The following is a 72,089-nucleotide window of genomic DNA, read 5'->3' on the forward strand; positions in this document are numbered from 1 at the left end:
GCAGCCCCCTCAAAATATTAATTAAATTCTTCATAGAAACAGAAATAACAGTCCTGAAATTCATATGGAACCACGAGACCCTAGTAAGCCAAAGTAATACTGAGCAAAAAGAATAAAGCTGGAGGCATTACACTACCTGACTTCAAATGATACTACAAAACTATCGTAATTAAAATGGCATGGTTTTGGTATAAAAACAGACACATAGATAAATGGAAGAGAATAGAGCAATAAATCCAGATATTTACAGTCAATTGATGCTTAATAAAGGTGTCAAAAACACACATGAGAGAAAGAACTCCCTGTTCAATAAATGGTGCTGGAAAAACTGGATATCAGTATACAGAAGAATGAAACTAGACCCCTATCTCTCATTATATACAATGGTCAACTCAGAGTGAACTAAAACCTTAAACATAAGACTTGAAACTATAAAAGTACTAGTAAAAAGCATTGTGGAAACACTTCAGGATATTGGTCTAGGATAAGACCTCAAAACCACAGAAAACAAAAACAAAAACAAAAGACAAATGGTAGTCCCAAACTAAAAAGCTACCTCGTAGCAAAGTACATGATCAGCAGAGTTAACATCCTGTAGAATGGGAGAAAATATTTGCAAACTATTTATCTGACAAAGGACTAAAATCTAGAATATACTAGAAACTCAACAACAATAAATCACAACTAATCTCATTCAAAATTGGGCAAAGGATCTGAATAGATATTCCTCAAAAGAAGTCACACAAATGGCCACAAGGTATATGAAAAAATGCTCAACATCACTGAGCATTAGGGAAATGTAAATCAAGACCACAATGAAGTATCAGTTAAAATGGCTATTATCAAAAAGACAGAAAAATTACCAAATGCTGATGAGAATGCAGAGAAAGGAATCTGTTATACACTCTTGGTGGGAATGTAAGTTAGTATCGACATTATAGAAAGTAGTATGGAGGTTTCTCAAAAACACAAAAATAGTAACACTATATGATCCAGCAATCCCACTACTTGATATTTATCCAAAGGAAAGGTAATCAGTATATCAAATGAATAACTGTGTCTCTGTTTATTGCAGAACTATTCACAATGGCCAAGATATGGAATCAACCTACGTGCCCATCAATGAGTGGACAAAGTAAATATGGTATGTATACACAATGCAATACTATTCAGCCATAAAAAAGAATGAAATCCTATCATTTGCAGCAACATAGATTGAGCTGGAGGTCATTATGTTAAGTGAAATAGGCACAGAAAGACAAATTTTGCAGGTTCTCCTTCATTGATGGGAACTAAAGAAAGCTAATCTCACAAATGTAAAGAGTGGAATGATGGTTACCAGAGGCTGGGAAGGTGTGAGGGGTATGAATAGAAGTTGGTTAATGGGCACAGACATACAACTAGATAGAAGAAATAAATTCTAAGTTCTAAGGTTGTGTAGCACTGTAGCGTGAATACAGTTAACAACAATTTATTGAATATTTCAAAATAGCTAGAAGAAAAGGTTTGAAATATTCCCAACACTTATAAGTGATAAATGTTTGATATGATGAATATCCTAAATACCATGATTTGATAATTACACCACATTGTATGAATGAGTCCAAATATCACATGCACCCCCAAATATGTACAATTATTATACATCAACAAAAATACTTTAAAAATTTACTTCAGTGATTCTGCTTTTCAACTTTTCATCTGTTGATATTTTGTCTGTTAATAATTTCCATTTCTCTGTTGACTTTCCCAATCTATTTATTTAGTGATGCACATATATGTATACATATATATATATATATGTCATTTTCTGCTAAATCAAATATTTGAGATATCTTGGATTCAATTTCTGTTGAGTACCCTTTCTACTGTTTTTGCATAGCTAGTAATTTTTGCTTCAGAAATGAACATTGTAAATAATACAGTATTTTATAGCAGCTCTGGATTCTATTGTTTTCTCCTCAGAATTATTGTTTTGTTATTATTTTGTTGTCGTTCTATTGGGAATTTAACATGCCTGAATTTAAAATGTAACCTTCTTTTTCAAGCATTATATAGTAGCTGATATCTCTATTCTGCTTTTGTATTTTACATTTCTGTTTTTTGTTTGTGTGTTTGCTTTTAGCCTCCTTACTGTACTAGGGGTCTCTCCTAGGCCTGAAGAATTTGGCATTTATCCCAAAATGTGGGTGGCATTGGAGCTCACCTTCTTCAGGGCTTCTTGTAGGGACTCCCTCCTAGTTTTCAGCGGTTCTGCTGGTTTAAAACTTTGTCCTCTGACACTTCAAGCCTGTGAAGCTTCAGGACTTTGCCACCTGATCTGTTCAAAGTTGGCGAACGTTTCCAATTAGTTCAAAACCCAGCAAGCTCACAGGTTAGACCCACTTTGCTCTCTCTTTCTAGATTAGATTTCTTCTTGGATTTTGTCTGCAGTTTATATGGACTCCAGAGTCTGCTTATGCAATAATAATTTAACTGTCTTCTAGAGATTTTGGCAGAATATGTAATCAGAATTAATTCTTTTTTTTATTATACTTTAAGTTTTAGGGTACATGTGCACAATGTGCAGGTTTGCTACATATGTATACATGTGCCATGTTGGTGTGCTGCACCCATTAACTCGTCATTTAACATTAGGTATATCTCCAAATGCTATCCCTCCCCCTTCCCCCCACCCCACAACAGCCCCGGTGTGTGATGTTCCCCTTCCTCTGTCCATGTGTTCTCATTGTTCAATTCCCACCTATGAGTGAGAACATGCAGTGTTTGGTTTTTTGTCCTTGCGATAGTTTGCTGAGAATGATGGCTTCCGGCTTCATCCATGTCCCTACAAAGGACATGAACTCATCATTTTTTATGGCTGCATAGTATTCCATGGTGTATATGTGCCACATTTTCTTAATCCAGTCTATCATTGTTGGACATTTGGCTTGGTTCCAAGTCTTTGCTATTGTGAATAGTGCCACAATAAACGTACGTGTGAATGTGTCTTTGTAGCAGCATCATTTATAATCCTTTGGGTGTATACCCAGTAATGGGATGGCTGGGTCAAATGGTATTTCTAATTCTAGATCCCTGAGGAATCACCAAACTGACTTCCACAATGGTTGAACTAGTTTACAGTCCCACCAACAGTGTAAAAGTGTTCCTATTTCTCCACAGCCTCTCCAGCACCTGTTGTTTCCTGACTTTTCAATGATTGCCATTCTAACTGGTGTGAGATAGTATCTCATTGTGGTTTTGATTTGCATTTCTCTGATGGCCAGTGATGATGAGCATTTTTTCATGTGTCTTTTGGCTGCATAAATGTCTTCTTTTGAGAAGTGTCTGTTCTTATCCTTCACCCACTTTTTGATGGGGTTGTTTGTTTTTTTCTTGTAAATTTTTTTGAGTTCATTGTACATTCTGGATATTAGCCCTTCGTCAGATGAGTAGATTGCAAAAATTTTCTCCCATTCTGTAGGTTGCTTGTTCACTCTGATGGTAGTTTCTTTTGCTGTGCAGAAGCTCTTTAGTTTAATTAGATCCCATTTGTCAATTTTGGCTTTTGTTGCCATTGCTTTTGGTGTTTTAGACATGAAGTCCTTGCCCATGCCTATGCCCTGAATAGTATTGCCTAGGTTTTCTTCTAGGGTTTTTATGGTTTTAGGTCTACCATGTAAGTCTTTAATCAGTCTTGAATTGATTTTTGTATAAGGTGTAAGGAAGGGATCCAGTTTCAGCTTTCTACATATGGCTAGCCAGTTTTCCCAGCACCATTTATTAAATAGGGAATCATTTTAATTCTTATTCTTTTTGCTCTTCTTTCTCTTCAAAAATTCCCCATTTAAATTTACAGCGGTTTTTTTATTCATAGCCCTGACATTTTTTTGGCACCTTAAGCCAGTAAAACTATGTTTCTAAAGCTGTAGTCAAAGTGGTTGGACAGTTTTCTAATGCAAAACACACACACACACAACCAATCTTTACCCCTTCTATTTGTGTTTTTTTCAATTATACTCTTTAGAGACTTTTACCAGGTTGGACAATCATTCTAGTATCTTAAACTAGTTTTTTTTTCTAATTATACTGTTTTAAAATTTTTCATTTGTGGAAGAGTTCATGCTATAAGTTTACTATTCTGCCATTAATTTAAAAGGGTTTTCTCTCCTTTAGTTATTATGTTAAAAACAAATGACATTAAGGGATGACCTCTTTATGGAGGTGATATTTAAGTAGAGATATTAAATATTATCATAAATGTATTTTTAAAGATGCTTTAATTCCCTTTGGGCCTGAAGAAAGACTATAAATAAATAGTATTTACCACTGAGAAACTAGTTTTTCTAAAGTGAGTACATTCACTTGGCTATATATGAATAAATATTACTAAGCACCTGCTCTTTTCCAGGTACTGTTTTAAGTGCTAAACATAGACAATTTTCCTAATTTCTCATGATACTTACATTTTAATAGGAAGAAACAAAAAGTGAAGTCAATAATCAAATTATATACAGTGTGATGTCATTATAAGCACTATGGAGAAAAATTAAGTAGAAGGAATGTATAGAGTGTCAGTAGAAGAAAAAATCAATTTTAAATAAGGAATTAGGGAAGACTTCACTGATAACAAACATCTGAGGTAGATATATTTGGGAAGTGCAGCCTGGGCAGAAGGAGTAGCAACTGAAAATGTCCTGAGTTGGAAAATGCCTTTAGTATTTGAGGAACAGTGAAGGAGCCACTGCAGCTATTTAGAGTGAGCAAGAGATAGGATTTAAAAGGGGAGGGAGGAGAAATAGCAAAGAGCCCAATCTGCAAATCCTCTTAGATTATTATAAGAACTTTTCTTATTTTACACGGATTGAAATGGGGAGTCACTGGAAGGGTTTCAGCAAAGAAGTGATGGCAGAAAATATTTATATTGTGTGTGTATATATATGCACATACATACAGCAAGAAATCTCTATCTGTATCAGGTCTTTTTCCATACCTAGATATGAAATTTCTGCCTTGTGCTTTAACAGGCTCTCTCTCGCTGCTATGTAGAGAACAGACTCTTTAGGCAAGAACTCAATGAATCAGCAAGTCACTTCAATAATCCAGGAGATATTATAGTGTCTTAGACCAGAGAGATAACAAAGGAGACAACAAAAGAGTTGGATTCTAGAAATCCAGAATGCCTATAGTGTTTTGAAGGTAGAGTAAGTGGTATTTTGTGTGAGTGCAGCTGACATGGGCACAGCAATTATTTATAGCAGTGTAGTACTGCAAGCATCATATTATTTGGTATGCATCTGCCTACATGTATACCTCTTCTCTCTTTTGTGTTCCTTGAGGATATGGAATATGTAGTTTTATCTTCATAGCCCACAGTCCTCCAATATCTGAAAGCTGTTTCACTAAATTTTTATCCATTTATTCTTTTCCAGCTCTTCTGAGCTGCATGGAATAAGCCTGATTTTTCTTCCCCATAGGAGGCCTCTGCACACTTGAAGCCACTTCTTCTTACTTGCCATTCTGTACACATATGAAATACTAGAGGTGGATGGAGGTGAGTATCTAATAGGTTTTAGGACTTCAGTGGAATAAGATTGAGTTTTGAGGGCCATTTACCAACCACAGCAAGGAGAATATAACATGTTCCTTGCCTACAGCTCAGTAAAGGCAATTTTCAGAAGGCTGGGTTAATCGGGACTGAAGAAGGGAAAACTAAAGGAAGATAACTGCCCTATTCAGAAAACCTCACTCTTTTCCTCATTCAGGGTTCCCTTTCTCCTGTGAATAAATGAGCAACTTCTACATTCTGAGACAGAAACTTCCTCAGCAGCAGCACTGGGCTCGTGGGGTTCTGTACTCATGACCATGGTAAGTAGGCAGGAGCTAGAGGAAACCTCATACCAGAGCCACAGTAATACAGACCTAGGCTAACTTCCTTTCTAACTTCCCTGCTCTTTTCTAACTCTCTCAAGTAGGAGATTATAATCCTAGGATTAACATCTATAGCAACTTTATTATAAAGCCCCCTCATTTCTACAACTCTGTGTAGTTTATAAAGTACTTTCACATTTTGTAATTCACCGAATATATACAACAGATTTGCAGGATAGATTTTATTATCATCATTGAATTTATTGGAGAGAAGAATTCTTTAAAAGCTTATGTGGAGTTACTTTGAGTTGTTTCTTGTTACTCTGGGGCACATATAAACAAAAAAAGCTAAGTACTCTGTGCAGATTTTATAAAAGTGAGAAAGGCTTTAGTTCAGAAAAACCAGGGCAAAGACACTTAGAATCAAATAAAGAAAAAGGGAACAAGTATTGTTTATCAGAGATCTGGTTATTGTTTGTCTAGAGATTGCCAAAAAAGTTCTAGCTGTAGCCTTTCCGGGGGTAACTTACAGCATCCTTAGAGATAGAAGAGGTAGGCATGCAGTTAACTACAGGTTAGGAGAGATTTATATTTTATTTATACCCTGTATTCATGGAATGAGAAATAATAATAAAATCATCAGCAATAATAAACATCAGTTTTTAAGCACTTACTGTGTATCAGGCTAAATGATTCCCCGGGATCATCTCATTGAATCCCCACCTCAGCCCTGACTGGTATAAATTGTGGACATCTCATTTTCTTAGATAAGGAAATTGGGATTCAAAGAGTTAGGTTAATTGTTTAAGGTCACAAAACTAATAATGGCAATGACAAGATTGAAGCTTTTGATGATCTAACTTCAGAAATGTGACCTCTTAACACATGGCTAATTTGACTCTACCAAGAACCAAGGGAAAAGGCGGCCGTTTTGGAGCCCGAGGTGTAGCACTGACCATGGGCTACAGAAAAAAGCCAACTGAAGCCTCTCATGTAAATAAAAATAATCTAATTATACCACTGTAAAAAGGCAGCTTAGTTTCAGTTAGGATCAGTTATGTGGAGCCTTTTACCAAAGTAAGACCTTATAGCTAACAAACGTGTTAGGTTAAGTGAGCCTAACATGAGGTAATAAGACGACATTCACATTTCAATGGATTAAACCAGCAAAATGTATTTCTTACTCATGAAAAATCAAGTGCAAATCTGGGAAAATTTCCAGGGCAAATGTCCTCCATGAGGCAATTCAACAATCTAAACCCACAAAGGCTCCAGCATCTTTTACTTGCACCACCTGCAAATTAAGACATACTCATCACTCATGGCAGGAGACATGACTACTGAAGACTTCTCATCAACAATTACATACTTTCATCCCAACTAATGCATTATCACCTCTGGTCATACCCTATTGGCCAAAGTTAGTTACATGGGAGTAGAGAAGTATAATTCTCCCATGGTCTGGGATGATAGGGAGGACCCAACACGAGTTGTGAAGCAGGTTCACTGTGTACTGGTTACAAACTTGCCTGGGTCCAGTGAGACAGAACACACACACACACATATAAGGTGTTACATGAGATGGGTTTATTACCTAAAGATAGACAGCAAGGGACAACAGAAGCCTAGGATTCATTGAGAGTCAATCCCTGAAGGCTTAGAAAAGCTGGCTGGGGTGGATGGTGTCTCATCTGCACATGCCTTACTTGCACCACAGGTGGAGAACCCCAGAAATCAGCCTAATCTGGGTTTTATACCCTGGGGTAACATGACACATTTGGCTAAAGTATTGAAAAACATCTTTTTCAAGGAGCAGGGGAGGTAGATAAAAATAACACAGGCTTTTCTGGCCAGTACCCACTTATCTCAGGTGGTTAAATTCCCAGCACATTCTACAGTTATTCTTGAGATTGTAAATAAGAAAGGGAGGGAGAATTGGGTCAGTGAAAGGGCACTCAGAGAACTGTCCTGAATGAGTGTCTTCTAGAAACCTCTACCATACAAGTGTTAGAGCACCCCAAATGAAGTTAAGCTTGCCATTAAATGTGCTACCGATTTGTACCTTTTCAAGAACTATAGTGTCAGCTTGCATTTATTGACATCAGGCTTTTACGGTTTTTTTTTAAATATGTAGCACTTCATGTAACTCTTCTCAACAACCCTATGAGAAGGTATTACCCATTATAATCTAGACCTTTTTCACTAACCTCTGAGGTTTGAGGCAGGAACTGTATCTTGTTTTATTTACACCTCTCCCTAGCACACCGTTTAGCTCTTACTAGGTGTTTGTTAACTATTCTGTGAATCTGGGTCAGTTGTAGCATGAGAAATAGAGACTCATAACAGTTATGTGACTTATCCAGGCTCACATAATCAGCAGGCGAATTAACCAAGATTTGAACTTAAGTTCATAACTCAAACTCTTCTATACTCAGCCTCCATGACATTGCTCAAGGGGGATTTCTGGTCACATTTTAATTGAAATGTATGCTACCCTTCACCAGGGCCAAAATTAAAGCATCCATCAAGCATTCAGACCAGCCTGAGATGTGGGAGGCTTGGCCACTCAGGCATGCTGATGATTGCCATGTTTAGCGAGGCAGCTGGAAGCCAAGACATGAAGCAGGATGCCAAGGGGGCTTGGCCCTTTTCAGGCATGCATTGATGGATGACTCTTGCAGAGGCAGCAGATGTACTGAGATACTGGGACTGTTGGCCTCATTTGTCAATTGCCTAGCACTGCCGGGTGGCTCTCCTCCTCTGATATTGTTTGTGCATTTGTTACTCCTAAGGAGCAACTTTATCTGTACATAACACCTGGGTAGCTAGGTCTGGAAGAACAGAGGCTTTGGTTTAATTACCTACTTACCACAATACATCTCTTTCCTAGGAACATTGACAATAAAAGTGAAGTGACTGGTGTTAAAGGTACAAGAGAATGAATCTTCTCTTAATTTTGCTAAGCCAAATGGAAACCAAAACAAATTCTCAAGTGGCTTGCGGTAGCGGGTCAATTCCTGACGGCTCAAATTTACCACTTTCTTAGAAAAATTTTCACATCTCTCTATGAAAAGAATTCTAAGCTCTTGGGACTAAGCTAAAGTAAATTTGTTTTGGGTCTACAAATTGTTTTAGGTTAATTCATCTCACTGTCATAGATAAACATCAGTGACATACTATAGCCTAATAGATTATACATTTTGGTTTCTAAACTCTTGAGTGCATCAGAGAAAGCAAACTATATCAAGTGCAATTCAGTTTGGTTGCACATAATAGAAAAATCCCCAAATAACAAAGGTTTAAACATAAGAGTTTATCTTTTCCATAAAAGAATTACAAAAGTTACACAGCAGGGCCAGTTGTGGCACTGCAAGATTCTGGAAAAACTCTTCACCTCATGTTTCTTCAACATCCACTGTTAATGTAGACAAGATCAGAATGAATCTTATCATGCACTTTGTAACTCTTTTTATCAGTCAAAAGACCAAGACTGCCAACACTTCTTCTATCCCTAAACTCCTCATCTCTATACAGAAGTGTCTATTTCCATTTTGGATCCATTTTTCATTCTTCCCCAGTCCCAGAGACCCTTTTATGAGCACATTCAAACATAAGTCTCCATCATCAACAAAACACTACACATTTTCACTCAATTTTCTGAATGTCCTTTTTACCTTCTTGCTCCAACAGAAATCTGCCTTTCCTCTGAAAACGCTCTTTCTCCTTGAACACTATTAAGTATGCATTTTTTTCCCCCCGGTGCTTCTTGGCCTAATGTCCCCTTTGATTCACAAAGTCACTTTCACACATTCTCCCTCCTTTTTCCCTAGACCTATTATTTTTAATCCTCACCATCAGATCTTTGGTTCAGAATATCTCCTTGTGACAGTCATCTGCAGACAGGAAGGGTATTCTGCCTCATCCTCAACAATTGGTATAATCAGCTTTTTAATGTTATCCATTGTAGTGGCTATGTAGTATTCTCATTGTTTTCATTGTATTTCCCTGTTCGTTATTGATGCTGAGTGCCATTCATTTATTTATTGAGACTATCTATGAATCTTCTTTTGGAACTGCATATTTAAATCTTCCAGCACATTTTTTAATCTGATTCTTTAACTTGTATAGAGTTGCAAGAGGTTTTAGAGATCCTGGACAAAATTGTTCTATCAACTATACATTTGTGAATATTTTCCCCATTCTTTGGCTATCCTTATTGTTTCTATTTTGTTAAGTATTTTTATTCAGGCATAATATGCATAAACTAATCCACATATAAAGCATACAGTTTTAAATGTTGACATACATATACACTCGTGAAACTATCATCATAATCAAGATAGTGAATATATTCATCAACCCCCAAAGTTTTCTCTCCTACTTCTGCAGTCACTTTCTCTCACTCATCCCTGTCCCCACCATTATCTTTTATCTCAGCCTAACAACAAAGATGCTTTCTATTATTATAGATTAGTTTGCATGTTTTAAACTTTCAGATGAATTGAATCAGTAAGTTCTCTTTTTTGTCTGACGTCCTTGACTCAGCCTAAGTATTTTGAAATCCATTCACATTGTAGCATCAACATAATTGTATCAATAGCCTTCTTTTTCCTTGCTTTTTACACCATTGTATGGCTATACTACAGTTTAATTATCCATTCCCATGTTGACATAGTTTCACTTCTTCTTTTCTGATCTGAATGCTTTTTTTGTTCCTAATAAGTAGGTACCAAACAGAGACTGTAAGCAGGCTACAATCTCTAGAACAATATTGAATAGAAGTGTTGATTGCAAGTATCCTTGATTTGTTCCTGATATTGTAGAGAAAAGACATTTAGTCTTTCACCATTAAATATGATATTAGCTGTTAGGTTATTACAGAAGCCTGTGATCAGGTTGAAAAAGTTCTCTTTTATTCCTAGCACAATTAAAGTTATTATTAGGAATGGATGTTGGCTTTTTAAAAATGATTCTTTCTGTGTCTGTGGAGATGGCCATAGAGTTTTACTTTTTAGATGGATACTGTAATGAGTTATACTGATTTTTAACCTGATACAACTTTGCATTCCAGGCAAAATCCTACTTGGTGATGATGTATTAGTCCTTGAATATGTTTTTAGATTTTATCTGCTAAAAGTTGTTTAGAATTTTTGCATCTATACTCCTGAGGGATACTGGCCTGTAGATTTATTTGCTTGGAACACCTTTGTCTGGTTTGGTGCCAAGGCAATATTGGTCTGATCAAATGAATAGGGAAGTAATCCTTTCTATTCAGTTTTCTGGAAGAGTTTGTGTAGAATGGATATTGCTTCTTTATCAAATTGTGGTAGAAATCACTATTGAAGCCATTTAGACCTTGAGTTTTCTTTGTGTGAAGTTATGTTTTTGCTTCTGTTTATTAACGGAAACTGAATTTCTTTATTATAACTGATAAGTATTTAATTTTACCTAATAACAGGACATAATTTTAATTAAACATTTTATTTTTAGACAATTGTAGATTCACATACAGTTATAATACAGAAATATTGTGTATCATACCCAGTTTCCCCTCATAGTAACATCTTGTGAAAAATCTATTACAATATTAGAACCAGAATATTGACATTGATAGAGTCAAGACATTTCAGCCTGGAAATCCAAGATTTCCACGTGGTCTCCACTGACACTTTGGAGGGGCGGGGGCTTCATTTCCTCCCATGGGATATTAAATTATAAGCTTTCTACTCAGCATTCTCTCATACCAGCCTGGCAGCAGAATGGGGTGCCTTAATCCAGCCTGAAGAAGGTAGAAGTCTAGGCTCCACCCTTTGCTATAGCAGAGCAGTGACTGTCTAAATGTTCTGCCTCACTAGGCTGCCTCTTTCCTGATCCTTTGACAATAGAGAGCAGACTGTTTAGGCTTTTGGTTTGTCCCCATTGGCATTTCTTCACTGTCACCTTCATCAGCTACAAGTCAAAAAGAAAACACAGGAAACTGGAAACTCATCCATGTTCCTTGAATCCCTGGGTCCTTAACATTTTTGTCTTCTTGTCTCCATTTCTCAGAGTGTTCTTATGTTTCCTTAATACACAATGTCTAAGATTTTTAGTTGTACTTAGCAAGAGGGAGTAGGTAAAAGTATGTCTACTCCATCTTCGCAAAAAAGAGAAGTCCTGGTGAAGTTTTAAACTATAATTTTAATATCTTTAATAGACATATAACTATTAATGTTAGCTATTTCTTTTGGACTGAGATCTGGTAGATTACAGATTACATTTTTCAGGGAATTTTTTTCATTTTGTCTATCTTGTCAAAATTACTGACATAACATTGTTCATAATATTCCCCTATTATCTTTCTAGAATGTGTAGAATTTGTTGTATGTAACCGCTCTCATTATTTATATTGATAATTTGTATCTTCTCTTTTTTCCTGATAAATATATCTCTTTTTCAATTTTATGGATTTTTCTCAAAGAACCAGCTTATAGATTCACTGACTATTATTTTTCTGAATTTTATTTCATTGATTTTTATTTGGTTTTTATTATTTTCATTCTCCTATGTGCTTTGGCTTTAATTTGCTATTTTGTTTCTGGATTCTTAAAGAGAAAGAAGAGGTCATTGATTTGGGAAAGGCATATTGTACTATAAATTTCTAAGTATTATTTTAACAGATCTCACAAGTTATATATTCTGTTTTCATCTTCATTCAGTTCAAACAATACTTTCTAATTTCTCTCATGCTCTTTCCTTTGATCCAATGGTGATTTAGAAGTACGTTCTTTGGTTTCCAAATATTTTGGATGTTTTTAGAGATCTTTCTGTTACTGGTTACTTTTTTTTTCTCTTTTTGAGACAGAGTCTCACTCTGTTGCCCAGGCCAGAGTGCAGTGGTGCGGTCTTGGCTCACTGCAACCTCCACCTCCGGGGTTCAAGCAATTCTCGTGCCTCAGGCTCCCAAGTAGCTGGGATTACAGGCACATGCAACCACAGCCAGCTAATTTTTGTATTTTTAGTAGAGACGAGGTTTCACCATGTTGCTCAGGCTGGTGTTGAACTCCTGACCTCAGGTGAGCCACCTGGCCTGGCCTGTAATTGATTTCTAATTTAAATCAATTGTGATGAGAGAACACACCTTGTATAAACTGAAATATTTTAAATTTACTGAGGCTTATTTTATGGTTCAGAATAGGGTCCATTTCAGTAATGTTCCATGTGCATTCAAAAAGGATGTACATTTTGCTATTGTTGGATGATGTGTTACGGAAATGTAAAATAGCTCTAGTTGGTTGATAATGAAAGTTTCCTACATCTTTACTGGTTTTCTACTTGCTGTATCAATTATTGTGAGAGGGGTATTGAAATCACTGACCATATTTGTGGATTTGTCTATTTTTTCTTGTACTTCTATTAGATGTTTTTCCTACCAGACTTGTTTGAGCTCCTTATATATTCTGGTTATTAATCCCTTGTCAGATGGGTAGTTTGCAAATATTTTCTCCCATTCTGTAGGCTGTCTTTTCACCTTGTTGACTGTTTCCTTTGCTGTGCAGAAACATTTTAAGTTGATGAGATCTCATTTGTCCAGTTTTGCTTTTATTGCTCATGTTTGTGGGCTATTATTCAAGAAATCTTTGCTCAGTCTAATTCCCTAAAGTTTTATTATAGTAATTTTATAGTATGAGGTCTTAGATTTAAATTTAATCAGCTTTGGTTTGACTTTTTTTATATTGTGAGATATAAGGGTCTAGTTTTATTCTTCTTTATATGGATATCCAGTTTTCCCAGCACCATTTATTGAAGAGACTGTTCTTTCCTCAATGTATAAAAGGGATAAAAACTACTCAGGCAATAGGTGTACTAAAATCTCAGACTTCATCACTCTACAGTTCATCCATGTAACCATAAACTACTTGTACACCAAAAGCTATTGAGATAAAAAATATTTAAAATCAAATCAAATAAATGTTCAGCAGTGAAGCCATCTGGTCCTGGGCTTTTCTTTGCCAGGAGACATTTTATTATGGCCTCAATCTCATTACTTGTTACTGGGCTGTTCAGGTTTAGGACTTCTTCATGGTTCAATCTTGGTAGGTTATATGTGTCTAGGAACTTACCCATTTCTTTCAGGTTTTTACAATTTATTGTCATATAGTTTCTCATATTAACCACTAATGATCTTTTAAATTCCTACAGTATCAGTTGTAATGTTTCCTTTCTCATCTTCAATTTTATTTATTTGTGTCTTCTCTTTTTTCTTAGTCTGGCTAAAGGTTTGTAAATTTTCTTTATCTTTTCAAAAAGCCAACTTTTCACTCATTGATCTTTTGTATGTTTTTATTTCAATTTCATTCATTTTTGCTCGGATTTTTATTATTTCTTTTCTTCTGCTAATTTGGGGTTTCGTTTGCTCTTGCTTTTCTAGTTCTTTAAGATGCAACATTGGTTGTTTATCTGAAGTTTTTCTATTTTTTTGGTGTACACACTGGATAGTTGGAGAATTGATTGTCTGGACAGTTGGAGAATTGGTTGATGTGGTGGGGAGAGGAAACACGCACATTTCGTGTCACAAATGTGAGCAACAACAGTTCATTATATCCTTTATTAGGTTGGAGAAGACTACACTTTGTGAACAAGTGCTCTAAAGTTTGTAAAATATATCCTAAAATTATCACAATCTAACCTCACATAATATTATACTTACTTCATGCATAATGTAAGAACCTTGTTGTATGCTTATATTTATCCCTTCCTGTTCTCTGGGCTATTTTCTTCTACATATTTTATAAATCCCACAATGCATTGTCATTAATTTGATTTATACATTAAATTATGTTTTAATAAATGCCTGTTTATTTGTCCTTATATTTAGTGTTTCTAACACTCTTCGTTCTTTGTGCATAACAAATTTTTTTCTATTTCTTTTTCCTTTAGCCTGAAGAACTTTGTTGAATCCTTTTTTTCACTGCTTTCCTTTTAAAACAGCCTACTTACAATCCATCTGTAAATTCTTCTCTCTTTTACCAAAGTATAACCAGAACACTAAATCATCTCACATTTTCCAGAAATATTGCAGTTCAATCCATTGTACTTTCTTTTTTTTTTTTTTTTAACTTTTCTTTTATGTTCAAGAGTACATGTGCAGGTTTGTTATATAGGTAAACTTGTGTTACGGGGATTTGTTGTACAGATTATTTCATCACCCAAGTATTAAGCCTGGTACCCATTAGTTATTTTTCCTGATCTTCCCGCTTCTCCTACCCTCCACTCTTTGATAGGCCCCAGTGTGTTTTGTTGCCCTCTTTGTGTTCATGTGTTCTTGTCATTTAGCACCCACTTGTCAGTGAGAACATGTGGTATTTGGTTTTCTGTTCCCGCTTTAGTTTGCTTAGGATAATGGCCTCCAGAGCCATCCATGTCCTGCAAAAGACATTATCTCATTCTTTTTCATGGCTGCATAGTATTTCATGGTGTATATGTACCATATTTTCTTTATTCAATATATCATTGATGGGCATTTAGGTTGATTCTATGTCTTTGCTATTGTGAATAGTGCTGCAATGAACATATGCGTGCATGCGTCCTTATAATACAATGACTTATATTCCTTCGGGTATATGCCCAGTAATGAGATTGCTGAGTCAAATGGTATTTCTGTTTTTAGGTTTCTGAAGAATTACCACACTGTTTTCCACAATGGTTGAATTAATTTACACTCCCACCAATGCTCTGTAAGCTCTCCTTTTTCTCCACAACCTTGCCAGTATCTGTTATTTTTTGACTTTTTAGTAATAGCCATTCTGACTGGGGTGAGATGGTATCTCATTGTGGTTTTGATTTGCATTTCTCTAATGACCAGTGATGTTGAGCTTGTTAAAATATGATTGCTGGTGCATTGTATTAATAGTTTCATGTCTTAATTATTGCAGCAGTCTCCTAATTGGTCTCTCTCCTTTCAGTATTATTCCCCTACTGTTTAGTCTTAACACAGCCATGATAGCAGAGTCTCACTCTGTTGCTCAGGCCAGAGTGCAGTGGTGCAATCTGAGGCATTGTTGGCCATCATAAGAACCTTGGGATTTAGTCTGAATGAAGCTCTTTTAAAATATAAGTTAATTTTCATTGTTTAACTCCCACTTATGAGTGACAACATGTGGTGTTTGGTTTTCCGTTCTTGTGTTAGTTTGCTGTGAATGATGGTTTCCAGCTTCATCCATGTCCCTGCAAAGGACATGAACTCATCCTTTTCTATGGCTGCATTATGCCACAGTGTATATGTGCCACATTTTCTTTATCCAGTTTATCATTGATGGGCATTTGGGTTGGTTCCAAGTCTTTGATATTGTGAACAGTGCCACAATAAACATGTGTGTCCATGTGCTCTTATAGTAGAATGATTTATAATCCTAGGGGTATATACCTAGTAATGGAATTGCTGGGCCAAATGGTATTTCTGGTTCTAGATCCTTGAGGAATTGCCACACTGTCTTCCACAATGGTTGAACTAATTTACACTCCCACTGACAGTGTAAAAGCATACGGAGGGAAACATCACATACTGGGGCCTGTTGGGGGGTGGGGGACTAAAGGAAGGATAGCAATAGGAGAAATACCTAATGTAGATGATGGGTTGATGGGTGCAGCAAACCACCATGGCACGTGTATACCTATGTAACAAACCTGCATGTTCTGCACATGTACTCCAGAACTTAAAGTATAATTTTAAAAAAAAGAATTAAAAAAATTTTGTTTTAATGTAAAATAAATAAATACATAAAATATAAGTTAATTCATGACTTCCCTATGCTCAGAACTCTAGAATGACTTCTACTTCATTCAGACTAAATCCCAAGTTTCTTATGATAGCCAACAATGCCTTATACACATCACTCCCTTTTATCTATCTGACTATGTTTTCCTAGTCCTGTCTATTACTTCACTCAGCCACACTCTTTGCCTTGCAGTTTCTCTAATACACAGACACTCTTTCCTCAGGGCATTTGCTTTGTTAATCTTTTCATCAACTACTGCTAAGAAATGCCTTCAAGTGTTTGTTTTCTTCATTTAACCTTGAAAGTAGGGCCTTCTATGGCTACACTGTTTAAGTAACCACCACCCTCTACATTAGTCCCACCTAAGACATTTGTCTGATAAAATTTATCACTTTGAAAAATATTAAAGATTTGATGTATTTATTGTCTGTCTCTAATTAACGGTCCATGAAGTCAGTTACTTTTAGAAAAATTCAGTCCTATTTAGTTCTTAAGAAAATTTTCTGCCACAAAGAAAGGGTTGAATAAATATTTGTGAAATTTAAGAAAGAAATAAAGTAAAAGAATATGCAGGTATAAATCTAACAAAGTATGTGCAATGTCTATATGCTGAAAACTACAAAACACTGATAAAATAAATCAAAGCTTTAAATAAATGGAAATGTAGTTCACATTTATGGAATGCAAGTCTCAATAATGTTAGGATGTCAACGTTTCCCAAAGATTTCTATAAATGGAATACAATTTTAATCAAAATTCTAGCAAGCTTTTTGGTAGATATATGAAAAGGTAGAGGAACTAATAAGCAAAACACTTTGAAAACAGAACACAGTGGAAAAACTCACACTGCTCAATTTCAAGAGTTACTACACAGCTGCAGTCATCAAAACAGTGTAATATTGACAAAAGCAAAAACACAGAGATCAATGGAACACAGAAATCCAGGGGACTCAGATAGCCAACTAAATGCAGCCAGGAGGAATATATGCAGGATATCAAGAAGACTGGTGGACCCTGAGCTGATCTGTTGAGGGAAAGCATTGAGAGTGAAGGGAGAGAAGACACAGATGCTAAGATGAAGGGCATGGAAGCTGGAATCCCTGCATGTAGCTATTGCACACAGGACTCGTTCCTGACCCTCTGTGATTCCTGGGGAAGAGATGAGTTGGACGGGTGAGAAATGATCCACTCTCACCAGGAACCTCTGGAATCCTGGCAGCAGGAGACCCTACAACCTTCATGGACACTTGAGCTGGCAGGTAGAGCTGCTTGGAGAGATGGTAGGGGCAGGACTCAAGCCTGTGTGGAACCCAGAGAGTCTGATGTGGAAATTTCTGCATTGGAGCATGGCCAGGGACACCTATCCCCTAAAAGTCATCATGCTCCTCTCAGACACAGAAACCTTAAGGGGACTGTCAGACCTGGATAGAGCAGGTGTGCCCATGAGTTGGCACCAGTCCAACCTGAGTGCCTCCTCTGTCCGCAGGTCTCCCCTGGGTACACAGCCTGGCAGTGCCTTCTTGCAGTGCAGCCTCAGATGTCCGACCAGGGTGCTTTCCGGGGGCCCTCATCACAGCTTATTTGCTGGTAAACCACACCTAACTGTCAGAGAACTCCAGCAGAGCATCCCTGCTTACATCACCAGTCCATGTGCACCCTTCCCTTGCCACAGCCTGTCCTACGCTACTTCACCAGAATGCACTTGCCCATGGCTACTCTCCATCCCCTCATCACCTTGCCAGTTTGTGGTGCGTGGACCTCATCACCTCCTCTTCCCTGCCAGACCATGTGAGCTCACTGCAACACCATCCCTTCCACCACAACACTGCTGCCAGGGTGAGCACACCCTGTACCCCACCACATCTGCTGGCAACCTCCTCCCATGCAGCCACCACCATGGCTGCAAACTCACACACAGAGACTAGAAGCCCTGATCCATCCAGCATTCTGCCACTGCCACCATCACCACCAACATGAGCATGCACAGGAACATAGCAGCCTTGCTCCCACCAGGACCCCACCTCAGCCAATGCACATGTACCCTGCCTGCTGCCTCTCCTGTTGGCATACACAAACAAGCCTCAATCCCACTGCCACCACCCCAACTAACTGCTTAGTCCAGCACCACCCAGCAGATTGATGTAGTCATCTCTCTGGGAACACCTTGTCCACTCTAGTGCAGCAGGTTCTAACCTGGAGGGGCCAGAGAACAAAGCCAGGGATCTGAAACCAGCCCCCCAGAGTTAGAGCACACAGCCCTGGAGTGTTGAGTTGAGCCTTAGCCCCCTAAATTCTTTCAGAAATGACCAGTTGACTAAGCCCACCTTATACCACAATCAAATCCCCAACAGCATCAAAGAAGATAAAAGAAAAAATAAATCCAAAGGGCAGCAGCTTCAAAGATTGAAGGAACATCAGCCCACACAAAAGAGAAAGAACCAGTGCAAGAACTCTGGTGACTCAAAAAGCCAGTGTCTTCTTACCTCCAAATGATCATACCAGTTCCCCAATAATGAATGGTTCTTAACCAGGCTGAAATGGTTGAAATGACAGTAATAGAATTCAGAATATGGATAGGAACAAAAGTCATCAAGATTCAGGAGAAAGTTGAAACCCAATCCTAGGATTCTAAGAAAAACAATAAAATAATAAAAGATATAAAAGATGAAATGACCATTTTAAGAAAGAACTGAACTGAACTGATAAAGCTAAAAAACTCACTTTAAGAATTTCAAAAAACAATTGCAATTATCCACAACAGAATCAACCAAGCTGAGGAAAGAATCTCAGAACTCAAAGATAGGTTCTCCCAAATAAATCAGGCAAAAATAAAGAAAAGAGATTAAAGAAGAATGAAAAAATCCTTCAAGAAATATGGGATTATGTAGAGACCAAATCTGTAGCTCATTGATATGATATTCCTGAAAGAGAGAGAGAGAAAGCAAGCAACTTGGAAAACATATTTCAGGATATCATCCATGAAAATTTCCCCAACCTTGCTAGAGAGGGTTACATTCAAATTCAGGAAATGAAGAGAACCCCTGCCAGGTGCTATACAAGATGACTATCTCAAGACACCTGGTTGTCAGATTCTCCAAGGTTGAAATGAAAGAAAAAATATTAAAGTCAGCTGGAGAGAAGAGGCAGGTCACCTACAAAGGCTACCCCATTAGGCTACCAGTGGACCATTCAGCAGACATCTGACAGGCCAGAAGAGATTGGGGGCTTGTACTCAGCATTGTCAAAGAAAAGAAATTCCAACCAAGAATTTCATATCCCACCAAACTAAGCTTCATAAGTGAAGGAGACATAACACCCTTTTCAGGGAAGCAAATGCTAATGGAATTCCTTACCAACAGACTTGCCTTATAAGAGGTCCTGAAGGGAGTGCTAAACATGAAAAAGAAAGACAACTACTGGCCACTACTAAAGCATACTTATGTACAAAGACCATTGACACTATAAAGCAACCATACAAACAAGTCTGCATAACAACCACCTAACAACATGATGACAGAATCAAATCCATGTATATCAATTTAAACCTTGAATGTAAAGAGCTAAATACTCCAATTAAAAGACATAGGGTGGGCTGGGTGCAGTGGTTCATGCCTGTAATCCCAGCACTTTGGGAGGCCAAGGTGGGTGGATCACGAGGTCAGGAAGTCGAGACCATCCTGGCTAACATGGTGAAACCCCATCTCTACTAAAAATACAAAAAATTAGCCAGGCATGGTGGCGGGTGCCTATAGTCCCAGCTACTGGAGAGGCTGAGGCAGGAGGATGGTGTGAATCCGGGAGGCAGAGCTTGCAGAGAGTGGAGATTAAGCCACTGCACTCCAGACTGGGCTACAGAGCAAGACTCCATCTCAAAAACAACAACAACAACAACAACAACACATAGGGTGGGAAGTTGCATAAGGAAGCAAGACTCGATAGTATGCTGTCTTCAAGAGACTCGTTTCACATGCAGTGACACCCATAGGCTCAAAATAAAGGAATGGGGAAAAAATCTACAAGCAAATGGAAAACAGAAGAAAAAGCAGGGATTGCTATTCTAATCCACTAGAATGGCTAAAATAATCATTGATAATACCCTATGCTGACAAGGATACACATAGGAATTTTCATATGTCATTCATGCAAATGCAAAATAGTATGGCCTCTTTGAAAGACAGTATGGCAATTTCTTATAAAGTTAAATATAAATGAGCCACACAATTTCATTCTACTCAGAAATATTTATCTAGAAAAAATAAAACTTTTTGTTCATACACAAACTTTTGTCTGTGTTTGTAGTAGCTTTGTGATTAACAGCCCCAAACTAGAAGTAACTCAAATGGCCTTCAACTGGTGAATAGATAAGCAAGCCATAGCATATTTATACAATGGAATGCACCCTGCCTGCTGCCAATTAGAAGGAAAGAACTACTAAAACATGCATTGTGCTAAATGAAAGAAAACAGACTCAAAAGTCTATGTACTATATGATCCCATTAATATGAATAATAAATTGGAGTGGAGGGATTGATTATTGATTAAATGGGGGCAAAGAGAATTTATTTTGGAAGTGATAAACATGTTCTCTATCTTTATATCTTGATTCTGGTGGTGATTACAAGGTGGTATGCATTTTTTTCAAAACATGCTTAACACAAAAAGAGGAAATTTTACTGCTTGAGAATTACACTTTAGTTTAAAAATGGCGTAAAGATTTATTCAAACATCATTCCATACGATTTTTATAGAATAAATCATAGAAATAGAAATATACATAATTTCAGCCTTTACACTGGTGAAGAACTGAACTCTCTGTGAATCTGGGAATGTGTAGGTAATAGATTATAATATTAGCTCATCATAACCGTGAGAGTAGTGAAGATGCATTAATTAACACTAGGATTGCATGACATTTATATTTGCAATTTCTTTTTGTAAGAAGTTCATATATGTTTATTTAAAAAATTCTAAGAACACTTATGCCATGGGAATATTTATTATGTAAATATTCCCTTTAGCGTTTTATAAAATCTTAAATTTTAGACCTTTTCAAGTATTGTCAAGCAAATGAGCTATTAGAATCAAGTGGACTAAAATTATTTTAGTTACCACCTATCTTCCAAAGTCATCCAAGCAGAACAATAGCAACTCTCATAAAATGAAGACTGTGAAGTGCTTATTTTTATAAGGAAGGCAGGGATTTTGAAAAAGTAAAGAAGATACAGCCTGAAGCTGTCTTCCTTTAATGTATTCATCAGTGTCAAAAGCTGACTCTGTTGTATCTTCTATAAGGTATGATTTTTCCCATGGATTTTTTGCTGTCTAGGAGAGCATCAGAACTGTCCCACCTCCTGCATATATTATATGTAGAGCACTCAGGCTCCAAAAATAGTTTCATTATAAAACCATTCTCTCTAGAAGGGCTGCTTACCTATGTCATGCCCACTGTACATGAGGCTACCTGATCTGGATACGCCTCTACATAAAAATCTGGCAGAATTCTTGTATTCAAGACATTATAAGGCCAGCAAAAGATTTGTTAAGAAAGACTGAGGGCTGGGTGTGGTGGCTCATGCCTGTAATCCCAGCACTTTGGAAGGCCAAGGCGGGCGGATCATGAGGTCAGGAGATTGAGACCATCCTGGTGAACACGGTGAAATCCCATCTCTACTAAAAATACAAAAAATTAGCCAGGCATGGTGGTGGGCGCCTGTAATCCCAGCTACTTGAGAGGCTGAGGCAGGAGAATGGCGGGAACCCGGGAGGAGGAGCTTGCAATGAGCTGAGATTGTGCCACTGCCCTCCAGCCTGGGCAACAGAGCGAGACTCTGTCTCAAAAATAAAAATAAAAAAATAAAAAATAAATAAATAAATAAAAGAAAGACTGAGGTCACAGTCAGAAAATAAAGATGTTATATTAATCAATTACAGTAATCCTTAAAGATACACTTTCTCTCTGGCTGGAACTGGAGAAAGTGAGTGATTGATACAGAGTAAGCTTTAGGGTCAGATTTCTTGAATCCCTGCACTTCCAGTTACTAATTGTGTAACTTTGGGCAAATTACTTCATCTCTCACTGCCTTTCCTTTCCTCATTTGTCAGATGGAAACAATTGCAATAGCTATCTCTTTTGTTTGTTGGGATTTAGAACATGAAAACCGTCATAGTACAATGCCCAGCAGAGAATAAATACTCCGTGTTATAAAGAGCATATGCTGTGGCTGAGACTGACCTGAAATCCTACTTGTATCTATCATTATAAGCTGGATGACAGTGAGCAATTTGTTAAACTCTCTGTCTTTCAGTTTCCTGATGGTAAATGTGCTCACCTAAAGAAATTATTGTGCACATAAATGAAAAATTATCTTGTACTTTTGTGATAATTATTATGTACTTTGTGAAAAATTATCACAAAGAGTAAATTAATTGTGCATTTAAAGTGTTCCGTGGAGTGCCTGTAACAAAGGATTTGTTCAATATATTTAACTAGTTGTTACTACGACTACTGTATTATTAGCTTCTGTATTATATTCTTAACAAATGCCATTCAGTGGAATTTAAAGAGGGGGATTCAGTTCAGATGTGTCTTAAAAATTCATATTGGACAAATGTCAAAGGACTGAGTATAAAGATCAATATTTGACCAAAGCCAAAGCCAGAGCCAAATATTGCCACCTCATTTTATAGGATACCAATTAAATCTGGAATTTAATTTAAAAAGTAAATATTATTATCACCAGCATTTCATTGTTAAAATCCAGTAAGCTTTTAAAATTCTGATATTTGTATTTCTAAATGTTAATAAGCAATGATTTCTCAGCATTGTCAGATGTAAGATTTTTTCTTATGTCCCTATACTATACTTTGTAACACTAAATTATTATTTTATTTTAAAATCGGTTGTGGAGCAAGGATTTTCCTTTATTTGCTATCTCTGAAGGTATAAGCTAAATGTTATGTCCAAGAGTTTAAGCTTGCCTTCTGCTCTGATTTTAAATGATTTAAGCATATGCTTGTATTCTCTTTAAGTCATGGACTTAAATATTTAGTTGAGAGTAGTGAAAAAATTTTATTGAATAAAACTTTCAATGCAAAGCTTTGTTTACTCATTAAAGCAGACATGGACTTAGTCCAGCTTCCCTAAAAAGCAGAGCCTATGGCAAATTTCAAGCACTAACACTTTATCAGGAGGTGAAATTCAGAGCAGTAAGATTGAGGGGAAAGTGAAGTGAGCAGGAAAGAAAGTGGAAAGTGGGCGTATTTGTGAGCTCGCCACAGCTCAATGCAAAGTTGTGAACAGTCATTTGGTTGTACAGGACACCTCCGATCAGGCCCGACAGAAACATGCTACCTTAGAATAGTCCCCTAGGGGGAGGAAAGGAGAGAAGTTCATTTGCTGGTTCTCTTTTGTCTCTTGTCCATCATTTATCAATTATTATGCCAAGGGCAGTAACTCCCCTATATTTTTATATGTGAAATATGTATTAATCCTGGTATGGAAAAATAACTACCCTTTCCAATGTGGAAGGAATTAAATAGAGTCAACTTGCCATCAGTTGGTTGTCTGGTCTGCATGAGGAATGGGCCCAAAATTAATGCTCAGCATCAGTTTCTGCTGTTGACAGTACATGGAACCTGCACTGTGGGACCCATGCCTTGCCTCCATATTTCTGAAGCAAGAAAGTAAGCATGTATTGCTGGATCCTCACTCTTGATTGGTATAGAGGGGGGAAAAAGCATTTACTTAATCAATGATGACAAACAAATTGCCAGAGGCTGTGTTGTTTGTCTCTGGTAAAGACAATGCTTCCAGCACAGCTACTACAATAAAAACTACAACCTCGTGGACACAGGAAGGGGAACATCACACACCGGAGCCTGTTGTGGGGTGGGGTGGGGGGAGGAATAGCATTAGGAGATATACCTAATGTTAAATGACGAGTTAATGGGTGCAGCACACCAACATGGCACATGTATACATATGTAACAAACCTGCACGTTGTGCACATGTACCCTAAAACTTAAAGTATAATAAAAAATAAATAAAAACTACAACCTGATTCATTTTCAGTGGACCACTGACAGCTAGCATGACAGATCAGGCTTGCAAAAGTCTAATTGAATTGGGGTATGGGGGAAACATAGCCTACGAATCTTTCAAGTCTTTGATGGAAGCATTCTCTTAGTTTGTGTTTCACCAGAAGCAGAGCCTGAAAGTGGGACTGGGAAGGAGGAAGAGCCAATATATTTTGTGTTATGGAGCTACTGTGGGATATTGGAGATCAGTGTTTCTGGGCACTGATTGAGGAATTCTGTAGAATGTGCTTCCAAATTTTCCCTCCAAAGATTGAGAGACTAGGGCATTTACCCACCAACACTCACGCTCCTTGGTTGAGGACTGCCACTGAAGAATGGGTGTGGGAGTTGCTTGAGGTATGTGTGGTGCAGTCAGTGCAGAAAGAAACTCCCCCACGGGTAAGGATAAAGGACATGGTTGGCTGAAGGACAGGCACTAATCTCTACATCAACCATCCAGGAATTAGGCATTGCTTCTGATTTCCCATTTTGATATATGGGCAGTTTAAAGAACTCCATTTGGTTGTCCCTTTCATGAAGCCATTATATATCCCAGTTATTCATTTGGGGCACAGATAAGCAAGCACAGAATATGATGAGTGAAAATAAATACATACGATATGAGTGTGTAGACCCATTGTATCCATTTTAAGAAAGACAAGAGCCAAGGTAATTTACCAAATACCTTATATAAGTCCCACGGTAACAAGGGGACTAAAATGGCATTTTTGTTTCCCTGACATCAGTGTCAGTTTAGACCCTGTATTTAACTGTCTTCAAAAAGTCTGGGTGATTTACTTCTTCACTGCATGGTTATTCTGGAAAATGGCAGAGATTTCTATGGGAAAGGATTAACGATAACTTACTAATAACACACCATTATACACACATTTGGTGGCACTACAGGATTCTTATTCAAGAGAACCTGGACTCTCCCTCAATCAGTGAGTTATGAGACTGTGAATGGAGTCAGGTCTGAGAACTGGATGAGGTTCTGTCATTTTAAATTTTGGTGGCTGATGTCAGCCTTTTGCTCACCAGATCTAGATTTCTTCTGATTTTAGAAACCAAGTTATACCTATTAGGGTATCCTTCTATCTGCCTGAAGGAATATCAATTACCAAAGACACAGATTCCTGTGGGTCAATGCACTTTACTGCTACTCTAACCATGAAGCCCATTGTATCAACCTTGCTTATGATGGTCCTACAACGTGGCTTCTTCTAGTACAGAATCCCATCATCCCTAAGAGATTAGGGGGCTTAGCTCCATGGTAGGATCATCCACTGTCAACCATGGCCTGTATACAAGAGCCACTCAAGTGGATCTCAAAGGCAATAGTGGACTCTTAACCAGCACATTAGTCATTGTTCTAATAGAAAGGTGTGTTCTGGACTTCCAAGAAAATATAGTCAAGTGATGGGTTCTAAAATTACATAATAAATCCATTCTGTCATTGCTATCTGATATAGTTTGGATATTTGTCTCCCCAAATCTCATTGTGAAATGTGATCTCCAGCATCAGAAATGAGGCCCAGTGGGAGGCGTTTGGGTCATGGGGGCATATCCTTCATGGTTTGGTGCTGACCTCACGATAGTGAGTTCTCATGAGATCTGGTTGTTTAAAAGTGTGTAGCACCTACTTCAGCCCCCTCTTGTTCCTGCTCTGGCCACATAATGTGCCTGCTCCCACTTAGCTATCTACCATGAGTAAAAGGTTCCCGAGGCCTCCACAGAAGCCAAGCAGATGCTAATGTTAAGCTTGTATAGCCTGCAGAACCATGAGCCAATTAAACTTTTTTCCTTATAAATTTTCCAGCCTCAGGTATTCCTTTATACCAATGCAAGAACAGCCTAATATACTACCTCTCTAAGACTTGTGAATCCTTCTCCAGTAGTATAAGAAGGAAGTTCTGGAATCTTTACTTTTATTACTATCGGTGATTAATAAGTCCAGGCTTTGGAGCCATCTGCAATGCTAATAGGGATATTTTCAGATGTCCTTCCCAGAACATCAAATCCCTAACAACAGGTGAGTGGCCAATTCTCAATGAGTTATTACCCATCCAGCATTGTATTCCATGTTCCTGGGTATAGTACCCTCAAGATACATCTTCACATGTGCTCTCTCCTATCTTCCTGGTATCTATTAACCATGTGCTGCAATTCTTTTAGGTATGGATTATTTATTCTTGGATAAGGGGCTATAATTTTCTTGTTGGTTCATGCTGAGACTTAGCTCTAGTTCTTCTCTTGAGGGCAATAAAGTGTGGTGGAACTGGGTGCTGAAAAGAACAACTATTATTTTGCAACGTGTCCCTGTGGTTGCAGGAGATAATTGTTTTTTAAAAGCTACTATAATAGCCTTCTGATTTTCATAAAAAGTATTATATCAGTAATTAACTGCATTAAACCTATCCTTTTCTGCTTGCAAAGCCTCCGATGTTGTCAAAAGAAGCTATCACACTGCAATTTTTAAATTACCATTTCCTTCATATGGATTAATGTAGCATTAACTGATCCTCCAATGATTCGATCTCATCCTGTACCTCATCACACTATCTACAGATAAAAATTTTAATAATTTTTATGCCATTGCATGCTACGGGTTATTAACACTGCACCTACTGGTAATAACAAAGGTGCCCATTGCTTCTAGACAGAGAATCTATTTTAGTACTAAATCTCAACCGGTAGGTATGCATTCTAGAACTATTCCCGTAACCAGCCATCTTATCTCAGCTTCCCTACAAAATAGCATTAGTCAAAACTTAAGTGTTGATGTTTTATTTGGAGGTTTAATTCCAACAAAACAAGAATAGGAATAAAGGAAGTGCTCATGCTCAAGCAGGGAAGAGGAGAAGAAAATCAAGATGGTGAATTTTGAAACTACATTGCCACAAAAAGACAGCTGGTTTCTCATTTAGGTCTATCTATTACACCTGCAGGAGGAGAAACAGACTACAGAACATGTAGACTGTTTCCCATATTCTCCTAGTTGGTCAAACTTCACTCAATGAGAAAATGATTTCCCTGCACTTTCTGAGTTTTATTCACCTGGCCTATTTTTGGCAAGTGCCCAGGAAGTCACATCCCATATTCTGTGGTGTGGCATTTCAGCCTAGACTAGCAAGAGTAGGAGTATCCAGTTTACATGTTCAGATCCTAAGGACCTTGGTTCCACAGCTACAATGGTTCCAATCATCATATGTGTGATGTAGGTCATGTAGGAGGCTGGTGCGTATCCTGGGACAGAAGCAGATTTAAGATAAATATAATTACTTATTTCATATATGTAATTTTTATTTCTAGTGCTTTTTCACATACTTCTTCATACAATCACTTAAGTTCAAGGATGGAGGAAATAAAGCTGAAATTCAGTCATACATTCTTCTAAAGGTTAAATCTAAAGTTGAAGAGCAGAGTTTGGCTGAGCAACAAGGACGAGACTAACCTTAGGCAAATCCCTGGTTTTGATTGATGTGTAATAGAATTCCTGCTGTAACAAGTGTCCTTTTAGTTTAAATAATGTATCTCTTATTTAAGTGACAGACATTTGGGACTCCTATTTGCTTTCTGCTAACCTACAGAAATTTGATCCACATGAGCTGGAAATTAACTATTACAATGTCTGAATTTTTTAGTAGGCAGGCAGAAATTGGCAGAAGAGTCTCATACTTTTGCATAGAATCCTTACTGTAAAAATAAATAAATAAATGTAAAAGGAGAAAGACTTCATGGCACACTTATAATAATTTCATGATCTTGGTAATTAAATGTGGGCACCCATGTCTATTTGTCTCCTATCTATGTATCTATCTACCTACTTATCTCTATCAATCACCTGTCATCTTTATTTATACATATCTATCTTTGTGCATACATAACACACAGACACATACACACGCACATATATATATACACACATACACATACATAGAGGCTTTCTTTTGATTAACCTTTCATTTCATTCAGCTGGTGAAAACAGAGATTTAATTAAGCATGCTTAGAGCATGTAAAACAACCGTGGTTTTGGAATACAAGCAGTTAGAAATTGTTACTAGAGTGCCGTAGGATTAGCGTCTATTATTAAGCATTTTTGTGACATATAGAGAAGAAACAACTTGCCACCATGAAGGTACTGTGAAAAGAATAGCAGATCAAAATGACACACAATATTCATTTTTGACAAGCAGCCAGAGTTTGGAAAGCATACTGGGGCACATATTAATAACTGGATTGGAAAAGGAATCTGACTGCATTCTAAGTGCTTGTCAAAAGAAGAGTGGAAGAAAATATTATAATCTAAAAATATAAATCAACCACCATTTAGTTAACATTTACCATATATCAGGTGCTAGATTGAACACAACACATACATTCTCTCCTTTGATCTTTAACAACATCTCTAAATGCAGGTATAATTATTTTACCAAACGAAGAAACTGAATCCCTGAGTGTTAAAAAAAAAAAATCTAATGGAGATAATATTTGAATTCAGATCTACATGCTGAAAGCCTGTGCTCTTTTTTTTTTTTTTTTTTTTTTTTTGAGGCAGAGTCTCGCTCTGCTTCCCAGGCTGGAGTGCAGTGGTGTGATTCCGGCTCACTGCAAGCTCCGCCTCCTGGGTTCACGCCATTCTCCTGCCTCAGCCTCCTGAGTAGCTGGGACTACAGGCGCCCGCCACCACGCCCGGCTAATTTTTTTGTATTTTTAGTAGACATGTGGTTTCACCGTGTTAGCTAGGATGGTCTCGATCTCCTGACCTCATGATCCGCCCGCCTCAGCCTCCCAAAGTGCTGAGATTACAGGCGTGAGCCACTGCGCCCAGCCAAGCCTGTGCTCTTAAGTTGATACACTGCACGCCTCCTTACTAGCATTGATGGGGGCTTCTCCAATGTACCAGGTATTTGTTTACATTCACGAACAGGAATCTCTTCAGCTACACCAAGCTCAGCAGTGAGAACAAAAGAAGGCTCAGCAAAGAAAAGGAGCCGGGCGTGGTGGCTCAGGCCTGTAATCCCAGCACTTTGGGAGGCGAAGGCAGGTAGATTGCTTGAGCCCAGGAGTCTGAGATCAGCCTGGACAACATGGCGAAACCCCATCTCTACAAAATGTACAAAAATTAGCTGGGTATCAAGGCGTGTGCTTATAGTCCAAGCTACTCAGGAGACTGAGGTGAGAGGATGGCTGAAGCTCTGGAGGTTGAGGGTGCAGTGAGCTGTGATTGCACCACTGCACTGGGTAAAAGAAGATCTTGTCTCAAAAAAAAAAAAAAAAGCCTTCTCTAAAGCTATATAGTTAATAATTGACAGAGGCTGTGGTTTTGCCTGCATTTCCAGACATTACATCTAGTTCAGCCTTGTGAATTCTGTCTATGGCTTCTTTCCATTCCACAGCTCATTAGATCCAGAGAAAATATTTGTGTATGGGTGATAATGATTAGATCAGGACTTGCTAATACTCTCAATAATTACTTATAATCATTTAAGGGTATTGTGCTTTTTTCCCAACCCTAAAAACTATCACTATTAACCCTAATTTATAGATAAGAACTTTTTAAAATTTTCCAAGCATTACTCAATTCAAATATAATGGTAAAAAGCCAGGCTGTTATTTTTGCCTTGGAACATCAACTCCAATGCTTAAAAAAACAAGCTAGCCATTTAAAGATCCAAAGGCAGTAGAATAGAAGGCAGGCTGTTCTTTCCTGGTGGCTACAGAGACAGAGCACAGATGAAGCAGCATCCAAATGCAATAAACTCTCAAAAGCTGTCTCATCTGGCCTTGCCAAGACCTGCAAAGGTGCTTGCCCACAAACAGAAGCCTGGTGGGTGAGGACAGTGTCAGGGTCTTTGGAATAATTTCTTTGCCATTTTTCCAAGGCCTGGGCTGGAGGTAGGAACTGTAACTGACTCCTACTAACGGTCCTGGAGACTCTGGCTGGCTACGATGCTACCTGCTCCCCAGGAGAATGTGGCTGGTGACACTCTGGCACATGCATGATGTGTGCTGCAAAAGTGAGTTAACCAAATGTCACTTTCCCTCAAGGTATCTATTGTAGCTAATTTAAAAACCTAAACATGTCCCATAACATAGAATGGATAGTTAAAGGTTGAATGATATGAAATTGCGAATGTGGACAATTTTTAACCTACAAAATGGTAGTCATATGATTGAATCTAATAAATAATGGCACATGCATTCAATATACCAGTGTATAGCCATCAAAAATGAAGTCACAAAGATTTTATAAGCAACATGAAAAAGTGCTTTTACTGTCATGTTAAGTTAAACAGTGGGCTAAAATATTACAAATAAAATTTTGGTCCTGAAAGTGTAGGGAAGGATGCAAAGGAAAAACCCTGAAAAGGAAGGCATCCTTGCAGCTCTCTTTCTTCCCTCCCTTCTCTGCCCATAGCCACAAAAACAAAAACACAGGTAAACAAAGAAACAAACAAAAACTGGAACTAAGCCTTGGCCAGCCTGGCTTTCAGTTTCAGTTGCGCCATCTATTCGCTGAATTATCTGGAGAAAGATCCTTTCAGACCTTTCCATTCTTGTGCTCCAAGTTTCATCTGTCAACTAAGGAGGGGAATTCTAGATGACACTTTAGGGCCCCAGGACAATACAATTTAACTGAAAAAGTCAACATGATTTGAACACCAGACTATTTTAGCAAACTGCAATTTTGTTAGACACGGCAAAACAAGAGCAGGGCTTGTTAAACTTCACAAAATCCATGGAAAACAGAGACTGAAGCACTCTTATTCCCAACTCAGTTTTCTAATTTATTCAGGTTTATTTCGGCCTACTTTGTTACTCAATTTAAAAAAAATGTTATTTAAGTAAGTCATTTGAAATTGCTTAGTTTAATTGCATTCTGGATTCTCAGTGAGGCAAAAAGCCAGTGGATTTTCTTGATGTCAAGATGTACAGATAAAATTTTGGGGGCATGGAAACCGTTTCTTATTAACTATTTTTCCTTTTTTATTTTGAGCTTTTGGTGTTATGAACAGAATTTTAGATAATTGGATATAGTCCAGAGTTTAATATTTCTATCAAAAAAGGTTATACAAAATATATCACATACTTTAAAATAAACATGTTACAATTTTAAATATAACAACTTTATTTAAATTGCAGAACATAACAGAAATAGAAAAGCTTTTTAGGTATGACCACTTCAAATGTTCAACTTAAATATGTTTTAATATACAAGTTTACCTTGACATTTTCAGATACTGTTAGAATTTTTATATATTCCTTTTGAATCTGTTCTTTATAGGATGAAGTAGAAATTAACCAATTTATGCCTTCCTTTCCATCTTGCCTATGAGAAGATAAAAATCAAAGTACATCAATCCAGAAATACAATGTTGACATTTACCAGCATCAAAATTGATTCTCTCACATTTTAAAGAAAATTTAAAATGAGTCTATGGAGCTTTAAAACATTTATTATTTTAACCAATATTGAAGTGACATTTTGCACATAATGAACACTAAGGTAGGTACTGGATATTCAATAATGAACTCACTGTCTAGTGAGCAAAACACATTTTAATAAAATAATTGCAAAACTGACCATCACAAAGTATGTGTGTGATGTTGCAGGAATCTCATCTGATTCAGAAGAGGACCGGGGCTACCTGGAGGTCTTCCCTGAAGATGTGCTAAGGAACTTAGGATTTGGAAATGGAAATGAAATTAAGGTTGACTTAATCTAACATTCTGATTTGACTCTGGAGGCAGAATAATATAGGGAGGTCCACCGTCAAAGCAGCTGGTTTTTATACCCAGTATCTATTGCTTAATCACCATGCATCAATGGTGATCAAACAGTAGTGATCACAGGCTTGTTCTAATTATCTATTGCTGTCTATCTTGGTTTGCCTAAGACTGTTCCAGTTTTACCACTCAAAGTCCTGCATCCCACAAAAGCCTTCAACTCTAAGCAAAAGGAAAGATTGGCCATCCACTAAAAAATCACTCCAAAACGTAGTGGCTAAAAATACCGATATATTATTATCTGTCATATTCTGTGGATTGTCTGGAATACGATGGATGGCTCTTGCTTCTAGTCTTTTGTTTTGCTGTGACAAGTGGTAGCTTCAGCTTATCTGTAAAATAATGCCAAGTACCTATGTCATAGGTTGTTGCGAAGCTTCATGAGTTAAAAGGTGTAAAGAATTTAGCACACTGGCTAATACACAAAAAGTATAAAACAAGTTGATCTGTTGATAAAAGTAGAATGAAGGAAAAGGGAGAGGGAAATGATAGCTGTAGTGAGGGGAGAGTAAATCCGTGTTTCAGTGTTACTCTGGCAGCCAACATTTAATAGATGCTTTACATGTACAGTCTCAGCTAATCTCTCATCTACCTACACAGAACAGGCATTACCATTATCTCCATTTCAAACATGAGGAAACTGCGGTTTTAAAAGTACAATACCTCCCAAGGTCTCATAGTAGTGGAGCTAAAATTTAAACACGGACTTGTGTGTACAAAACCTATGCTCCTTCCACCTCTGTGTCTGCTCTGCAGGAAACTGCAAAGCAAGCTCTTAAAATTTTTTTCCTAAAAATGTCACGTAACCAAGAAGAAGTAACAAGGATAGGGATTATTCTGCTGTAGTAAACATTCAAAATATGGACCAAAATATGTGAAAAAACGGTTTTCAAGATGTCTAGTAGAAGAAAAGAGACCCATGAAAGGAGGAGGAGATGAAGTTAGCACTATCATGTCCTCAGTTTTCTACCTTGAGAGAATTTCCAGCTCACAAAAAGACAGGGAGAACCCAGAGCCATGAGAACTGGCTGGGTTGAGGAGGCAGAGCCGAAAGTCAGGAAAGATAGCTTGAACCTTCAGGAGAGAGTAACATGGAGGAAAAAGGCTGAACAGGAAGAAAACTCTAAATGTTTGCAAAGGATTCACCCCAAGCATTCAGGTAGTTACCGGTCAGTGTACACATACGAGAAAATGACTGGAGGTCAAGGAGAGAACTACCTGAAAGGATTAATGGTAACAGTGCCTATTGCCTACACAAGGACTGAAATAGTGCATAGAACCACCAACCAGGCTGGAAAATCTTATGATTCATGGGCATTGGATAGAGTATACAGAAGGCTCTTGACTCATTAGTGGGGACTAATAAGCACTAGACAAACTGCTGCTCCAATCTTGTCTGAACACGTCTGAAATGCAAGAAACTGTTTTCTTGCAGGAAAATAATTAAACTTGCAGGAAAATAATTAAATTTCAATGACTGTAATGCATTTCAGAACAAAGCTCAAGAATATTGACAGAAATACAAAAATATGCAATGTCCAACCAGATAAAATTCAGAATGTCTAAGTTTTAATGCAATATTACAACCATGCGAAAGGCAGGAAAACATCACCCATACCCATAATGAAAAGAAAACTTCCATCTAAATTAACCAGAACTGGCACAGATGTGATAATTAGCACACAGGGATATCAAAACAGTTTTTACAACTATATTCCACATATTTGGAGATAAGAATATTCCCTAGAGATAAGGAAAACAAAACCGTGTTCTCCCTAAACCCCTTACCTTCAGATGAAGAACCACACTCACTCTACTGATTCATTCTGGTCTCTCAGTAACTGGTCTTTCAGATTTCCTCAACCAGTTTTGAGCTCTGCACTACAGCATTGAATCCGATTCCAGCCAGGGGCTGTATAGTCTCTTAGAGCTTGGCTGAGACTATATGCAATGCAATAATAAAAGCCAGGAACTCTGCAAATTATGGTGCCAATTATAGAGGACTGAACAGAATTTAAAAATCTAAGTATGTGCCAAAGTTAAGAATAAAAAACTGTCCACATGAAAGTGACAGTTCAAATGTAAGAGGAACTGTCTCAAGAGATTCCGTGGAGTGACCAGCACCCAGCTGCAGTGACTGTATGGAAGCTTTTTAGGGCACACGCTGCTGTATGCCCAGAAGCTTCAGAAAATTGACTAGAAGTTGATGACTGAAGGCCCTAGGATTTTAGTCTTGTGAGAGCCAATTGCTGATTCTTCCATCTTCTTCTGCCTTTCATTGGCCACCTTTATCAGGCCCCTTGCCATCACTGGACTCTCACCAGACTCTCACTGCTATTCTAAATTCTGAATTCCACCAAGGCCATTGTATCAGAAACTCCACTTCTTGGCCAGGTGCAGTGGCTCACACCTGTAATCCCAGCACTTTGGGAGGCCAAGATGGGTGGATGCCAAGTCCAGGAGTTTCAGATCAGCCTAGACAACATGCAAAATCCCATCTCTACAAAAATTACAAAAATTAGCTGACATAGTGGCATGTGTTTGTAGTCCCAGTTACTTGGGAGGCTGAGGTGGGAGAGTCACCTGAGCATGGGAAGTGGAGGCTGCAGTGAGCCATGATCGTGCCACTGCACACTGCACTCCAGCCTGGGTGGCAGAGTGAGATTCTGCCTCAAACAGAAATGAAAACAAAAACAAAAAACAAAAACAAAAAACAAAAACAAAAACCACACTCTTATCTCCTTTGTGATATGATGCCTCCTAGATTAGATTTGTGTTTTCTTATTTGCTTTAGAACTTGTTTTGCCTCCCTGTCTGATATAGTTAGGCTTTGTGTCCCTACCCAAATCTCATCTTGAATTGTAACCCCCAGGTGTTGAGGGAGAGAGCTGGTGGGAGGTGATTGGATCATGGGGGTGGTTTCCCCCATGCTGTCCTTAGGATAGTGAGTGAGTTCTCATGAGATCTGATGATTTTGTAAGTGCTCGGCAAGCTTCTCCTTTGCTCACTGTTCTCTCTCCTGCCACCATGTGAAGAAGATTCATGCTTCCCCTTTGCCTTCTGCCATGCTTGTAAATTTCCTGATGCCTCCCCAGCCACTCAGAACTGTGAGTCAATTAAACCTCTTTTTTAAATAAATTACCCAGTCTCGGGAAGTTATTGATAGTAGTGTGAAAACAAGCAGGCTAATACAGTAAATTGGTACCAGAAGTAGGTACCAATTTACTGTATTAAAGATACAGTACTTTAATGTACTGCTATAAAGATACTAAAAAATGTTGACGTAACTTTGGAACTGGGTAACAGGCAGAGTTTGGAACAGTTTGGAGGGCCCAGAAGAAGACAGGAAGATGTGGGGAATTTTGGAAGTTCTTATGAACTTGTTGAGTGGTTTTGACCAAAATGTCGATAGTGATATAGTCAATGAAGTCCAAGCTGAGGTGGTCTCAGATGGAGATGAGGAACTAATTGGGATCTGAAGTAAAGGTGACTCTTGCTGTGCTTTAACAAGAGACAGGCAGCATTTTGCCCCTACTTTAGAGATCTGTGGAACTTTGAACTTGAGAGAGATGATCTGAAATTGGAACTTATTGTTAAAAGAGAGGCAAATCATAAAAGTTTGGAGAATTTGCAGCCCGATGATGCAGTAGAAAAGAAAAACCAATTTTCTGAGAGAAATTCAAGCCAGCTGCAGAAATTTGCATAAGTAATGAGGTGCCAAATGTTAATTTCCAAGACAATGGGGAAAATGTCTCCAGGACACGTCAGAAACCTTCAGAGCAGTCCCTTTCATCACAGGCCAGAAGGCTTAAGAGGTTAAAAAAGGCTGTAGGCCAGGTCCAAGGTCTTGATATGTGCAGCCTCTGGACTTGGTGCCCTGCATCCCAGTCACTCTAGTCACGGCTAAAAGGGGCCAAGGTACAGCTCAAGCTGTTGCTTCAGAGGGTGCAAGCCCCAAGCCTTTATAGCTTCCACATAGTGTTGGTCTGGTGGATGCACAGAAGACAAGAATTGAGGTTTGGGAACCTCCACCTAGATTTCAGAGGATGTATGGAAATGCCTGGATGTCCAGGCAGAGGTGTGCTGCAGGGGCAGAGTCCTCATGGAGAACTTCTGCTAGGGCAGCGCAAACAGGAAATGCGGGGTTGGAGCCACCACCCAGAGACCCCACTGGGGCACTGCCTAGTAGAGCTGTGAGAAGAGGGCCAACATCCTCCAGACCCCAGAATGGTAGATCCACTGACAGCCTGTACAATATTTCTGGAAAAGCTGCAGACACTCAATGCCAGCTGTGAAAGCAGCCAGGGCAGGGCTGTACCCTGCAAAGCCACAGGGGCAGAACTGCCCAATGCCATGGGAGCCCACCTCTTGAATCAGCCTGACCTGGATGTGAGACATGGAGTCAAAGGAGATTATTGTGGAGTTTTAATATTTAATGACTGCCCTGCAGGATTTTGGACTTTTGTGGGGCCTGTAGCCTCTTTGTTTTGGCCAATTTCTCCCATTTGGAAATGGGAGCATTTATCCTGTACCCCAATTGTATCTTGGAAGTAACTAACTTGCTTTTGATTTTACAGGCTCCTAGGTGGAAGGGACTTGCCTTGTCTCAGATGAGACTTTGGACTGTGGACTTTTGAGTTAATGCTGAAATGAGTTAAGACTTTGGGGGACTGTTGGGAAGGCATGATTGTTTTGAAAGGGTAAGATATGAGATTTGGGAATGGGTAGGTGCAAAATTATATGGTTTTGCTGTGTCCCCATCCAAATCTCACCTTGAATTGTAATAATCTCCACATGTTAAGAGCAGGACCAGGTGGAGATAATTGAATCATGGGAATAGTTTCCCCAATATTGTTTCTATAGTAGTGAATAAGTCTCACAAGGTCTGATGGTTTTTTGAATGGGAGTTCCCCTGCACAAGCTCTCTCTTGCCTGCCACCATGAAAGACACCCCTTGCTCTTCTGCCATAATTGTGAGGCCTCCCGAGCCATGTGGAACAGTGAGTCAGTTAGACCTCTTTTCTTTATAAATTACCCAGTCTTAGGTATGTCTTTATTAGCAGCATGAGAACAGACTAATATAGTAAATTGGTACCAGTAGAGTGGGGTGCTGCTGTAAAGATACCTGAAAATGTGGAAGCGACTTTGGAACTGGGTAACAGACAGAGGTTGGAACAGTTTGGAGGGCTCATAAGAGAACAGGAAGATGTGAAAAAGTTTGGAACTTCCTAGAGACTTGTTGAATGGCTTTGACCAAAATACTGATAGTTATATGGACAGTGAAGTCAGGTTTAGGTGGTCTCAGATAAAGATGAGGAAAATGTCTGCAGGGCATGCCAGAGACCTTCACGGCAGCCCTTCCCATCACAGGTCCAGAGGCCTAGAAGGGAAAATGGTTTCATGGGCTGGGCCCAGGGCCCCCAAGCTGAGTGCATCCTAGGGACTTGATGCCCTGAATCCCAGCCACTCCATTCATGGCTAAAAGGGAAAAAGGTATAGCTCGGGCCATGGCTTCAGAGGTGGAAGCCCCAAGCCTTGGCAGCTTCTATGTAGAGTTGAGCCTCTGAGTCCACAGAAGTCAGGAATTGAGGTTTGGGAACGTCCGCCCAGATTCCAGAGGATGTATGTAAAGACCTGGATGTCCAGGCAGAGTTGTGCTGCAGGGGTGGAGCCCTCATGGAGAACCTCTGCCAGGGCAATGCAGAAGGGAAATGTGGGATAGAAGCCTCCACAAAGAGTCTTCACTGGGGCACTGCCTACTGGAACTGTGAGAAGAGTGCAACAGTCCTCCAGAACCCAGAATGGTAGATCCACATGCAGCTTGCACTGTGCACCTAGAAAAGCCACAGACACTTAATGCCAGCCTCTGAAAGCAGTTGGGAGGGGGTCTGTACCCTGCAAAACAACAGAGGTGGAGCTGCCCAAGAAAGTGGAAACCCACTTCTTACATCAGGGTGACCTGGTTGTGAGACATGGAGTCAAAGATTATTTTGGAGTTTTAAGATTTGACTGTCCTGCTGGATTTGAGACTTACATGGAGCCTGTAGCCCCTTCATTTTAGCCAATTTCTCTCATTTGGAATGGGAACATTTCTCCAATGCCAGTATCCCCCATTGTATCTAGGATGTAACTAACTTGCTTTGGATTTTACAGGCTCCTAGGCAGAAGGGACTTCCCTTGTCTCAGACAAGACTTTGGACTGTGGACTTTTGTGTTAATGCTGAAATGAGTAAAGACTGTGGGGGACTGTTAGGAAGGCATGATTGATTTTGAAATGTGAGGACATGAGATTTGGGAGGGGCCCGGGGCAGAATGGTATGGTTTGACTTTGTCCCCACCCAAATCTCACCTTGAATTGTAATCCCCAGCTATTGAGAGAGAGACCTGGTGGGAGACAACAATTGGATCAGGGGGTAGTTTTCCCCATGCTGTTCTTGTGATAGTGAGTGAGTTCTCATGAAATTTGATGGTTTTATGTGCTTGGTAAGTTCCTCCTTCACTCACTCTTCTTTCTCCTGCTGCCATGTGAAAAAGGTCCTTGCTTCCCCTTTGCCTTCTGCCATGATTGTAAGTTTCCTGAGGCCTTGCCAGGTATGCAGAACTGTGAGTCAATGAAACCTCTTTTTTACATATATATTGCCCAGTCTCAGGCAGTTCTTTGTAGCCACGTGAAAATGAACTAATACACCAGCTTACAAAGGTTAGGAAAACCTATCCCTGTAATCCTCTATTAATTCTTTAATCTATTCCTGTATGAAAAGGTTAAAATGTGGCATTTTTTTTGAGACAGAGTCTTGCTCTGTCACCAGGCTGGAGTGCAGTGGCACAATCTCCACTCACTGCAACCTCTGCTCCCCAGGTTCAATTGATTCCCCTGCCTCAGCCTCCTGAGTAGCTGGGACCACAGGTGCATGCCACCATGCTGATAATTTTTTGTATTTTAGTAGAGACAGGGTTTCACCATGTTGGCCAGGATGGTCTCGATCTCCTGACCTTGTGATCCACCTGTGTCGGCCTCCCAAAGTTCTAGTATTACTGAGCCACTGTGTCCAGCCAGCATCTTTTATTTGATTGCCTTTCCTGGTTTACCTTGCAACCAGGCAAGAGAAGGCATACTCGGAGATTTGGTGTTCACATCCCTTCCACTCTCAAGCTCTCATAACATGATGTCTCTGAAGCAGTCTGACTGAGCAAAAAGTGGATGGATGAGTTTGGAGATGTGAGATCTTGTTAATTCTTTTTCATTAACTCAACTAATCATTTTGAGAAAATATTTAATTTATCTGCTTATCTTCAAACAGCCTGATGGAACTCAATCAGATTTTCTTAATGTTCCTTGGTTGATGAATACATTTTCAAAAATAAAATTTAAGAAATAAAATGTAAGATGATAAAAGCAAAGCCCTAAGTTAATAACAGATACTGGTGGAGTGAGAGGTCTGCTAAAGTTCCAGACACTGAGGCCCACCCTCTCCTGCTTGTGTTCTCTGAGGCACTTCCACAGAATGACAAGTTCTCCATAAAGAGTCATTGGGAAGCTCCTAGACAAAACAATGTCTCACGTCTATCCTAGGTCTAAAGTCACTCGAATTTTTGTTTCTCTTAAATTATGTACTAGAGCCCAATTCGTTAAAAATAAAATAAAAATTATCAGTATTATTTATTTTCATTTCAGCCACCAACACAGCACAATGAAACACATTGCTGGCTGGGTTTCAGCCATGGCTATGCCATTCAAAAATTGCTGGGACTTTGGTTAAGTCACTTAGGCTTTGTGTTTTCATCTGTAAAATGAGTATCTCAGGTTAGAATACCTCTAAGATCGCTTACAGATTCCTCATTCCAGAATCCAATCTTTTCTAAGCAATCCTTCCCCATCTATTAGCAGTTCATTTAGAAATCCTTTTATGAAAGGACAATTTTTCAGGATAGATTACATTGTAATGAGTAGGTGGGAAGTGTGTGCCCTAATAGCCAGAATACAGTTAAGCGTATTTTTGTAAATATGCAAACTCCTCATTTGTCTTTATGAGGTCCCATTTGTCTTTTGGCATTTTGATGAGTAAACCAATGCCAAACCAATTTGGAACAAGTAAAATATGTTATCATGAGATATTTGTTTTGTCAATTGTACTCACAAAGTCCCTCTCTCTCTCTCTCTCTTCCTCTCTTTCTTTTAGTCTGTTCTTTCTGAATAATTACCAGACAGCTGCAAGTCAGGGATAACAGAGATTCCACATCCAATAACATGGTAAGTAGACATGCGTGAACCAAGTTGGAGAGGAAAACGAATAAATGGGAACAAATACAGGAAAAGGGGAAGAAAGACAATGGCACAAAGAAATAAAATTCCCCTTCTTACTCCCCTTTATCAAACTTTCAAGCCAAAAATATACACAGTGACAGCTCCAGATGGAGAAATAACAGTCTGTTTGCCATCTGCAGAGACAAAACAGTACAGTGAATCTTCAATTTAAAACCGAAAGTCATTAGGAATACAGTTAAATAACGTATGTCAGAATTAAGGGATTTAGTACAAAACCCTTTGCTAAGACCCTGGGGTGCCTCTGTGTGGGTATGTGTGGTTCAGAGAGTGAAAATTAAATCCTTTGACAACTAGAAAATAAATGTGGGGCTCACTAAGGGGTAGTAAATAGGAGACTTTAAGTGAAAATCATACATGACTGAGGAGTGGGTGGAGGAGAATTAACGAACTTGCCCTGAAGCATTTGGTGATTTTATGAGACTAAATATAGATATCTTCCACTGAAGCCTAAATGTCTTCACTCAGAGGACGTATGTGTTGCATAATTAAAGAAGATCAGAGCTAATTCAGTAAGCCAGCTGAGAAAAATGCTGCTGAGCAATTGTTATTTTTGAGATTCTATAATCAAGGTCATCCTCAGGGGTATGGAATGAGAAACAAATGACTCTGGGTGGTACTCCATTGCTATCATTCCAATTCCATGTGCAGTGTGCCTAGGAAATCACATGGACTTTGCAGCCAGAAAGACCTGGATTTATATCTCTTTACTACTATTCATGGGCTGGGTTGCTTTGGGCAAGTTTCTTAATCTATCTGGTCTCAGCACTCTTCATCTATAAGATGTTGATCGCAAAAACACAGAGAGGGCTTAATGTGCTAGGTACTACTGTAAGTGTTTCACATATAATAGTCATTTAATTTTTACAACAACCCTAGGAAGATAGCACTCTTATTAGCCTTATTTTACAAATGAGAAAATTGAGTCACAGAGAGATTAAATTTCTTCTTTAAGATTGCACAGCTAATAAGTGGTAGAGATGTGATCCTTGAAAGTAAAACTCCAGGGAACTTACGTAACCATAACACAAGGTTGTTACAATCTTCAAGAGAATGTTGGAAAGCACTCAAAACAATGGCTCATATTAGAAACCCAACAAATATTAACATGTTCATTTTCTTCCCGATCAATAATTTATTTACTAAGCATTTTAAAAGATGTTAATATATATCTGAAACCATGCCAGATCATAAAGCTAACATTTTTCACTCTCTATTATCTCATTTAATTCTTATAATTATATGCATCTATGACATAAATGCCGATATTATCAGGGATGCTGGTCTTTGCAATTCCCTTTGCATGAAATGCTTTTGTGATAGATAGCCACATGGCTCATCTCTATGCCGTTTAATTTTCTGGGACGACTTTCCTAAACACCATATTTAAAATATTAGACTTCATCATCTTATCTCCCCTTACCTTGCTTTATTTTGCTTTAGAACATAAAAGAATCTGGATATATATGCTGTCTTTCTTTCTCAAAATAATGAAAGCTTCATTAAGGCAGGAATTTTGTCTGTTTTGCTAACCTCTGTTCTGTATCACCAGTACCATTAGATACCTATTTAGTGAATAAATGAATGAATGAATGATATCCATTTTGCAGTTGAAGAAATTGAGACACAAAAAGTTTCTTGACTTCCCAAAGCTGCACAGATAGAAAGTGGTAGACCTAGAACTAGAATCTAAACTTAGGCAGACCCACTGGAGCTAGTATTAGCCACTATGCAACCTTGAGGGATGCAGAGATACATAAGATGCAGCTCCTGCTCTCAAGGTGCCTACAGTGCAATGGTTAAGTCTCATACACAAGAATCCTCTTTCATTATGCATGGATCCTTTCATCTAAGATGCATTGAGCACCTTGAAGTTAAAAGTTACAGTAGTTCCCCATTTTCTCAGGAGAATATGTTCCAAGACCTTCATTGGATGCTGCATATATGAAACCGCATATAGTATCAAACCTGATTGCCATCAGTCAGAACATATTCCTATTCATTTCTTGCATCCACAAATTTAACGCCTTTCCATCTCAACTAAGCACTTATGCACTGTGGCCATAACTTTTGCAGTTTGAGGTGTGACAGCAAAACTAGCATAAATTTATTTTTTCTTCTTCACAACTTCAGGAATAGAAGATTCACTCTTACCTTAGATCTTAACAACCTCAGCATACATTTTTTTTTTCTTAAGTGGAGAGCTTTTACCCTTTCACTTAAAGTAAGCACTTTACGGCTGCTCTTTGGCTATTGAGACTGTCAGCATCACTGCTCTTATGCTTTGGGACTATTATTAAGTAAAATAAGTATTTCTTGAACACAAGCACTGCAATACTATGACAGTTGATGTGATAACTGAGATAGCCTCTAAGTGACTCATGGGCAGGCAGAGTATACAGCTTGGTTATGCTGGACAAAGGAACAATTCATGTCTCTGAGCAGGATGGAGAGGGACAGTGTGAGATTTTTTCCATGTTACTCAAAATAGCATGCAATTTAAAACTCATGAATTGTTTATTTCTGGAATTTTCCATTTAATATTTTCTGACTATCTATCTGTTTGGTAACCAATTTCTCATGGTATTCCTCAAGTTTCCCAACCTTTCTCACATCATGGAACATGCAGAAAATGACAATATTTTAATGGTACACTGGGTAAGCAGGTGAAGCCATTAATAGTTGCCTCCCAAAAGCCTCCAGCTGGCAGATCCCACAAACCAAACCTTTGCCTCTGCCCTAGTGCTGAAGAGAAACATATTGTGGCCACTTGTAAACCATTCATGGCACATATATGAGCCACAAGATACCATTTAGGAAGTATAGCAATGTAGGACTTAAAAAATAGGTAGTTTTTTATTTATAGGGAATATTGTGTTTCCTCCCCATGTGACCTTAGTTTTTTTGGTTGTTTTTATCAGTACAAGGATTACTGCATAACACTTCTGAGGGGAAGGAAATAGTGAATTTAAAACAGCAGCCTAGTATACTTTTTAGAAGGCTAGAATCAGAGAAGTTTGATTTCCCCCAAAATGCATGACAGTATGTCCTGGAGACTTTGAGTTAAACCTCCTATTCTTGTCATGAAGTCCTAAGAGTCTCTAGAAGCAAATGAAGGACAGAAAGAGAGAAAGCAAAGAAGAGAGAGAGGGAGAGAAAAGAGAGGAGAGAGACAGAGAAAGAGAGAGAGAGAAAGCAGGAAATTAGCAAACTGTGCTGTGACTATTGCTGATTGTTCTTAATTAAGTCTCACTAAGCTCTGAATGGCCCTTCTAAAAAGGAAATTTAGACACATTTCAACAAGGGCTAAAAACATATAATGTTGAAAACATTTTTGTTTCTCTAAAAAGGATATTTATTTAGTGTATTAATGTGCAAAAAAGGGGCTATCTTGTTGATCATGCTCTAACGGGGTCATGAACATATTGTTGAATACAACCATAGCTCATCATCTCTGCCTTAAGGGGATAATAATGAATTCACATACCTGCCTTTTCTAGAGTCATGACTTTTTGGTGAATTTTAATGTGTCTATGTCTGCCTCTGAGTCCCAGTGAGCTCTGTCAGCTTGAGGTCTACAACTAAATGGGGATATTAAAGAAGGAAAAAGGATAAATCCCATCTTTGGTAGAAGGCTTCAAGCAGTACAGATAAGCCTTAAAGGTTGCTTAGCATCCTTTTAGATAAGGAATATAATAGATATTATAGAGCCAGATAAAAGAAAAGCATGGCTATGAAAGAAACCCAGGCCTAAGTTTTGGAAACATCTAAAACACTTGCAATAACTTTATTTTTCAGAATTTCAACATCTTCAGAAAAATAATGAGATTGGACTAACCCACTGATTTCCAAAGGGTGCCTCACTGATAGACCTCAGAGGCTGCCTTGTCATAGATTATGGAGGATGTGTGGAGACAGGACAGAGGATCTATGGTGTATTAGTCTGTTCTTACCCTGCTAATAAAGACTTACCCAAGACTGGGTAATTTACAAAGAAAAAGAGGTTTAATGGACTCACAGTTCCATATGGCTGGGGAGGCCTTACAATCATGGTGGAAGGCAAAGGAGGAGCAAAGGCACATCTTACATAGTGGCAAGCAAGAGAGCGTGTGCAGGGGAACTGCCCTTTATAAAACCACCAGATCTCATGAAACTTATTCGCTATCACGAGAACAGCATGTGAAAACCTCCCCTATTATTCAGTTAGCTCCCACTGGTCCCTCCCACAACATATGGGGATTATGGGAGCTACAATTCAAGATGAGATTTGGGCGGGGACACAGCCAAACCATATCATATAGGTAGTTTTCCCCACTCTAGCAGAGAAGCTCCACTTTCCTCTGTATTGTATTGAGATCTTCTCAGTAAGATTTTATTTGAATAAAAGGGCAAGCTGCTTTAGAAATCTTTGCAAAATTTCTCACTCAACAATAGCTAAGGGCCATGTTGTTTTTCAAAAGCAGTGGCATCCCATTTTAGACTTCTCCCCTAGAAGTTTGAGCTGAGTTTAACTTGTCAAGGTCCTAAATATCATACCTGAAAATGCTGAAACTCTTTAAGGTTTCCACACAAAATCCAAATTACTCTGAAATTTATCCTCTCATTGTTCCATGGTGCTTCTACCAGCTGTTGGTTTTGATGAGCACAGTAGGTCCAATCTGTAGCTTAAGAAATTATATTTTTGAGGACATTCAAGCCCCTTGCTGAAATCCTTAACAGAGTACATTCTCACACATTATTGATAAAAATCTAAAAATACGTTTACCCTATGTCCAGTAATTGCTCTTGGGATACCCAATCCTATAGTTTGAATGGGTTCACTAAAGTTCATGTGCTGGTAACTTAATTCCTAATGCATTGGCAGAAGTTGGCAAATAAGACATAATTAGATAATGAAGGTTCTGCCTTCATCAATGGATTAATGCTGTATTCTTGGGACTGGGTTAGTTATTGCAAGGATGGACTTGTTATAAAAGTGTATTTAGCCTCCTCTTCTTGCTCTCACTCTCACCCTCCTTTGCTTTTCTGTCTTCTACCATAGGATGACTCAGCACAAAATCCCTTGTCCGACGCAGGCACCATGCCCTTGGACTTCCATGTCCCCAGAACTATGAACTATACAAACTTCTTTTCTTTATAAGTTACTCAGTCTTTAGTATTCTGTTATAGCAACACAAAGTGAACTAAGATACCTATTCTGGTCATAAAAGCACAAAACGAACATAAGAATACTACTCATAACATTGTTTGTACTGGGAAAAATTAGAAATGACTTAAATGTCTAACAAAAAGGAATAGATTAAAAACTAATAAATACATATGATAGACTAGAAGTTCAAATAAGTAAATTGTGTCTACTTGTAACAGTATGAAAAGTTCCCCAAACAGCACTTTAAAATTTTAAAAAGTGAATGGTAGAATGTTACATACATTACAAAGCAGGTAATGCAAAATGTAAATTGAAAAATTATATTTCATATTTTTATAAGTATGTATATAGAATACAGAAAAGACTGGAAGGATTCACCCAAATTTAAAATAATATTGTTCTTGAAGGAGGATGTGTGGTTTTGAGATGGAAAAATGTTTAGGAAAAGGCTGTGTTTAGAGACAGAGGTCAAGTGGGACTTTAAAATTTAACCAGAATGCTGTAGATGTTTTTGAAAAAGGTAAATACTATGTGTACATATATTACTTACATAATTTTAAAACAATAATATGCCTAAAAAAATGACTGGAACCAGTAGTGCCAAATTGTGAGTGGTAGTTTATTTTGACAGGTAGAAATATGTGTTATTGTTGTTCTACATCCTTTCCTATATTTAAATTCCATGACTGCATCCAAGCCCATATGCTTAAAAACAAAGTTTTCATTAAGGCAGGGCTTATAGTATCTGGTGCTTAATTTTAATCAATTAAGTTTCTCCTGATCAATTTCAGCAATGCACTCTGCAGTCACTCAGCCACTAGCAGCATCTGTATTACAGGCAAGCCACACCTAATGTGACAAGACTGTGAAACAGACCTGTGTGAACAAACGTTTAGACTGAGTGGGCCTTAGAAAGTCAATGGACACACATAGTTCATCTTATGTAAAGAGGGAACAAAAAAGAAGGTAACAAAGTAACAAAAAATTAAGTTTTCTCCCCTGTGGTTGTACTGGATAGCAAATCAGGAGACAGAAGAGAGAGCTGAACTTGAATGCAAGAGGGAATATTTTGACTGAAATTGAGTGCAACAGAAAATTACAGGTCATGTCAAAGATTTTGTGCATCAGGGAAGGCATGATATGCTTCAAGGTTGTAAACCAAAGCAACACAGGTCACATCTCTTAGGAGCACTTGGAAGAAGGTATATAACAATGATGTGCAAACTGAAGTCACCCAGAAGTTCTTACTCTCTAGCACACCTCAAGCAGCCTGCACAGGTAGTACTTAATAGGGTGTCATAGAGCATTTTCTGCTTATTAAATTTCTTAAAATAACTTTGTGGCAAAAGAGCTTATCCTCAATTTCAGGAACTTGCTGGAGGTCTAAGATGAGAGACCATGCCACCTGACAATTTCCTTCGAAGACAATGGACCAGGGGGCTTTGAAAATTTGAACCTAGTTTGACAGGATGAACCGATGTGTTCTGATGTAAAACCAGCCCCTCTTCCGGACAGAAAAGATGTGGCTTCTAGGACAGAAATTATCACATTATGTTATAATTGTTAGTTTCCCTGATGAGCTTGCATACTGAGCTATAAACTGCTTGAAGGCCAAGACATGACATTATTGATCAGTGTTTCCACAGGACCTGGTATAGACCTTGGAGCACAGAATATCTGTAATATGATTTTCACTGATGAATGAGTTTCAGCATCTTTTATTGGGGTTGCATGCTTACATCATCCAAAATTCATTCTCCCTCAAATATGCATGACTTTCACAAGCCTTGCTTCCTCTTACCAGTGTATCTGCAAAATGAGGATAATGTGTCAATTATTTCTTGACACAAGCCATTGTGCTAACATACCCTAGGCTCATCCTCCAGATATGAGTTGTGGCTGGGCAACACTGGATGGCAGAGTGGTAATAAGTGAACTGTCTATGGCCCCAAAGAAGAATCAGAAATTCAGCTCATTCTTCAGGTTTGATTTTCCAGCTGTTTTCTCATAAGATATTCTCAAAAAGAGGTCTAAAAGGAGCATCCTTACTGCCCTGGACCTAGAGCCGTTGAATGAGTGGACTAAATGTTTTGGCTTATGAAAGGCATAAAGAAAAACTCACCAAATCAGGGTGAGAACTTGGTGCTTAGCAAGCAAAGAATTAGCCCAAAGACAGTGGAACAGGGAGAGGAGAAAAGGCCTTGGTTTACTGGGGAGTGGTGGTAAAGATGAGAGACACAGCAACAAAGAGAGAGTGAAACTCAGACTCCCAAAGAAAAATGGAAAGAGACACATAAATAGAAAAGATCAAGCCAATTTTCTCACTTCCATTTTTCAGCTATGTTTTAGGCACTGTGCCAAGTGCTCAAGTGGAGACTGAAAAGATGTGGCCCTGCTTTGTAGCCACACAGATAAATGCCAAAGAAGGAACACTAGGGTGCGGTAATGGATTCCAGTAACGGAAATTACTAGAGTGAGCCCTAGAAAGTTGGAAAAGTCAGAGAGCATGTGTTCCAAGTGTGGGGAGGATGTTTAAAGCCACAAATGTATGAAAGTGTGTGACACAGCTGGGTGCAGTGGCTCACACCTATAATCTCAGCACTTTGGGAGGCTAAGGTGGGCTGATCACCTGAGGTCAGGAGTTTGAGAATAGCCTGGCCAACATGGTGAAACCCCATCTCTGTTAAAATACAAAAGTTAGCCAAGCGTGGTGGTGGGCACTTGTAATCCCAGCTACTCGGGAGGCTGAGGCAAGAGATCACTTGAACCCAGGAGGCAGAGGTTGCAGTGAGCCGAGATCGTGCCATTGAACTCCAGCCTGGGTGAGAAGAGTGAGACTCCATCTCAAAAAAAATAAATAAATAAAAGTGTGTGACACATCAGGATGTCATCTGAGAAGAAGGTGGGCAGAAGAATAACTAGAGCTGAAGCCAGGGCAACATGTCAATACCCACTGAATTCCATACTAAAAGGCTTAAATATTTATCTGAGGTCAAGACGAACATGTGAAAGTCTTTAATCAAATGATCACGTCTGTATTTCAGAAGGAGGGAGATATTTTGGGAGCTAGAAATGGACATACAGAAGAAGAGACAGAAACATACTCTTATTTTCTGAGTACAGTGTGATTTGTGGCAAAATAAGCTTGATCAGTGTCCTAATCCCAGACACCACAAATTCCATGCACTCACTCTCATGACACTTCGAAGTCCGTTGTCTTTTAATCTTATTCCTTTGAAGACTGGGAAAAGAGAGTCAGGTGGCATCAGTCTGGGGTCCAGGTAGACCTCCTGCTGGGTAGCAGAGAGAAGAAAAGAGGGACCCAGCCAGATGAAAAATTATAGCCTAAACTTCTGAATTGGGATCTGTCCCCCATGCTTGACAAACACAAGCTGTCACATTGTCTAGCTGTCCTTGCCAGCAGGCACGTGGCAATGTTTTAATAAGTTGCTACTTTGGACTGGCCCAATGTAAGCAGGTCTTTTGCTTATTTCTATTTTTTGGAAGCAGACTGAGTGGCAACTACCAGGCTGTCTGGTGGCAGAGAAACATAAGCTCCGCCTTGGAACCAGGAAAACTCCAAGTTTTACAAATCACCCAAGGGAGAGAGCCAGTAGGCTTTGGAAATTTATCTAATAACATGTGTCTAAAGTTGGGACATATCTAGACAAACAAGGGTCTAAGTTCCAGCTCTCCACTTATTTTATTCATCATGGACTTCCTCAATTCCATATCTTTGTTTATCATTTTCGTTCTACCTGGACCTCTTCATCTTCAGGCTTGATCTTCCTCTAGCTATTTTCAACTCCCCTTTTACCTTTTTCCCAGTTCTTATCAATGACAGCCCCTACTCTTATTATAAATTCCCGGTTTGTTGAGCTTCCTTTTGGCCTTATCCCTCTCCTACTGCATTCTCTGTCATCAAATTGTAGATATCATCTCCCTTTTGTCATTGCTCCATGTCAGAACTCCATCATCAAATATGGATTAATATTATGGCTCTAATATAATATGGAATTAATATAGAATGCATAACCTATGACAGGTATCATTCTAAGTGCTTACTTACATGGATTATTTTAATCCTCACAACAGCCTTATCAGATAGACACAGTGAATATTTTCATTTTTCAGATGTGGAAGCAGAGGCAAAGAAAATAAATAAGTGGTGGAACCAGCAATAGGATGCTGAGCCCATGTTTCTTAACTTCTTCTTTTTTTTGGAGGGGGGGACAGTGTCTCGCTCTGTCGCCCAGGCTGGAGTGGAGTGGTGCGATCTCGGCTCACCACAAGCTCCGCCTCCCCAGTTCACGCCATACTCCTGCCTCAGCCTCCCAAGTAGCTGGGACTACAGGCACCCGCCACCACACCTGGATAATTTTTTGTATTTTTACTAGAGATGGGGTTTCACTGTGTTAGCCAGGATGGTCTCGATCTTCTGACCTCATAATCCACCCATGTTGGCCTACCAAAGTGCTGGGATTACAGGTGTGAGCCACTGTGCCCAGCCGTTTCTTAACTTCTTCAACACATTAGCTCTGTCCCCATCTGAGTCACCTTTCCTCCACTCTGTCTTCTATGTTGAGGTGATGTCATCTTTCCAAAGCAGAGATCTGATTATTTATACTCTGTTCTACGTGCTACTTAGTAAGCACCAGAGAATAGAAAGCCCTTCCTGTCTTTACCTTAGTGGGCAGAATCAGACATAATCAGAACTTAGGGGATTCTAAGTTTTAGATTCCATTCTGAAAGATCAAAGTATCTAGAGATATAGGAACTGTCAAGACATAAACTGTTACTGTTTATGTAACAGTAGCAACTCTGGGTGTATGCTTTCTTGTGGAATTTTCGAAAAGGAATTTTAGATAAGATTTTAAGTTTCCTCTAAGACACAAGGATAGATTTGCTGAGGCAGGTGAGTGATTTTCCTGAGATGAGAAGTGCCCTGACTAATGGGAAATAGTCCAGAAGTATGACCATATACACTTGACCTCCATAAACAAGAATCTCAGACCTGTAGAGCTGAAATCAGTAATTCAACTAAAAAAAAAAAAAAATCTTAGTCATGTTCAAGGGCGATAAAGATACCCTATTCTTCCCAAGATATAGGAATGGAGTTATTTTCCTTTAAGTAGACCATAAGTTCTCTGATAACACTTTTCTATGACTGATAATATTGTAGGATATTATTTCTCAGGTGATAAACAGTAAGACTGGCTTCAGTGAATGAGGCATTCAGTGATAACTACCTCACGTGTGTTGCCTCGTTTGATTAATACACATGTGCATGTACAAATAGAGGGTTTATTATTACCTCCGTTTTACAGATAGAGGTGAGAGGTGACAGCGTGCTGGCGCCCTCCCAGCCCTCACTCGCTCTAGGCGCCTCCTCGGCGCCCACTGTGGCCACGCTTGAGGAGCCCTTCAGCCCGCCGCTGCACTGTGGGAGCCCCTTTCTGGGCTGGCTGAGGCGGGAGCCGGCTCCCTCAGCTTCCAGGGAGGTGTAGAGGGCGAGGCGCGGGCGGGAACCAGGGCTTCGCGCGGTACTCGCGGGCCAGCGCGAGTTCCGGGTGGGCTGCGCACTCCTAGCGGCAGGCTGGCGCCAGCGGCCCCAGGCAGTGAGGGGCACCAATCAGTGCTCTGTGGGGACTTGGAGAACTTTTGTGTCTAGGTCAGGGATTGTAAACACACCAATCAGCACCTTGTCAAAACGGACCAATCAGCTCTCTGTAAAACAGACCAATCAGCTCTCTGTAAAATGGATCAATCAGCAGGATGTGGGTGGGGCCAGATAAGGGAATAAAAGCAGGCTGCCCGAGCCAGCAGTGGCAACCTGCTTGGGTCACCTTCCACACTGTGGAAGCTTTGTTCTTTTGCTCTTTGCAATAAATCTTGCTGCTGCTCACTTTTTAGGTCCTTCCTGCCTTTATGAGCTGTAACACTCACTGTGAAGGGCTGCAACTTCACTCCTGAGGCCAGAGAGACCAAGAACCCACCAGGAGGAATGAACAACTCCAGAGGGGAGGAACAAACAACTATAGACGTGCCGCCTTAAGAGCTGTAACACTCACTGTGAAGGTCTGCAGCTTCACTCCTGAAGCCAGTGAGACCACAAACCCACCAGAAGGAAGAAACTCCGAACATGTACGAACATCAGAAGGAACAAACTCTGGACACATCACCTTTAAGAACTATAACACTCACCGCGAGGGTCCGCGGCTTCATTCTTGAAGTCAGTGATACCAAGAACCCACCCATTCTGGACACAGAGGGACCAATGCTTGCTGAGATTAAACAACTTGCTCCAAGTCTATTCACATTACACATTAGGATGTTGTAGATTTGAACTCCAGCAGAGCTCCTTCTGACTCCAGAATCTGTATGTGTTCTACTGAATTCTGCCAGATTTGTGAGCAGATGTGGAAAGGAGCCTGTGCTTCCTTTTATCTGGCACTGGTGATTAAGCTTGTCATATGATCACATAGGGGGCACTAAGAAATGCACGCTTAAGGCCAGGTGCTGTGGCTCATGCCTATAATCCCAGCACTTTCAGAGGCCAAGGTGGGAGCCCAGGAGTTCAAGACTAGCCTGGCCAACATGGTGAAACCCCGTCTCTACTAAACATACTAAAAATACAGAAATTAGCCAAGCGTGGTGATGCACACCTGTGGTCTCAGCTACTCAAGAGGCTGAGGCGGGAAGATCACTAGAACCCAGGAGGTGGAGGTTGCAGTGAGCCGAGGTCGTGCCACTGCACTCCAGGTTGGCTGGTAGAGCAAGACTCTGTCTCAAAAAGAGAAAAAAAAAAAAAAAAGGAAGAAAAGAATAAAAGAAATACAGGCCTAAGTATACCTCTGGTTTAATTAATGTACATAATCTGAAGTACAGGTTTGTGTCCAGTTGATTTATCAACACCTTTCCTTCTCTCTCGAAATACCCTGGTACAAAGAAGAACATAAGCTAAGATTCTTGGAAAGAAAGGAACTTCACATTAACCACCAATCTAAACGAAAATTTCACCAAGTGTTTTGAAATTAAAAAGCCTTAGGGAACGGAGCTTATGAAGTTCTGAGTTCAAGCAGATCTAAGTTCCAGCTTTAGTTCCACCATCTGGGTCATTTTGGGCAGGTACTTTAAATTCTCTGAGTTCTAATCCACTCGTGTGAAAAATAGGCTATTAATATATAACTCATCAGGTTTTGAAAATCAAGTAAGTTAATACTTGAGCAAATTGCCTATCTTCAATACCTTTGAATACCAGTATAATTACATTATTCACTCCAGAATAAATAGCAACTTGTGATCATGAAGCATTTACACATCTCCAAGACAATTTCCTTAACTATTACTGTTTGATGTCAGCCTTATATTGCATTTTAACCCAGTGTATATTATTAGCCTTTTGATTGATGAGGAAATAAAGACCTGAATACATTTTGATTTGCTTACTTTTTTCATTTAGCTGACAATTCAGCCAGTGTCCCAGCTTTGTGCATTATTTTCTACCCACATCAAAATAGAAAAGTCAGGTTAAAATGCATTTTATAAGTTTTAAGTAACCAGTTGAATGGTTTACATACTTCTCCAAGCAGAAGAATGGCCAATATTACACTTTCCATGATCTACGGATATAATATGGGGACCAGTTACATGCGGCAATGCATATATTATGAAGGATAATGAACACTGAAAGGAGATACACATTTTAATGACACTTAAAATGAGGAAATTACTGCCCTCTCCCAATAAAAAGAAACACATTTGCCCCCTTCCACCAGGCAGTGAATGTCTCAAGTTAGTTGTATTCAAAAACAATGGGGAAGGGAGAAATAATGTAAGTAATTTAAAGTCTGAAGTGACTATACCCATAACCTTATATGAACTCTTAAAATGTCTGCATAAGGTTCCAACAGGAGAAAAACTTTGCCTGTGATAGTGTAAGCCATGACTAGATCTATGCACTTTTAATTTTCAAAACTTGATGAAATGCTAGTTTACAAGAGTGACTAATTTAAAGTTTCTTTCTTTCCAAGAGTCTCAGAATGAGTTCCTTTTTCTCTTCACTTTTCTGATTCTGACATATTCTTCAGAACTCAATTAAAATAATCTTCTTCAATGACATTTTTTACCTCTTCTCCAAAATTAGGTTATATTCTTTTTTGTATGTTTTCATAATACCCTTGACTTCCCGTTTGCAACACCTTAAACAATTTCAATGAAATAACTACATATTTAAATAAATACGTATTTTAATGTGTTCTTTTTAGTTATAAATGCAAGCTCCATAAAGGCTAAAATATATCTGTGTAGTCTGTCACCATCCCCTGTGCCTGTGCCTAGACTGGTACCTGGAACATCCTAAGTCTTTAAAAACTAGTTCTCCAATGATTGAAAGAATGAATCAATAACTGTTGTTATAGAAATATGATAATTGGTAAGGCTGGTTAGAGAGAGTCACATGAAAGGGAGATAACTTGAAGTCATCTTTTATGGAAGGCAATTAGATTCAGGGAGAAGATAGGGTAAAGGTCATATTATATCAGGCAGAAAGTGTTACGGGAAAGATGAGAAAGAAAACCTGGGCAACACAGGGACTGTGGTTTCTAACAGGGAGATACTTTGCCTCAGACTTACATGACATTTTAAAATAATATCCTGATAATGACCATTTGTCACCAATCCTCCCATCACCACCTGACTTGAATTCACCATCATCTCCTCCCTAGACCACTACAATGGCCTCCTCATTAGAGACACTACGTATCCTTTGAGCTCAAGTAACAGGATCCCCATCCAATATGACAGTGAGTTTTTACAAATGTGAATCAGGTAACCTTTCCATTGCTAAAACCTTCAATAATCCCCCATCCACACTCTCAACCATGGCCTTTTAAGCCCTACCTGATGTGGACACTGGCTGCATTAATGGTCTCCCCTGTGCTCACGGCCACCCAGGCATGCTGACCTTCTTCTGTTCCTGACACAAGCCAAGTCTGTTTCCTCCTCCAAGCCTAGGCATAACATCTCTAGCTGGAAATCTCTCCCCCAAGATATTCAGAAGCCTCACTCCTCATCATTTAGAATATACTCAAATATTCTAATATTTATTTATAAATGCTTTCCCTTTTTCAACTTCACTGCATTGATCCTCTTTTATCTATACCATCAACCAATATAAATTACCTGGGATAGACTCAGTTATACTGCAGAAGAAAAACAAAACAAACACGGGCTTATCACTACCAAGCTTTAGTTCTTGCTCACTCTCATGTCCATCACAAGCCAGCTGTGGGCTCTACTCCATGTTTCCTCACTCCAGGAAACAAACTGGCAGATCATCCACCACTTTGGGTAAGAGTAAGGAAAGTCAAGCACTGGCTTTTAGAGCTTTCACCCAGAAGCAATACCTGTCATGTTTAATTGATCAAAGTGAGTCCTAAGTATACATAATATCACGAGTTCAGGTGCAATTCTATCATCTGTCTGGAGGGAAGACTGGAAGTTCTTGGTAAACAGCATTAATAATTACCATAATCTGCTTTGTTCTTCTTAATAGTGTCTATTATTACCTGAAATGTATCCCTTTTAACGTGGTCTCACGTAGGCAAGGACCCAATCTTTCAAATTCACTATTGGATCCTTAGCACTTTGGACAGTGCCTAGAACAGGCTTGTGATGTTTAATATTGTCAACTTGATTGGATTGAACGATGCGATGTATTGTTCCAGGGTGTGTCTGTGAGGGTGTTGCCAAAGGAGATTAACATTTGAGTCAGTGGACTGGGAGAGGAAGACCAACCTTCAATCTGGTGGACACAATCTAATCAGTTGCCAGTGCGGCCAGAATAAAAGCAGGCAGAAGAATGTGGAAAGTCTAGACTGGCTTAGTCTTCCAGCCTACATCTTTCTCCTGTGCTGGATGCTTCCTGCCCTCAAACGTCAGATTCCAGGTTCTTCAGCTTTGGAACTCTTGAACCTTCGACCACAGACTGAAGGCTGCTCTGTTGGCTTTCCTGCTTTTGAAGTTTTGGGATGGACTGGCTTCCTTGCTCCCTCCTCAGCTTGCAGACAGCCTATTGTGGGACCTCACCTTGTGATCATGTGAGTCAATATTCCTAAATAAACTCCCCTTTCTTTATACATCTATCCTATTAGTTCTGTCCCTCCAGAGAACCCTGACTAATACAAGGCTAGATGTTCAATATGTATTTGTTGATTATTAAAGAGCTACTGAAACTGACAAGAAGGTACCTGTTGAAAAATCAGGCCTGAGGACAGGGAAAATATTGGATGACATCTTAGAAATCTTTGTAGAACTGTGATTCTACAAAGTCTAACCACTTACTTATTTAACTTATTCATTAATCCATTGACCCATTGCTCAGCAAATAAAACCAAGAACCTGTTATGTTACTGTGTTTAGTGCTGTGAAGAGCATGATGAATAAGACAGTTCTTGACCACCAGGCACTATCGGTCTAGTTAGGAAGGCAGACAGGTAAACAAATGAATTCAATATAAAGTGATCGACACCAAAGGAAAAATGACAGTCTCTCTCTGAATTATTGACAATGTGTCTTGTGCATCCCCCACCTTGGATTTATAATAAAAGTACAGATTTAGATCAAGTAAATGAGCCCATCAATGTGGATACTTCTTTCAGGACCTCACTTCTAACAGTGTTGTACAAATTGTCCACCAAGAGAAAATTGTTCAGTTTTCCAGACCTGAGCTTATAGACAGTGTCTCATTGGGGGAAGGGGACAAGTGGGGAGAATGACAAATCCCCTTGTATTGTGTGAAACAGAGATTTTAGAAAAATTCAACATCTGCAGCTCATCACTGGCTAAAAATAAGTGCTGCTTTGCAGTATGCCAGATGTTCCTCCTCACTGGAGGTACTACATTAAGAAATACAGTACGGTTAAGGCAGAGAATAGAAGCAATCAATGAGAAACACAGTTCACCCTGAGAATAATCAAGTCTTAACTGGGATCCCAGGCCACTCAACCAGGGAGGAATGTAAGAAATTACACTTAATCCCACTTTTTCTTTGTAGTGATAAGGACATAAATTCCCAAAAAGGACAAGGAGTCACTTAATGATAGAATAATGGGTCCTCTTTATTTTTCTCAGCCTGAATAAACTGTAATTTTTCTCTTTTAATCGAGAGCAGTTTTTCTTTCTCGGGTTTCTGAAAGAAGCATAGTCAGATATAAGAGCAGCAAACCAATCCTAAATACTTCAGCACACACACACACACACACATACACGCACACATACACACACATATACACATGGTAGGTAGATAGACAACATTTGTTAATGGGACTTGTATACAAAGCACAGCATTGGGTATTGCTATTAGCAAAGCAATATTTTCAAGTGTGATAAGACAAAAATAAGGAAATACAGAAAGCAAGGTGATTCTTGTTGTCCACAATGTAGTCAGAGTCCAATAGAGATCGTAGGTGCCGGATGCATTATGGAGTTCACTCCAACTTCATGTAAATTTAAAGAAAAACCATACCAGACTATAAAATAAGTGTAAGAAGAACCAATATATTCCTGATTTTTTCATGACAATTATGTAAATTTTTGTGTGATCTAATTTTTAAAATATATTGTATCAGACAGTCATGAAAATGTGCCCATCAGATCCTGCTACAGAAAGCATAGGTGATTGATAACCCCAGCTTCTGCCCCCACTATATCTACATTAATTAATTAGTACAGATTCACTACTGTATCTATACTGAGACTAAGTTTAGCAAATGGCTGAGCACAACAGAAATACTAATGCAAGCCCATCGGGACTCCTCCAGTGGGTGACTTTAATTTGCGGACTTCTGTCAACTCAGCTGAACCTTGCTTGGAAATGCATTGCTCTGGAGAGATGATCAAGGTAGGGCAAGATAAACTTCAGCTAAAGAGATTAGGTGTGTCCCTCATGAATCTAATCAATGATTTCAGCAGAATTCTGGAATAGAGATGGAGTTATTTAGGAAGGATTTGGAGAGTAGCCTCTTGTCTAAAAGTGTAAATCTGGGTGACATACATGGGAGGCCCACAATATTTTTGAGAATGTTATACCAGCAGAAATGTTGACAGCTTGAACTGAAAGGGATGGAGACTAAGTAAAATGAAAGAAGTTCATCAGACTTCCAAAATTCTACAAGCAAGACACTAACAGTGATTCAGTCTGCTTGCACTGAAGCCTAGCAGTGGACAAAACCAGCTCACAGACACAGGGCTTCAGCTTTTCAGTGCCTTCTCATTATAAAACAAAAGCAAACCAACTACTTATAAAAATCTCCAACATAAATGAAAGATCAAAATAGTGATACAAAAAAGAAACTGGAAGGAACTGAAATAATATCCAAATTAGGAAAAAATAGACTACTTTTCCTCTTCCCCGACATGCATTACAAAATAACCCTAACTGGAATTAATGTTCTGAGAGAGCCTAAAGATGAGGTTGCCTGCATGAAATAAAAACAGAATGCTTGAAAAAGAAATAATTACTAAATAAGAAAAAGCTCTGGAAATATAAAACTCTAATAGCTGAGGTTAAAATATCGTTAGAAAAGTTGGAAAATAAGATTGACAAAATCTCCCAGAAAAGAAAACAAGAGGAAGTACATAAAGATCAGAGCATCGTCCTATGAAGTGCAGTATTCAACCAATAGGAGTTTAAAAAGACAAAGCCGAGAGACACTGAACAGGGAAGGCAGAAAAGAGGAAGTTAACAACAACAGCAACAATAAAAGATAGTACAATGTCCTAGTAATGAAAAATACAAGTTTGTGGTACAGTACGTGTTTAGCACTGAATGGAGAAAAGAAGTACACATCAAGCATATATTTCCAGAATTCCACAATAGCAAGGAAGAAGAGGAGACCTTTAAATCTCTCAGAGAGAAAGAAAACCAAGTCTCATAAAAAGCATCAAAAATCCTCTAAGCAATATTATTCTTAACAATAACACTAGAAATTAGGAGACAGAATGGTTTTCAGTACTTTTAATAAAAGCTTAGTTTTCTTTTATCATTACAGAAAGCCAAGAGCTATTATGAAAAAGAAAAATAGTAATTATGAAATTTCAGCATGTTATTTAGAAGTATTTAAATAAATACTAGGGGATGATTCTACAATTGTTAATGAAGCAGCCTTAAAGAAAATGAGTTGACAGGATAGCATGGACATTTTAGGATTGTTTGTCTTTTCAAACCATGGATATGTATGTCTTCATAAAATTATAAATTAATTAAGACAAAATACCTTGCCGAAATGCAAAATATCTCCCCTTCATATGGATTCAAAGGGCCATGACACAAGTACATATTTTAAAATTTTGAATCTTTGTAAACTAGAGCTGATAAAGTTAAAATATTTAAGGTGAAATCAATTGAGTGGCATTGAATTTTATCTTTAAATAAACAGTTTTGTGTGTGCATTTATGCATATGTATAATATTTGACAAATTGAGCTACAATCCCATTAAATTACTCACAACATTTTAGAAGAAACAACTTCACAGGCATTCCCCAGGTATAGAATAAGGAAACAGCATTTTGCATTCAAAGGACAGGCTTTTATTACAATTAATCACAGCAATGAGAACCACAAATATCAATGTGGTGGGTTGACTCTCCCCTCAGACTTGATAAAGTGGTGGAACTAATTCTGTTGTTTAAATCATAATTCAATCATAATAGTGTGCTTAGCAAGCCAAACCAAAAGAGGGCCAAAAATGTATTAAAAGAAAAATGAATTGCAGGGAAAAAATGCCAGGTAGCATTTTCCAATGCTCAACTTTCTCTACAATGTTAACTCTCAGTTTTAGCAATTCAGTTAATTGAGGAAATAATTATATTTACTTGCATTTCATAACTAAAAAATTTTCATATGCCAAAGAAACCTTAATTTTTACATTTTGTTCCAACTGATGGACCAAAAATAGTGTTTATCTTATTTTTTGTGTTTATCATATTTTATCATATTATGTCAGCAAACACTTATTAAGTATCTCTTACATGTCAGGCATGGCCCTAGGTACCAAGGACACACATGCTCATTATAGATGACCAGCTACTGTGGTCCAAAGTCTTCTGCAAAATGTCCCTCAGGATGCCTTGTCAATCCTTGACTTATGCTAATTTTACTAAGCCGTGGATTAACTGGAATAATAATTTAGTGCTTATCTCTAATATAGCATGGGCACACCAAATAGAATGGGACTTAAGTGTGTCCCTAATGAATCCAATCATTAATGGAAATGACTAGGGAGTGTGCAAGCTGGGCCAGGCTTAATGCTAAGCAACTTGTTTTATGCCATTTAATCTTAACAATGATCTCTAACATAGCTATTATTATTTCCATTTTACTACTACATAACCTGAGGTTACAGTGTTTATTCCTCTTTTGGGGCCCAGGATTTACTTTATTCCCATTTCCCTGACCAAAGTTTGGCTCACTTCCACTTATTCTTCAGGTCTCATTTCAATTCTCATTTCCTTGGGTATCTCTAAACTCTCTAAAAAGTCACTGTCACAGAATACCTTTATGGCAATTACTCTTAATTGTCTTTGCCTGTCTGTTTTCTGAGGTTGGGAACTGTGAATATTTTGTTCACTCTTGTGATTCTTGGGCCTGGAGCATGACATTGAACAACAAATATTGAATGAACAAAGAAATGTGGAAATAGAATCAGATCTCCACAACTCCAAAATTGAGGCTTTAACCTGCAAACTCATTTCAATACCCTTCTACTATTAGTGACTGATATGGTTAGGCTTTGTGTCCACACCCAAATATCATCTTGAATTGTAAACCCCAGGTGTTGAGGGAGGGATCTGGTGGGAGGTGATTGAAGCACGAGGGTGGTTTCCCCCATGCTTTTCTCATGATAGTGAGTTCTCATGAGATCTGATGGTTTAATAAGGGGATCTTCCCCCTTTGTTCACTCTCTCTCTCACCTGCCACCATGTAAGATGTGCCTGCTTCCCCTTCTGCCATGATTGTAAGTTCCTAAGGCCTCCCCAGCCATGCTGAACTGTGAGTCAATTAAACATCTTTCCTTTATAAGTTACCCAGTCTCTGGCAGTTATTCATAGCAGTGAGAGAATGAATTAAAACAGTTAACCTTACAGGCAATGTGGACTGTTTGATTGAAGAAGTGGATGTTAGTTTGTTCTTTTTCCCATGTTGTGTGTGTGTATAAATAATTCTGACAGTTTTTATTTGGGCCAAATCCTTCCAGTTTAGTATCACAGAGGTGAAGTTATGGTGGAAGTCAAAGTGGTTCCTTAAATATTGGCTTTACTCTAACAGTTTAAGAAATATAGCTAACATGACTTTCTAATTATTTAGAACAATGACTACAGCAAATCCTATTTATGTATATGTAGTTATTTACTGAAAACCAAGTGTCTACAAACCTTCCCACTCTACCTTTCTTTTACTGCTACTTTATCCCTTTTTGTCCCCTCTTGTTTTTTCTATCTACCTCTAACATTAAGGAGTTGTAGGATTTTAGAAAAGGTCATCTCTCTGAGATTTCTTCATCTATAAAATGAGGATAATACTATTCATCCCACTGTGGTAAGGACTAAATACCCGAATGTATGCACAGTCCCTAACATGCAGAATTTGAGTCATCTTCACCATCATCACCAAAGGTTGATGGAGAATTTATACACACCAGGTAAAGTCCTAGGATCTGGATTCCTAAAGATAAATGTAAGACATAACTCTCACCCCTGTTCCTTTTCCCTGAGAAACAGGCAATATCCCTCTATCACCATTATGGAGTCCTCGTGGCTTGCCTGGGGGAGGAAGTAAAATAAAGATGCCCAATGGAAATATCATGATAAACACCCTTCCATGGGCCTCTAGTGCTGTCAGAAGTCAAGTTCAAGGTTTAGCACTACAAACAGACTAATTGGCATATCTAGTCTATTTAACAAGCAAACTTATTGATTCCAGTGTGTGCCTCAGAATGACAAAGATGGGTTAAATTGATATGCTTCAGAAAAATAGTGCCTTAAAGATCAGAGACAAAACTATGGATTTCTTGACTCAAACTGCTGGATATCTTAGTGTGTCACGTCATTTCATCCCTGTCTCCCTCCTTCAGAACTCATTATCTCCCAGAAAAGATAGAAAGAGTAGGTAACTTAGAGTCTGACAATTGGAGTTGAAAATCTTAGCTACTTCCTAGCCATGAAAATGAAGTTAATTCTTTAGTCTAGTAAGGCCGTGGTTTTATTTCCAGAGAGTTGCTTGGCAGTGTCCTTAATGACACAATATCCAAAGATGACTAGATGAGTTTGAATTTTGGCTCTGCCATTTATTAATTAGGTGACTACTTTTGTGGTTTATTTTCTCCGTCTTTAAAAATCAAAGTGATAGTGATTATCTCATAGAATTGTGTGAGAATAAGCAAGTTTATTTACCTAGAAACATTAGAAAAGTGCCTACTTGTACATGGTAAATACCTAGGAATATGAGCTTTTATTATTGACAGTAAAATGGAAAAATAATACAATTTCATATTATTATCATTAGGATCCAATAGAATTATGAATATGAAATTCCTTTTTAAAATTCAAAGCTCTAAGTGAATATAAGGAAGTGTAATTTCTACTACTAATTTTATTCCACATCAAATTGACTAGAACATCTCAATAGCTATTGCTTTCATCATCTCTAAAGTAAATGGGTTGGCCCGCACCATTTCTAATTTCCATCTTAGTTTTGACACTCTCTCATATTCTAGTAGTCAAAAGCTGCTGATGTTAAAAGGGAATTTTATTTTATTAGTATTATTCTTATTTTATTCAGAGATGGTGTCTCTCTCTGTTGCCCAGGCCGGAGTACAGTTGTACGATCATGGCTTATAGCAGCCTCAACCTCCTGAGCTGAAGCAATCCTATCGCCTCAGGCTCCCAAGTGGTTAGGACTATAGGCACACACCACCATGCCTGGTTAAGTTTTTATTTTTTAATTTAATTTTAATTTTAATTTTTCATAGATATGGGGTCTTGCTATGTTGTCTAGGCTGATCTCAAACTCCTCGCCTCAAGTAATCCTCCTGCCTCAGCCTCCCAAAATGCTGGGATTACAGGGGGAAGCCACCATGTTTTGCCCTAAAGAGTGCGTTCTAAACATACTCTGAAGTATGGTGTATGCTTTCCTATTTGGCTTTTCTAAAACACAAATCAACACAACTACATTGTTGTTACTATTTTGGGGGAGAAACATGACAAAAATTTAGTCGGCCGGCACCATCAGAAGAAAGAAAACAAGGCAGAATAATAAATTATTAATTTCATCAGTTTCTAATTCTTCTTTTTTTTTTTTTTTTTTCTCTGTCACCCAGACTGGAGTGCACTGGCGTGATCTCAGCTCACTGCAACCTCCACCTCCTGGGCTCAAGCAAGCCTCCCACCTCAATATCCCAAGTAACTGGGACTACAGGCACATGCCACCTTGCCCAGCTAATTTTGCATTTTTTCGTAGAGATGATATTTCGTCATGTTGTCCAGGCTGGTCTTGAACTCTTGGGCTCACACAATCCACCTGCCTTGGCTTCCCATAGTGTTGGAATTATAGGCATGAGCCACAGCTCACACCCTACTGTTTCTTTATTTCATTTCATTTGGTAAATTTCTGTTGAACAACTTATATGTGTATGATGTCTTCATCATTTAGAGAGGTATCAGGGAAAAAAAGGACAATCAAACATCATATGATTAAAAAGTACCCTATCTTAGCATACACAGGCAAAAAATATTTGTAGTCCATTTCTTAATATTCTCTTAAGCCCATTTAATTTCCTCAGATGTACTTTTTTCTTCTTTTCAATGCTTTCCAACATAATTCCAGTGTAATATCTATAAGCAATATAAGGATAGTAACAAAAATAAAATATATTATTTTGCCCTAGTTCTGAAAAAGTGGAGGTTTACTTTTTATTTACTATAAAAATATTTTTAACATATTAGTATTATATTCTAGCCCAATGTAAAGTGAACGTGTGCAACTCTGTTCTTTTTCTTTCTGCTGTTAAAATTAAAATTGCCCTCAGTAATGTGGCACTGGCATAAAAACATATAGATAACTGCACAGAATAGATTTAAAATGTAGACCCACACAAACATGGCCAATTGGCTGTTGACAGACTTTCTAAAGTAATTGTTGGAGAGAGGATAATCTAACAAATAGTGCTAGAATGGACACCTATTTGCAAAAAAAAAAAAACAAAAAACAAAAAAAACTGAAACTTGACAGCCTCACACTATATGAAAAAATTAACTGAAAATGGATCATAGGATCATAGCCAGGTGTGGTGGCTCGGGCCTATAGTCTCAACTACTTGGGAGGCTGAGGCGGGTGGATTACTTGAGACCTGGAGCTCGAGGCCAGCCTGGACAGCACAGCATGACACTCCTCATCTCAAAAACAAAAAAAAAAAAAAAAAAAAGGAGAAATAAATGGATCGTAGATCTAAAAATAAGAGCCAACAGTTAAAAGTTTCTAAAACAAATCATGGAAAAATATGTATTACCCTGAATTAGGCAAAAAAAATTTATATATGACAAAAATAAACCATTTTATCATTTGATAAATTGGACTTCATCAATATTAGTCACTTCTGCTCTTCAAAAGAAACTGGTAAGAAAATAAAAAGACAAACCATAGACTGAGAGAGTATACTTGCCAAAAATATATATGTAAAGGACTTATACATAGAAAATGTAAGGATCTCTCAAAACTCAAGAAAAGAAAAGAAATAAACCCATAAAGATTTACGTATGAAAAAAAGTATATGAAAAGACAATCACCATGATTTATTCACAAGTATATGTACATTACAATGAGACACCACTACACATCCACTAGGATGGCTAAATTTTTTTAAAAGACAATAACAAGTGCTGATCAGGCTGTGGAGCATTTGGAACTCTGATATACTACCAGTGGAAATACAAAATGGTGCAGTCACTTGGAAAGTTGATTGGCAATTTCCTATACACTTAAACATACACTTATACAACCCAGAAGTCCCATCACTAGTTATTTCCCAAGAGAAATTAAAACATGTTCACAGATAGATTTTTACTCAAATACTCATAGTAATAGTAAAAAAAAAATACAAATGGCCATCACGTGGTAAGTAGGCAAACAAAAGGTGATACATCATAAAATAGAATGTCACTGAGTAACAAAAAATAGCAATCTACAAATATACTCAGAAATATAATGTAATTCCAAAAGCATTATGCTAATCAAGAGTAGCCAGACACAAAATATTATGTTATATACTTCCATTTATATAAAATTTTAGAAAAGGCAAAAATCTACTGACAGAAAGCAGATCAGTCTTTGCCAAGGGGCCAAGGATGGGGAAAAAATGATTGAAAAGACACATGAGAAAATTTGGGAATGATGGAAATAATCTAGATCATGACTTTGGTGGTGGTTATACTAATATATCAAAACACACCAATTGGAGCATTTAAAACTGGTAAGTCTTATCGCATCCAAATTACACCTCAATAAGCCAATTAACAATTTAAAACCTGTCCTTGTAAAGGTCACTTGTATGAAGGATTTGTGTAAGCCTTTGAACCTCATAACATATTGCTATTTCCCATGAAATAAACCTGTAACCCATAAAATCTGAAATTTTAATTGGTTTCTTAACTCTCTGAGTAGCTAATAATACTTAAACTGACATATATGTTTTATGAGAAGAATAAGTACATAGGGAATTACTTTGTTGAACCAGAGGCAGAACCAAGGAATTTCCTTCTCTTTTGTCAAAAACTCAGGTGCACAGTCATGGAGTAATCATAATCTTGACTCACGGAAACTTCTCATTATTGGTCCATGTATTTTCTTCTTTTATTATTTATGTATTTGTTTATTTGTTTTACCGTGGGTCCACCACTGGCACAGAAACTGGAACACTGTGACTAACATCTACTTATTTGATTATCTCCAATTTTAAGCCCTTGTCTCAAAATCTCCCCCCACCCCCCCCAAAAAAAACAAGCCCCGTCTAAAAATTTTGTGTTAATACTAAGATTTTTTTTGAAGAAAATGTCATGGTATTATATTCATCTGTATTTCTAAAAATGTATTGTTCTGTATTGTTCAGCTTTATTCGATTCATGAAAAGGGATATATTGTATGCCAGTTTTGCAGTTTATTTTGTACTTACTCATATACTGCTAATTATATTTTTACTCAGTATTATATCACTAAACATCCTTTATATGGTGTACATCTGTCATTTGTTAATTTAAACTTCATAATATTTCATTGTATTGTACCAAGTGGCTATTGAGAACATATCTACTTGATTATTTTTGTAAATATCTCCTGAAAAAATACACTGGAGTTCCTCTTAGATAGATACCTAGCAAGATGACTTGACCATATAATGCATTTGTAGCTTACAAAATAATTTGTTTTTCAAAATGGATGTAGCAATTGACACTTTTGCCAGCAGTTGAGATATCCTGTCACTGTGCATCCTCTTTAACATTTGGTATTATTAAACTCTTTTATTTTTGCATTCAGAATAAACATTAAATATTATTTTGATCTTGGTTGCAAAAAGACTGGAAATTACTAAAGTGACATTATTTGAAGATTATATGATCAACCATATTGAAACCATGAAATAATATATTCAAATAAATTATTAAAATAATAACAGATTTAAGAAAGGTGATTGAATTTAAGATCAATATGCAGATGTCAATTTCATATATAACAGAAACAAATAACTAGAAAATTGAATTTTTAAAAATCACTTAAGTACAGCTGGCAAGGAGCACAGCTCGGAATCAAACAAGATAATCTGACTCCAAAACCTACAGCCGAACATTTCGCAAGGACATTCATCACATCTATAACTGCTTACCCAACTAAAATAACATTCAAGAATGAGGAAATAGTGAAGATATCTTCAGAGTATCAAAATTCCAGAGATTAGACCACTCTTAGACTCTTAGAGAACAGCAAATGACATATGTACATTAATAAGAAGGAAACAATGAACTTAGAAGAAACAAGATGCAAGATGCAATGTTGCAAAAAACAGCACCACTACCTTAGAAATACTGATAAATTATGTTGAAATCCGTAATAATACCAATATAAAGTTTACTACAAGGTAAAACTAAAATAATAGATGACATTCTCTGGGAAGATGATAGGGAGATTAAAGTCATTATACTATACCAATGCAATGGGAGTCCACAAAGAAAGAAGAAAGAAAGAAGACATACTTTCTTAAAAGAGATAATTGCCGAACACTTCCCAAATTTGATAAAAGTTATTCATCAACAGATCCAAGAAGGCCAATGAATCCCAAGTAGTATACACACAAAAAGAACCTCACCTAACCACATTACGGTCACGCTGCTGAAAAACGAAAATAAAGAGAAAATACTGAATGAAGCAAGAGAGAAATAACTCATGTCTAGGAGAACAATACAGTTGACTGAACTTCCATCAGAAACAATGGAGGCCAGAAAACAATAGAATGACACATTCAAGGCAACAAAACATAAAAACAGTTTGACCAAAGTTGAGGAACTGGTCTTCTAGTTCATCTAAGTTGTTGGATTTGTGGTGTAAAGTTCATCGTATATCCTTCGTACATGTTTAATGCCTGTGGTAGCGTCATCATATCCCCTACCTGGTTCCTGATACTGGTAATTTCTGTCTTCCTTCTTTTCATTTTTCTCAGTTCTGATAGAAGTTTATCAAATTTTCCTGATTTCTTTTTAACATTTGACTTTTTAAATTGAATTTCTCTATATTTTTTCTATTTTCAACATCATTAAATCACATTTTTAGCTTCATTTTTTTCCCTCTGCATTCTTTGGCTTATCTTCATCTTCCTTTTTCTGTTTCCGGAGGTAGAAGCTTAAGATATTGATTTGAGTTTTTTTCTTGTTTCTAATGAAAGCAGTTAATGTAAATTTTCCTTTCAGCACTGCTGTAACTGTGTCCCATGAACTTTGATATAACAGGTTTTTGTTTTCTTCAGTGCTGTATATTGTTTTATTTCATTTCAGACTTCCTCTTTGATCTATGGTTTATTTAAAAGTTTGCTGTTTGCATTCCACATGTTTAAAGATTCTCTTACTGTCTTTCTGTCATTGATTTCTAAATTAATTCCATCATGTCTGGTGAATAGTTTCAATTCTTTTGAATCTGTGGAGCTTTGTTTTATGGCTTCTCACATTCTCCAGCCTGCAGACACCAACCACCTTCTCTGAAAACTCACTTTCCCCCAGGACTCCTTCCATTCTCTATTAGAAGAGCTACTGACTGGACACTGAGCTTTTATCCCTCCACTATCATCTCACTCAGGTCAAAATAGCCTTTTCAAGTTACAAATCTTATCACTCTTCATAAAAGCCTTCAGTGACTCCTCATTGCTCATAAGTCCAAGCACCAACATGGTCCCCAAATACCCCTAGGGGAAGACTGTGGCCAGTTATGTAAAGGAGAAATGGTTTTAAGCCTGCTTGACCAGTGACAGCTCCCTCAGTCTAATCATTACTGACAGCTTGCTTCAGGGAACATGCTACTGAAAGCCAGCCAGCAAGTGACACCCTCAGCTTTGCCATCTAGCCAGTCACTCTAGGCCACAGCCTCTGAAAGCCAGCCAGTAAGCAACAGCCTCACCTGAAGCCTTACATTTCTAACACCAATGTCAACCCACTCCATCCCCATCAATAACATATTCCCTGGAAACAATAACAACTCCTGGCCCAAAGGCTCGATCCAAGATTAGCAGTCAGCTTTGTTTGGAGAGTTATCTGACCTATCTTGCCCTTTCTCCCTTAAGAATATGTACATATATGTATAGATACATACTTCAATATTTTCTACCAAGAATGGATGGTGTTGAGAGGTGAAGCAATCTGTTTGCAAGGGGAAGCTTGTCCTCAGGTATAGAAAGATCATGGCTTGTATTTTGATTGTATTATTAGAAGAACATTTAGATGCTTGGATAGGGGAAGGGGTTCTTTTGGGGATTGAGTGGCGATCTCTCCCCTCCACAGGCCCTCCACAATCTGCTTTTGTCCTTGCTAGCCTCTCCTCAGCCACTTCTGATTTCCACTATATTATCCAGCTACAATGAAGCACCAGCAGTTTTTCAAATGGTTTATATTCCTTAATATCCCTACAACTTTGCTCCAGCTGCCTCCTTTGCTGAGAATACACTTGTGCAAGTTTCTGCCTGGACAATTTTTACTCATGTTGCGGAGATTAGTCCCCGTATATCACCACTTCAACGTTGTATTCCCAGGCTGTCCAATTCATGGATTTTTTTTTCTCCTTTGTGTTGCTCCCCTAGATCTTGACCAAGTCTCTAAACCATAGTATTGGCCACATTATTTTTTGCAGTTATTTGTATTTTTCTGTATTCCTTATTAAAGTATGAAATTCTACAGGCAAAGACTCTCTCTCTCTCTCTCTCTCTCTCTCTCTCTTTAACCACAAGCACCTATCAAACGAGAATATTTCAATGGGATTCTAAAGTGGCTTATTCATTCCTTCAGTGAACAAATTCATAGACTACAGAAATATTCTAAAAAATGTACTATGAATACAAATTCAACAGCAGTGGCTAGTGCGTAGTTTCTATAAAAGATGGATGGTTTTGTGAAGTGAGATGATCTGTTTGCTAGGGGAAGTAGGAAACTTGTCCTGAGGTATAGAAAGGTCATGACTTGTATTTCAATTGTATAATTGTAAGAACTTTTAGATTGCTTGGGAACGGGAAGGGGTTCTTTTGGGAACTATACAAAGTGATTGATCACTCTTTCTCACACACAGACAAGACAATTCCTGGAACTGGCACTGATGAAGAAGATGGCAGCAAATGGAAGATTGGAACCAAAGAGGAGCCTTGAGAAGTCAGAAGTTCTGTTCCAGTGAGTTGAATCAAGACTCAGTTTATAACTGAGAAGAAAGAGCTCTTCTCTTGTTATGCTCTTGGGATGCCCAATGGCTCAATTACTAATAACAACTGGCCTGAATCATCCTGTCAGCTCGGCATTGTCTGAATAGCTGTTAGTGCAGTGGAGGAAGAAGTTGTTCTCTGCTTAAACATCATTGAGAGATGTAAGCTTATCTACCAGCTTCCAAGCTACAGTTTAAGTTGGAAGAACATAGGCAAAAGACAATACCACCTTTCAGCCGTAGTTGCAAGAGTTATGATTACTAATGACCACCTATCAAGAAGGCAGCTAATTTTTGATACTATACAATAAAATAGGCTCTGCTTATTTTTCTTCTTTTTTCTTATTATACTTTAAGTTCTGGGATACACGTACAGAATGTGCAGGTTTGTTACATAGGTATACACGTGCCATGGTGGTTTGCTCCACCCATCAACCCGTCATCTATGAGTTGATTAGGTGTTTCTCCTAATGCTATCTTTCCCCTAGCCCCCCAACCGCTGACAGGCCCCAGTGTCTGATGTTCCCCTCCCTGTGTTCATGTGTTCTCATTGTTTAACTCCCACTTATGAGTGAGAACATGCAATGTTTGGTTTTCTATTCCTGTGTTAGTTTGCTAAGAATGATGGTTTCTAGCTTCATCCATGTCCCTGCAAAGGACATGAACTCATCCTTTTTTATTACTGCATAGTATTTCATGGTGTATATGTGCCACATTTTCTTTATCCAGTCTTTTTTCAAGTGACATTGACATTGGTCTGTTTAAATAAACTTATATTCCCATTGAGTTGATTCCATTCTTATAAACAGTAAGTCTACATATCACCTTGAATAGAGTAAGATGGGGTGGCAGATCCTTCTGCTTGTTAGGGGGAAATGAATTCAGAAAGCATAATGATACGGTTAGACTTTGTGTCACCACCAAAATCTCACCTTGAATTGTAATCTGCATAATCCCCACAATCTCCACGTATCAAGGGAGAGACCAGAAGGGGGTAATCGAATCATGGAGGCAGTTTCCCCCATGTTGTTCTTGTGACAGTGAGTGAGTTCTCATGAGACCTAATGGTTCTATAAGAGGTTCTTCCCCCTTCACTCTGCACTTCTCCTTCCTGCCGCCTTTTGAAGCAGGTGCCTTGCTTCTCCTTTACCTTCCACCATGACTGTAAGTTTCCTGAGGCCTCCCTAGCCATGTTGAACTGTGAATCAATTAAACCTGTTTCCTTTATAAATTACCCAGTCTCAGGTATTCTTTATAGCAGTATGAAAACTGACTAATATACATACATAAATACGTACACACATGCATACAAATATATGTATATGAATATAGGTATATAAATGCCTGCATATAAAGTGATAATTGCTCTAAAATAAGCAAGGTGAGCACTGTTGAAGGGATGCAGATCAGGAAGCAATAGATTTTTTTCAGAAAGAAATCAATTTTTCAAAAAGGAAGTTGGTATTTAAATTTAACATTCAAGAATTGTCAGGCATATGCTTGCACTGTGGGAGAGAGATTTCTCACTGGAGTCAGAACCATGTAGAAAAGTAGGATAAGTTGAGTAATCTGTAGTTCTTCACATGGTTAGAGTCCTGAGTATAGAGAGAGCAGTGATGAGACGTAAATTAGAGAGGTAAGGCCCCAAGTCAAGCTCCACTTGTATCTCATTATAAAGAATACTATGGGGACCACGCAGGTTGCAAGCAGAGGAGAAACCTCATAAGATTTTACTTTTAGAAGATTACTATGCTCTCCAAATCAACATGCACATTTAACAGACTCTCCATCATAACCCAGAGAGTAGGGACTCCTGTCCTTTAAAAAAATAATAACTGCTGCACTCCAGCACGTCAGAGAAATTTTCCAAGCCTCCTTATTCCCTTACTTCCTGCCCAAATTTGTTTGTCCTATCCTAGATTCTCAGTTTTTTGTCCTGTTTTTTTAGACAGAGTCTCACTTTGTCGCCTAGGCTGGAGTGCAGTGGCATGACCTCAGCTCACTGCAACCTCCACCTCCTGGGTTCAAGCGATTCTCCTGCCTCAGCCTCCTGAGTAGCTGAGATTACAGGCATGCACCACCAAGCCCGGGTAATTTTTGTATTTTTAGTAGAGATGAGGTTTCACCATGTTGGTCAGGCTGGTCTC

The sequence above is a fragment of the Pan troglodytes genome, chromosome 7, assembly GCF_028858775.2.
Source record: "Pan troglodytes isolate AG18354 chromosome 7, NHGRI_mPanTro3-v2.0_pri, whole genome shotgun sequence".
NCBI classification, from domain to species: domain Eukaryota; kingdom Metazoa; phylum Chordata; class Mammalia; order Primates; family Hominidae; genus Pan; species Pan troglodytes.